The following is a 72,089-nucleotide window of genomic DNA, read 5'->3' as shown; positions in this document are numbered from 1 at the left end:
CTCCCGTGACCTCAAGAACAAAAGTAACTACTCACAAATGATAATCATGCTCAAGATCAGAGGAGTATTAAATATCATATTGGATCTAAACATATAATCTTCCACCAAACAAACCATATAGTAATCAACTACAAGATGTAATCAACACTACTAGTCACCCATAAGCACCAATCTATAGTTCCGGTAACAAGATTGAACACAAGAGATGAACTAGGGTTTGATAGGAGACAATGGTGTTGAATATGTTGATGGAGATTGCCCTCCCCAAGATGGGAGAGTTGTTGTTGATGATGATGACAATGATTTCCCCCTCCGGGAGGGAAGTTCCCCCGGTGGAATCGCTCCGCCGGAGGGCAAAAGTGCTCCTGCCCAAGTTCCGCCTCGAGATGGCGGCGCTCCGTCCCGAAAGTCCTCCTCTTATTTTTTCTAGGTCAAAATGACTTATATACTAGAATATGGGCACCGTAGGTGGGCCTGGGTGAGCACAACCCACCAGGGCGCGCCTGGGCTCCCTGGCGCGCCCAGGTGGGTTGTGCCCACCTAGTGGCCCCCTCTGGTAGTTATTTGCTCCAATATTCCTCATATATTTGATAAAAAATCTCCATGAAGTTTCAGCTTGTTTGGAGTTGTGCAGAATAGGTGGCCTGACGTAGCTTTTCCAGGTCCAAATTTCCAGCTGCCGGAATTCTCCCTCTTTGTGTATACCTTGCATATTATGAGAGAAAAGGCATTATAATTACTTCAAAAAGAATTATTATGGATAAAAACATCATAAATAACAGTAAGAAAACATGATGCAAAATGGACATATCAGCACGCTCCTCTCCCTCTTCTCCATTGCAAAACCACCTCCTCTCCTCTCCATCATCTCCATTCCAAAACCACCATCTCGCCTCTCCCTCTTCTCCATTGCAAAACCATCCCCTCTCCTCTCCATATTCTCCATTGCAAAACCACCGTCTCGCCTCTCCCTCTTCACCATTGCAAGACCATCGTCTCGCCTCTCCCTCTTCTCCATTGCAAAACCATCCCCTCGAGGCGAAAGTCAGGCGGAGGTGGTGGGCGTACAGGTCAAAGGTCGAGCATCCAGAGGATAATGAATCGATCGAGTACGGTGTGCCATTCGTGAGGGACCATGATAACCCACAAGTATAGGGGATCGTTTGTATCATTATTCAATAAAAAAGAGTGTCGAACCCAACGAGGAGCTAAATGTAGAACAAATATTCCCTCAAGTTCTATCGACCACCGATAGAACTCTACGCACACTTGACATTTTCTTTACCGGAAACAAGTATGAAACTATTTTGCAAGGATAAAACTATGAGTACTTTGCGAGAATAAAACTACCAGTAAATTGCAAGGTAATAAAAGTGGATAGCTTTTGCTAACAAGAAAGTCATTTGTCCCTAGGCAATCGATAACAAGTACCGGTAATCATTCTTGCAATTTTACATGAGGGAGAGGCGTGAGCTAACATACTTTCTCTACTTGGATCATATGCACTTATGATTGGAACTCTAGCAAGCATACGCAACTACTAAAGATCATTAAGGTTGTGAAACCCAACCATAGCATTAAGTATCAAGTCCTCTTTACTCCCATATGCCATAACCCACTTATCCGCGTTTAGGCTACTGTCACCCCACAGCACTGACAATAAGCAAACCATGAACATATTGCAACACCCTACAGCGGGGTCCCCTCACGTTTGTGAGAGATGGAGGACACCGTAGGACAGCACCATAACTAAAATATACAATCATACCAACCAAGATCATGATTAACCCACATGACAAAACAGATCTACTCAAACATCATAGGATAACCAAATATCATTGGGAAATAATATATGGAGTTGAGCACCATGTTTAAGTAGAGATTACAACGGGGATAAGAGGTGTTACACGGCTTCATAGAGGGGGAGAGAGTTGGTGTTGACGGTAGCAAGATTGCTGATGTAGATCGCCTTCATGATCCTTGCTTCGGCGGCACTCCGGTGCCACCGGCCGGAGAGAGGGGGAGAGAGCCCCCTCCTCCTTCTTCTTCTTATTCTTCCTTGGACTCACCGCTAGATGGGAGGAGAGTTCCCCCTCTGGTCCATGGCCTCCATGGCGGCAGAGGGGCGGGAGCCCCTCCGAGATTGGATCTCCCTCTCTCTTCTCTTCTATTTCGCGCTCCCCAGATCTGGCCGTAAACCGTTTCTTATATTCCAGGAGATCCGTAACTCTGATTGCGCTGAGATTTTAACACGATTTTTTTCGGATATAAGCTTCCTTGCGCCCGGAGTAGAGCTCCAACCCACGTACGAGGTGAGCACAACCCACCACCATGAGCCAGGCTCCTTAGGCGCGCCCTGGTGTCTTGTGGGTTGTGTGGGCCTCCGTTTGTAGTGATTCCAACTCCCCAAAATCACATATATTCCAAAATAATTCTTCGTAAAATTTGATTGCATTTGGACTTCGTTTGATATGGATTTTCTGCGATACAAAAAAATGCAAAAAACAAGAACTCGCACTGGATCAATAGGTTAGTCCAAATAAATCATATGAAATGTTGCCAAAAGTATGTAAAAGTTGTATAATATTGGCATGAAACAATCAAAAATTATAAATACGATGGAGACATATCAGCATCCCCAAGCTTAATTCCTGCTCGTCCTCGAGTAGGTAAATGATAAAAAAGATAATTTTTGATGTGGAATGCTACCTAGCATAAACTTTGATCATATATCTAATCATGACATGAATATTAAGACATAAGTGATTCAAATCAATAGTCTATAATTTGACATAAAGACATCAATACTCAGGCATATCAACAAACAATCACGTCTTTCAAAATATCAACGCTAAAGAAAGCTATCCCTACAAAATCATATAGTCTTGTCATGCTTTGTCTTCTTAACACAAAGTATTTATCATGCACAACCCCGATGACAAGCCGAGCAATTGGTTCATACTTTTTAATGCGCTTCAGCTTTTTCAACTCTCACGCAATACATGAGCACGAGCCATGGATATAGCACTAAGGGTGGAATAGAGTATGATGATAGGGGTAAATATATAGAAGACAAAAAAGTAAGAAAGTCTCACACCGACGTGGCTAACCAATGGGCTTTGGGGATGCCCATCAATTGATATCAACGTGAGGAGTAGGGATTGCCATGCAGCGAATGCACTAAGAGCTATAAGTGTATGAAAGCTCAATATGAAAACTAAGTGGGTGTGCATCTAATCCTATAATGAAAAATTCCCTAGTATATGAAAGTGACAACATAGGAGACTCTCCATATGAAAAACATGGTGCTACTTTGAAGCACAAGTGTGGTAAAGGATACTAACAATGCCCCTTCTCTCTTTGTTTTTTCTTTTTTTCTTTCTTTTTCTTTCTTTTTCTTTCTTTTTCTTTTTTTTTTCTATCATTGTCCGGAGTCTCATCTCGACTTGTGGGGGAATCATAGTCTCCATCATCCTTTCCTCATTGGGGCACTGCTCTAAAAACGAATAATGATGATCATCACACTTCTATTTACTTATAACTCAAAAGAAATAAAAATTACAACTCGATACCTATGACAAAGTATGACTCTATATAAATGCCTCTGGCAATACCAAGATGTGCAATAATCTAGCATAACATGTATGAAAAATGATGAACGGTGGCTGAGCCACAACTACTATGTCAGCTATATGATCATGCAAAGAAATATGAGAGCGAATGCTCAAGTCATCAAACGGAAGCGGTGGAAGTTGCATGGCAATATATCTCAGAATGGCTATGGAAAGGCCACAATAGGTAGGTATGGTGGTTGTTTTGAGGAAGATATAATAAGGCTTATGTGTGATAGAGCATATCATATCACGGGGTTTGGATGCACCAGCGAAGTTTGCACTGACTCTCGAGGTGAGAAAGGGCAATGCATGGTACCGTAGAGGCTAGCAAATTGCGGAAAAGGTAAGAGTGCGTATAATCCATGGACTCGCATTAGTCACTAAAGAACTCATATACTTATTGCAAAAGTTTATTAGCCCTCGAAGCAAAGTACTACTACACATGCCCCTAGGGGGATAGATTGGTAGGAAAAGACCATCGCTCGTCCCTGATCGCCACTCATAAGGAAGGCAATCAATAATAAATCATGCTCCGACTTCATAGCATAACGAGAGACTATACGTGCATGCTTCGGGAATCACAAATCTTAACACCAATATTCTTACTAACCACAACCATTTACTAGTACCTCCCACATATTCCATCTCTGTATCGCAAAACTATTGCAAGGAATCAAACATATCATATTCAGTGATCCATAAGTTTTATGTAGGATTTTATGGCTAACCATGAAATTGACCAATTCCTACTGACTCTCTAAATAGATATAAGTGAAGAATGAGAGTTTAATTCTTTCTATAAAACACCATGCTCTAATAAATATAAGTGAAGCAAGAGAGCATTCTACAAACAACGGATCTCTATGTGAAGAGAAACAGGCAATCCAAACTTCAAATGATATAAGTGAAGCACATGAAGCATTCTGTAAAGCCACACTCAAAATATATAAGTGAAGTGAAATGAGCATTCTATAAATCAAACATGGACTATCTCATACCAGCATGGTGCATAAAAGAAAAATTAAAAATAAACACAAAAGACGCTCCAAGATTTACACATATCACATGAACGAAACGAGAACGAAAGCATACCGATACTTGTTGAAGAAAGACGGGATGCCTTCCAGGGCATCCCCAAGCTTAGGCGCTTGAGTCTCCTTGAATATTTACTCGGTGTGCCTTGGGCATCCCCAAGGTTGAGCTCTTGCCTCTCCTCCTTCTCCTCATATTGAGACCTCCTCGATCTTGATCACTTCATCCACACAAAACTCAACAGAAAACTGGTGAGATCCGTTAGCATAATAAAGCAAATCACTACTCTAAATACTACTGCAAACCAATTCATATTTTGTTTTTGCATTGTATCTACTGTAATATAACTTTTCCATGGCTTATACCACTGATAAAAATCAATAGTTTCATCAAAACAAGCAAAACAATGCATCAAAAATAGAATTTGTCTTAAACAGGACAATATGTAGTAATCTGAACATTCGCCATACTTCTGGTACTCCAAAAATTCTGAAAAATTAGGAAAAAATAAAAAATTTGTAGGCAAGATTGTGCAAAAAGTTTCAGAACCTTTTGACGTTCTAGTAAAAAATGTAAAATCATGCACTACGACCAAAGTTTCTGTTTTTGCACCACACAGACCAACCAGCAATCTACTTATCCTAAATGCAAATCTTGGCACATTATTTTTATAATACAATGGAATTGTACAAGGGGACAATTATTTTTTTGAAAAGTTTCCGCAATTCAAGATTCACAAAGTTTCCATGGGCATGAACAAAGTTCAAGGCATGCCTCGCTTCCACGGCGCTCGTCTATCTCACTTCCACTTTTCTTTTTATGAAGTTTTAAGTTCCCTGTCGGTGTCAAAACCGGCGGATCTCGTGTAGGGGGTCCCGAACTATGCGTCTAAGGTCGATGGTAATAGGAGACAAGGGACACAATGTTTTACCCAGGTTCGGGCCCTCTCTATGGAGGTAATACCCTACGTCCTGCTTGATTGATCTTGATGAATATGAGTATTATAAGAGTTGATCTACCACAAGATCGTAATGGCTAAACCCTAGAGGCCTAGCTTGTATGGTTATGATAATGTCCCTCCTCCGGACTAAATCCTCCGGTTTATATAGACACTGGGAGGATCTAGGGTTAACAAGGTCGGTTACAAAGAAAGGAATCTACATATTTGGTCGCCAAGCTTGTCTTCCATGCCAAGGAGAGTCCCATCCAGACACGAGTGTAGTCTTCGGTCTTCGTATATTCACAGCCCATCAGTCCAGCCCATGGCTAATAGGCCGGACGCCCGAGGACCCCTTAGTCCAGGACTCCCTCAGTAGCCCCTGAACCTGGCTTCAATGACAACGTATCCGGCGCGTAGATCTGTCTTCGGCATTGCAAGGCGGGTTCTCCCTCCAAACTCCAACATAGTCTTCGGACGTATTTGAACGTGTCCAGACCTGTAACACCACAGCACACACAACCGCGGAGAGAATATAATATTCCACGAGTCCAATCTGATGACAACTTTTGTAATGTGACATCACGCTCGCCCGGTTTTTTGAACCGTTTCCTGTCCCGCCGTTCCACGTTTCGAGGCGCGGTTGCTATTGGCACGCTCTGTCGAAACAGAGATCATGTCACCTTATTACGGGATTCTCATTAACACGAGCGTGGGTAGCCCAACCGTTCTGTTGGAAAGATCCCTTAGGAATAGGCAGGATTTCAGGCTCAAGAGGAGGCGTTTTAATTCCTGCTGCCTTTATAAAGGAACCAAGGGCCATCCTTTTTAACGCCAAACTTCTCCTCAGCCTCTCCAACCTCGAGTTCTAGCACCCAAGGTTTCAACTTTGTTGCTCTGAGCTTCCCCATTATGTTCGGAACTAGCCCTCAAGGCCGATGGGTGGCTTCCTCTGTTATAGAGGAGGACATTGAGAAGCTTCGAGCGGCCAGATACCTGACCGCGGAAATCCACCACAGGCTTCCTGCTCAAGGGCAGGTTATCCCGACCCCCAGATTTGGCGAGAGGGTCGTATTCATCTCACAGTTCCTTCGAGGGCTAGGGCTCACTCTTGATCCCTTCGTCTGGGGCTAATGTTCTATTATGGACTAGATTTTCACGATCTAGCCCCAGAGTCTTCCCTCCATGTCTCGACATTCATCATTACGTGCGAGGCCTTCCTCCGAATCCCCCCACACTTCGGCTTATGGCTCAAAACCTTCAGTGTGAAACCAAAGGTAGTCAATGGGGAACATGTGGAGTGCGGCGGTGCTGTAGTCAGCCAGCTCACCAACACTCCTTGGCTAAAAGGTTCTTTTACCGAAACTTCCAATAAATGGCAGCGAGAGTGGTTTTACGTTACGGAGCCCCGCAGCACCAAGTGGGTACCTGCACCCACGTTTCGCCCTGGCCCATCGCTATAGCTTGCATCATGGGCCAACAAGGGGCTGGATTGGGGATCAGTTGATGAAGTGCGGACTCTACAAAGCCGCATCCGAACCCTCCTCGAGAGGGACATCGATCTTGTTAGCGTGAATCAAGTAATGCTGATTCCCCGAATCCTACCATGCCAACGTAGGCCTCTCCGTATGTGGGAGTTCATCCAGAAGGACCACGAACCCTCCAACACTTCTTCGGCATTACACACAAAGGGATGTGGAAGTTGTTTTTCGGAAAACGGAAACATTGGTCGGACACTACTGAGGACACATGCCTCGACTGTAACCATCCAGATACCCTGGTAAGCACTTAACTTCCGAACACCCCCTTTTTTAGGTATGCCATAATACATTACTGAGCAAACTATCTCCTTCCAGGGCTGGATAAAGAAAGCAGAGCTGACTAGGTGTCCGCCCCCCTTCCCGAAGGTTCAGCGGATCCTGTATTAACAAGGATGCTAGCCCCGGCACCATACCAGATGCCTGTGAAGGAGGGCAAGGCAGAGAGGACCAAAGATGGCCCCCATCCCGAAGGTGTGCCAAACAAGATTCCATCGTCCGAAGACAAAAATGACGGGGAAGTCAATGTATCTTCCCCCCATGGGAAGAAAAGGGCCGCCTCCGAAGATTGGGAGGAAAAGGCTCCTAAACGAGGCAAGATGCCTTTATCGGGTGGCTCGGGCTTGGAGGACAGCGTCATCGCGCAATCCCATGACGAGGACAAGCCTCAGGCCAAATCGTAAGTGAACAAGGGTGTTTTAAACACGTCCCGCCCCTTTCTTGTAACGTCTAGAATATATGTTTTTTTGTAGTTCGGCACACAGTCTTCTTCAACAATCCTCTTTCTCGGGGGATCTTCTCCCGAAGATGATGGAAAGAGAGACGCCTCCACCAATCTCCTCGCCCAACAGGACGGACGACTTCGAGGTGTCGTCGCGGAGGGTCTCTCCCGATCAACAAGTGGTGCGAGGGATGATGAAGACACAACCCGAAGGTGATACTTCGGTGACCCAGGGTCCGGGGACCAACAATAAAGGCCCCGAACATTCCGGTCTATAGCCGGATACGAATAAACAGATCCCTTCAAAGGGAGGTCGTACTCCTACAGCAGGCTCCGGAGACCCAGAGGCGCCAGATATATTGATGAACATGCTGCGACAGGCGTCCGTCTCAGAGGAACATCGTACCTTGATGGGCACGGTGGTCGAAAAGGTCTTGGCCATAAAAAGCGGATTGAATGAGGCCTTCGTGGGCCTGCTAAGAGGCTTCAAGGTTTGTATCGTAGTATGTTCGATTGTGTTTTATTCAAGAATACACCTGTGTATATATAGTAGCCCCTGAGACTCTGATTGGCTTCCCGAGGGAGGCGATCGGAGGATCAAAAGATATGCCCAAGAAGTAATATGATTAATTGGAACACAGGTTGTGACCTCCCCGGAAACTTTTCGGACTGTAGAGATTGCGGATTTGCAACACAAGATTGATGAGGCAGATACTGATATCGTGCTTATCAACAGGCGTCTTGACGAGTCGCAAGGTACGTGTTCGGAGCAATCCTTACATATACGTGTTTGTAATATAAGCGTGATGCTGAAAGTTGCATACTGGAATATGCATGGCTGCAGATGGTGCCGCCGCTGTTGAGATTCTTCGGGCGGAGCTGGCCCGGGCCAAGGAGCAGGCCCGGTTTAGTAATGCGGCTGCTGAAAAGGCATCGGCCGAGTTAAAGGCCGAACAAGCTGCTTGGCACCAAGACGAGGAGAACATATCCTCAATGGCGTTCAAACTAAAAAATGCTACCAGCCGCTGTGAATTCCTAGAGAAGGAGAATAAAGCCAAAGCGGCTGAGCTTGACAAGGCCTTGCGAGAGGCGAAAGAAGCGCGATCTGAATCTAGGGCGGCCCGTGAGGAGATCCGGCAAGCTGGGGAGATTGCGGCTGGTAAGCCATTTTTATTACAGACTAAGTTCGGCGATCTGAATTATGCTCAGCTTAACCAAGTGTGGAGTTCTCCAGACGTGTCTTTGGACCTGCCGAAGAGTTCATCCGATGCGGCGTAGTTTTACCAAGCGCAAGAGGGATGTGCAATGGAGAAGCTTTTCTGGTCACAGTTCGGCGCATCAAAACGCCCTCTGCTGCTGAATGAACAGATGTCCCAATGGGCCGAGCTTCACAGGATGTCCGGCGCTGCCATGAAGAACGTCATACTTCAGCTGTGGCCGACTGAGCCGATTCCAAATAGCTATTTCGACTTGGTGGTGCAGCTTGCTGATGCGGTGCAACGTATCGACGCCGTGAAGCGGTCGGCGTGCATTGAAGGTGCACGGATGGCCCGAGTCAAGACATACTGGGGGAAGATGAAGGCCGTCGATGTTGCAGCGCAGGGTCCACCCAAGGGCAAGGATCATCACGCACCAGAGCATTACTTTGAGGACGTCTTAGAGGCTGCCCGCTTGATAGAGGGTCAATGTTCGAAAGGCATAATATTCGAGTGAACTCTTTATGAATTGTAAAAGACAATTGTTATAATCAGTCTATATTTTGATTTTGCCTAAAGGCTTTTATTCCTCCTATGCGGCCGTTTGTATATGAACTGAAAGTTTTCTAGTCGTCGGCTTTAGCCCCCTCGTAGGAAGTACGGGGGTGTTCGAAAAAGCATCTGATCACTCTTGACCGAACGTCTTGGTCCGTGAAGGAGGTGTCAATGCGGTGAACTAGGCAACCAGACTATAGGGCATTAACACTTTCACTTTGCCATAGGAGTTTTATGGTGGGTCTACGACATAGCCCCTGGTATGTATGTGGCTTATTCATACGATGCGTTTACATATTTGACCGGAAAGAGGTCCTTCATGTGACACAGAGGGAATCGCGAAAGATTCCGATAAGTCATCGAGTGGTTGACCAGCTCTCGCCACATCATGATAGTCAGTTTTCGGCTTTCTCTACTGAGGTGCTTAACCAGGTGAACCGGAAGCACAATCGCAGTAGTTCTCTCTTTACTACCCTAGCTGATAGAGCGGAACGTAGGATAGCAAGCACAGGAGCCGGGCAACCCAACTATTGACCCAAGACATGATTCAGAGCTGATGCATATAAGGACAAACTTGTGACTCTGAAGTATGCTATAGAGCTGTTCGGACTTTGTTGGCAACTCGTTTGTTCCCATACCGAGCCCCTGGCAAGTTATGCCGAGGTGTACGTTTGAGACAACCGTAGGGGCAAAGAATGGATTGTTTTTACTGGGATCTGAGTGATGTGCCAATTGTGTATATAGATAACAAAGCCGCAACCCCGCCTTTTTGATATGCCAGGGGTCGAAGGTGGAGGAGAAAGGCACTTTACAGGCTCGAAATAGAGAGTGCGGTCTACAAAAAGTTATTTTGGACCTCCTGTCGCACGTCTGCGCTGCCTGTCCTCGGTGAAGGGACTCCTTGACGGAAATAGCCCTTGGGTGAGTGTACGAACCCAAGCTCCGATAGAGTCCGAGGCCAGCCATTGAGCCACCTGTGGAGTGAAACAAGAAAATGGAAGAAGGAAAAAAAGTTAGAAAAAAGAGAAGGTTATGGGAGTACTTTCAGGTCCGTCCGTATTGTCCTTTCGCCGGTGCCCAGGGTATTTTAAGTGCGTAGTTATGTATGCGCGGTACAGATTGTCCGGGTATATGCGGCGGACAACGGAAGCCGAACTGCTAGTCCTGTATGGGATTTGAACGGTCATGTTGAATGGAGACCGGTGGCTTAATGGCCGATGAGGTATGCGGTGTAATGCCCCCGTTGTGTAGTTCGACTGAGATAGTGATAACCCACAAGTATAGGGGATCGTAACAGTTTTCGAGGGTAGAGTATTCAACCCAAATTTATTGATTTGACACAAGGGGAGCCAAAGAATATTCTCAAGTATTAGCAGCTGAGTTGTCAATTCAACCACACCTAGAAACTTAATATCTACAGCAAAGTATTTAGTAGCAAAGTAATATGATAGCAGTGGTAACGGTAGCAAAAGGTAATGGTAGCAAAAGTAGTGTTTTTGGTATTTTGTAGCGATTGTAACAATAGCAACGGAAAAGTAAATAAGCGAAAAACAATATATGGAAAGCTCGTAGGCAATGGATTAGTGATGGAGAATTATGCCGGATGCGGTTCATCATGTAACAGTCATAACCTAGGGTGACACAGAACTAGCTCCAATTCATCAATGTAGTGTAGGCATGTATTCCGAATATAGTCATACGTGCTTATGGGAAAGAACTTGCATGACATCTTTTGTCCTACCCTCCCATGGCAGCGGGTCCTAGCGGAAACTAAGGGATATTAAGGCCTCCTTTTAATAGAGTACCGGACCAAAGCATTAACACATAGTGAATACATGAACTCCTCAAACTACGGTCATCACCGGTAAGTATCCCGATTATTGTCACTTCGGGGTTAACGGATCATAACACATAATAGGTGACTATAGACTTGCAAGATAGGATCAAGAACTCTCATATATTGATGAAAACATAATAGGTTCAGATCTGAAATCATGGCACTCGGGCCCTAGTGACAAGCATTAAGCATGGCAAAGTCATAGCAACATCAACCTCAGAACATAGTGGATACTAGGGATCAAACCCTAACAAAACTAACTCGATTACATGATAAATCTCATCCAACCCATCACCGTCCAGCAAGCCTATGATGGAATTACTCACGCACGGCGGTGAGCATCATGAAATTGGTGATGGAGGATGGTTGATGATGACGATGGCGATGGATTCCCCTCTCCGGAGCCCCGAACGGACTCCAGATCAGCCCTCCCGAGAGGTTTTAGGGCTTGGCGGCGGCTCCGTATCGTAAAACGTGATGAATCCTTCTCCTTTATTTTTTCTCCCTGAAAGCAAATATATTGAGTTGGAGTCGAGGTCGGAGGAGCTCCAGGGGGCCCACGAGGTAGGGGGCGCGCCCCCACCCTCGTGGCTAGGGTGTGGCCCCCCTGGTCTTCATCTTTTGCAAGGATTTTTTATTATTTCCAAATAGACGTTCCGTGAAGTTTCAGGTCATTCCAAGAACTTTTGTTTCTGCACATAAATAACACCATGGCAATTCTGCTGAAAACAGCGTGAGTCTAGGTTAGTTCCATTCAAATAATGCAAGTTAGAGTCCAAAACAAGGGCAAAAGTGTTTGGAAAAGTAGATACGACGGAGACGTATCAACTCCCCCAAGCTTAAACCTTTGCTTGTCCTCAAGCAATTCAGTTGACAAACTGAAAGTGATAAAGAAAAACTTTTACAAACTCTGCTTGCCCTTGTTGTTGTAAATATGTAAAGCCAGCATTCAAGTTTTCAGCAAAGATTATGAACTAATCATATTCACAATAACGCATAGGTCTCATGTTTACTCATATGAATGGCATAATCAAGTAGCGAGCAATAATAATGAATCTCGGATGACAACACTTTCTCAAAACAATCATAATATGATATAACAAGATGGTATCTCACTAACCCTTTCTGAGACTGCAAAACATAAATGCAGAGCACCTTTAAAGATCAAGGACTGACTAGACATTGTAATTCATGGTAAAAGAGATCCAGTCAAGTCATACTCAATGTAAACTAATAGTAATGAATGCAAATGACAGCGGTGCTCTCCAACTTGTGCTTTTTTAATAAGAGGATGATGACTCAACACGAAAGTAAATAGATATGCCCTTCGCAGAGGGAAGCAGGGATTTGTAGAGGTGCCAGAGCTCAGTTTTGAAATAGAGGTGAATAATATTTTGAGCGGTATACTTTCATTGTCAACATAACAACCAAGAGATGGCGATATCTTCCATGCTACACACATTATAGGCGGTTCCCAAACAGAATGGTAAAGTTTATACCCCACCTCCACCAACAAGCATCAATCCATGGCTTGCTCGAAACAACGAGTGCGTCCAACTAACAAGCGGGCATCCTGGTGACCAGCCATTTTCTCGTGAGTGAGGAGCGGAGTCCACTACTCTTGAGAATAACCCGCCTAACATGGAAGATACAGACAGCCCTAGTTGATACATGAGCTATTCGAGCATACAAAATAGGATATTTATTTGAAGGTTTAGAGTTTGGCACATACAAATTTACTTGGAACGCCAGGTAGATACCGTATATAGGTAGGTATGGTGGACTCATATGGAACAACTTTGGGGTTTATGGAGTTGGATGCACAAATAGTATTCCCGCTTAGTATAGGTGAAGGCTAGCAAAAGATTGGGAAGCGACCAGCTAGAGAGCGACAACAGTCATGAACATGCATTAAAATTAATCAACATCGAATGCAAGCATGAGTAGGATATAATCCACCATGAACATAAATATCATGAAGGCTATGTTGATTTTGTTTCAACTACATGCGTGAACATGTGCCAAGTCAAGTCACTTAAATCATTCAGAGGAGGATACCACCCTATCATACCACATCACAACCATTTTAATAGCATGTTGGCACGCAAGGTAAACCATTATAGGCTCCTAGCTAATCAAGCATGGCACAAGAAACTATGATCTCTAGTTGTCATTGCAAACATGTTTATTCATAATAGGCTGAATCAGGAACGATGAACTAATCATATTTACAAAAACAAAAGAGGTCGAGTTCATACCAGCTTTTCTCATCTCAGTCACTCCATCATATATCGTCATAATTGCCTTTCACTTGCACGACCAAACGATGTGGATAATAATAATAGTGCACGTGCATTGGACTAAGCTGGAATCTGCAAGCATTCAATAAACAGGACAGGTCAAGGCAATATGGGCTCTTTTGTCAGATCAACAATAATGCATATAAGAGCCGCTTCAACAATTTAATTATGGCCTTCTCCTATCGACCCCCAAAGAAAAGAAATAAAACTATTTACACGGGAAAGCTCCCAACAAGCAAAAGAAGAACATGAAATCTTTTTGGGTTTTCTTTTTAATTACTACTACAAGCATGGAAAGTAAACTAGTTAAAAGCTACAACTAATTTTTTTTGGTTTTTCTTAAGGTTTATTAAACACACAAGAAGAAAGCATAAAAAGGAAAATAAACTAGCATGGATGATACAATGAAAATGTATGAGCACCGACATCTAGCAAGGAGTGTGTGAACATGAATGTAATGTCGGTGCGAAATACATACTCCCCCAAGCTTAGGCTTTTGGCCTAAGTTGGTCTATGGCCACGGTTGGCCTGGCAGATATCCATAATAATAGTTGGGGTCGTACTGCTGTCGGTATGGAAAGACACCTATGGGATCACAAGAATCCGTACTACGGTTGCCGGGGCGCAGGGTTGCGAGGAGAGCAGGGCTAGTAGACAACACAAGGATCGTTTACCTAGGTTCGGGCCGCGAGGATGCGTAAAACCCAAGTCCTGCTTTGGTGGGTGTATTTCTGAGAGTTCTTGAGCTCTCAAACTAGCTGTGGTCATCGTGTGGTTCCAAAGAGCCGAATCCCTCTCCTCGTCGCCTCTGGCCTCCTTTTATAGGAAAAGGGGTTGCCACAGTGGCACACAGGAGGTGGGAAGGTCTACAGTTGTAACATCCCAAAATTCTAAATTTTGGAATGTTATAAACAAAGAGATAGATTTGATTGATTGTTTGATTGATTGTCGGAAAGTGAGTGAATTCGAAACTTTTTGAAAGTTAAATGAGAGGGAATAAAAGGACTTTCCCAAACTTTCATATTTGCTTTCTGATCTCCATGAATTCAAATTCTTTTCACCACAAAACCCTGGAGAGAAGATGACATGACTTCTTCCATTTATTTAAATGACAAGGGGGTGTTGAAAATATTTGAATTTCATTTGGAAAATATTTCCAATTCAGAAACTTTATGCAACTCAATGATTTTCACGAGAGAAGATAAAATGACTTCTTCAAATGATGAAATATGAGTTGGGATCAATTTCAAGTCCTTTTGGAATTAAATTTTCAATTTGGATTTATTTGAGTTTTATTCAAATTATTCTTCTCCAAAAATAAAATACATGGAAATTAGGGTAACATGATTCCCTACAATAGAAAATTGGAGAAAAATTATTTGAAATCATTTTGGAATTTTTAAAATGTTTTTTTGTTGGATTCTATTAGGCCAGTAGCACTCTTTGAATTATTAGAATTTGTGTGTATTTTATTAAATGCTAGAAAAATGTCCATGTTGTTGGAAATATTTTTCTGAAAATTTTGCTATATAATATGCCTATATAATATTTTGATTTTCCTTTTGTTTTTGTTATTTTTGTTGTCTGTGAAAAATGTTAAAAAAAAACTCTCTTCGAACAGTGCCAGGCCGAAGCCCAGCACTGCTCTCTCTCTCTCCCCGCGCCAGGCCAGCCGGCCCAGCCCAGCAGCGGCCCAGCGCGCCGTCTCTCTCCCCGAGCAGGAGACTGGCCGGCGTACGCCGCCGTCACCGTCGTGGCCGAGGAGGACTCCTCCTCCTGCCCCTTCCCCAAGTCGGTGCCGTGCCTCCCCTCCGCCCTTAAATACCGGAGCCCAGGACCCCGCCTCCCTCTCCTCCCCGCCTCTCGCCGCCACAACCGCCGCCATCGCCGGACGTCGGAACCGCCGCGCCGCGCCCCTCTGCTGCCTCGCCGCGCGCCACCTCGCCTCGCTGCCGCCTCTGCTGCCTCGCCGCGCGCCGCCCCGCCTCTGCTGCTCGCCGCTGCCGCCCTGCGCCACTCTGCCCCGCCGCGCTCGCCGGAGCCGCCTCGCCTCGCCCGCCGGAGAACACCGCCGCCGCCGGTTTTCTAAGAAAAACCGCCCCGACCGGTAAAACCGTTGCCCGGTTCGATTCGGTTCTTTTGATTAAAACCGGTTTTTCTTAATAACCTAGTTAAGTAGTGAACGTTCATTGTTTTAGCCTTCGCAGCGAACGTTTTTCGTCATATAAACTTCTGTAGCGAACGTTCGCTATTTAGTATTTTTCCTTTTTCTTATTTATTTCGGCCAGGGACCTATATGTGAGGATTTTCTTTACAGTTTAGCCCCTGTTTTTCAAACGCTCATAACTTTTTGCTCGTTAGTCCAAATCCAACGAAACCAACGCTCACATCTTCGTTATGATCTCCTCTATCCATTAATCCAACTCAAACATGTTTTTCAAAAGTTTAAAATTTGAATTAGAGCAGATTTGAATTCAAACTTCGTTTGATCATAACTTGAGTTCCGTAGCTCCGTTTAAGTTGATTCTTTTTGCAAATCGAAGCTCTTGACCTAAACATTCTAATAAGGACAAATTCACATAATTTTGGTACTGTTAGAAATTGTTTTATGTTGCAAGAGTTATTTGCTTGGTTTTGATGTTTCCGAATCGTCTTTCTTCGTTCTTCCCGATCTTTTGAGTGATTGCTTATGTGTGGTTACTATTGCTCCGGAGTGTGACGAGTAGAGCTATCAAGATTTTTGAGTGAGAATCATCTTCATCAACATTGCAGGCAAGTAACACTTTGATCATACCTTTTCTACAACCCAGTTTTATTGCATTAGATCAATCCTCTCACATTGCATGATTAGGATCTAATTAAGTTGTGGGATGGGAAGTAGATGAGGTAGTACCTATCACCTGTATTATTATGAAACCTTTGGGAGTTACTTCTACATTTGCTTATTATGCCATGCTATGCTAGTAGACGTGGATTGGGTGAGTGATATCCATGACAGATGTGAGATTGATAATTTAATGGTTTACCTAATGTGGCAACTTAAACACACATCTGGGTGGATTGAGGCACCTGATGTCTATCAGGACTTGCCTATTTTTATTTCGGACCGCCACCCAGGCTCAAAGGGATCATGAGATTTTTCATACTACAAACTTCCGTGTGCAGCCACAAGCCATTATGGGCTCTGGCATAGTTGATTAAGTTGTGCGAACTCTTACGGGTAGACTAGCAGATGTAGGGGAAAGTAGGTGTACCGGTCTACCCACATGTAAGGTGCTAGCGCTTCTGAAAGACTGTGTCTCGGTCATCTGTCTTCTCAAACACCCTGTATTGCGAGAAACCAAACGGAGGCGATCGAGTCTTGTGGGGAAAAGTGCGCAAACCTCTGCAGAGTGTATAAACTAATCATGGTTAGCCGTGTCCCCGGTTATGGACATCTTGAGTATCTAGTACCTGGATTATCCTGTTGATCTCATCATGTTACTTTAAATGAATATTGTTGGGTTTAATGATGTTATTTAATTGGGATTGAGAATGCTGTCAACCATTCTCAATGTTCAACAACCACCATGATAGTTAAATAAATTTATTCCTTTGTGGTAGGGAAAAAATGGCTTTACGCAAAAACCTTATAACCATAGAGCTTTTCCACCAGCCAAATATGCATGTAGTGATAGCCATTGTTCATCATTCTCTATGGTGTGAATTTGCCAGTACATTCAATGTACTGACCCGTTTCGGGCTGCAACGTCTCATGTTGTAGGTTTCTTACGACGAGTAAGTGATACGTTAGGGTTACGATTTCTACACTCAACTTTGCCGTTGGTGTTGATGGGAATCCACAACCTTGTTGCTTCCGCTATATGGATTGAGGTAATAGTATTTACGTTACTTTATACATGTGATTTACCTCTGTTATAAATCCTTCGAGTACTATGTGTGTCAGCATACCGATCCAGGGATGACACTTAAGCACAGAGACTTGATCCATTCGGGTCAGGTCGCTACAAGATGGTATCAGAGCACATGTTGACTGTAGGACGTGACCCTAGAAACTGGCAAGCCCATAGCAAAGATTTTTCTCTAAAACTTTACTCTTCAAAAGGATCTTTTACCTCTCTTCTCCTCTGAGCTTATTCAAAATTCCCTTCAGTGAGACCATACCCCTTTCCCCTTTTGACCACACAAGGATTCGACTGAAGAGATCACTCCAAGAAGTACAAGATATCAGACAAGTAAGACCATTCGGAATGAAGAGGATTTTACCATACATTATGATAATGGAAACTACAGCTGTTGAAGACTCTGAAGACTAGGAGAATTGGAGGCTCTGAAGAATCCCCAGATTTGTATGACCTAGGAATGCTACTCCTATGGAACTTGGCAGATTATGGAAGTTGTCAATACCCGAGATCAAGGTGTAACGGAGAAAGACTGAAACAAGGAGTATGAGAACTCGAAGTTTTGTCAAAGAAACCCTAAGGAAGGAGATATCAACTATGGAATGATAGTTCATGGGAATGACAAGAGCAGAAACACGGTTATCCGTGATGTCATCGCCGCTGATGCTATTGTCACCATGCTGAGTTAAGGATGCATTTCATCAGAATGGATTTGATGGAAGAAGGCTGATGGAGCACCTATCATAAGATGAAGTTTTAGCCCTAGCCGGTGTATCACCAGGATCTGGAGTAGTACATCAAGAAGTTAAGATGGAGCTACAAGAAGCCGTAGTTTGACAAGGAGCATTTCGTGAAGAACTTAGGTCCAAGAAGCGAAAGTAGCCAAGCTGGAGGAGCTACAACCTCGAGATACCGGAGAATTGTCAGGAACTGAAGGACAGTATGACAATGGTTCATGCCAAGGATGTTGAAACCTAGAAGTTTGAAATACAACTCCAGAATATTAAAGGATGTCACGAGAGATTTCACGTCAACAGAGATGATCTGGCAAAAGAACTTGAGAAGACAAGCATGATCGGAAGAAGCCATTGGAGGCATGAACAAGACTTGAAGAGTTTGGCGACGATGACCTTAGCAGACCAAACCCCTGTTTTATACCTACGTTAGATGCGACGTTTGTGAGCTGTCATTTGTTTGATGTTTTTCCGACAGCCACAAATAAAAATCTGTCTTTTCAAAACCATTGTTTGTATTGTGTGCATCCCTCTCTCTTGATCTCTCTTATCTCACCCCAAAACCCATGGACCTAATAGAGGATGAATGGAGATGAGCTTGTATTTTCGGGACCGATGAGTCAATTGGAGACAGACCGATGGATTCAGAACATGGAGGATCATATGGAGAACAACCCTATAGTCGGAAAGGATATGGCCCAGCATGCTCTTCAATGCTTTGAAAGAGGTGGTGCTACTTGGTGGAGGATGTACCAAACCATCAATGGATGGCAAGGAGTAACCACTTGGAAAGAATTTAAGTTGACTTTGCTAAAGTCTCAGTTTGTGTCCCAGAAATTGAAGCCTGATGGAAAGGATATGAAGAAAACTTATGCATGCAAGCTTTGTGGAGAAATAGGACACAACCATAAAGAACACAAGGATGAATGCCCTAATTGTGAAGGAAGTCACCCAGCTGAAGAATGCCCAACTAGGCAGATCACTTGTTTCTTGTGTGAAGGGACTACCCACTACCCTGCACAATGTCACATTTACACCATGGTACAAGGAACCATCCAGCAGAAAAAAGAAGCAATGAAAGGAGCCCTAATGGGAATTTTAAAAGAACCTGCGATGAAGGACGAGGTGGAGGACACACCCAAAGAGGAACCAATTAAACCCTACACCAAGTCTTGCTATTCATGTGGAGAAGAAGGACACATCTCCCAGAATTGTATGAATGGGAATCTAGTAGAATTCCTGACTGAGGAAGTAAAGTATGACCCACAGGAAATAGAAGCCCTGATTGGAATGGAGAAGTCCAGAAAGAGAAGTAGATTGGATTCCAGGAAGGATCTGAGTCATGTCACCTGTTATGGGTGCAAGGAGTCAGGGCGCTACCACAACAATTGCCCAAAAAGGAAGCCAAGGACCCAAGTAGGCTATATAATCACAAGGAAACCTCGAATCTTCCCAGAAGTAATATGTTTCTGTTGTAATGAAGCAGGGCACTTTGCCAGAGAATGCCCCAAGGAGAAGGAAACCTGTGCTAGATAGTTGAGTTTGCAACAGAAGTAATGGGGTAGTAGAAGTGAGAACATTTTCTTGAGGTGTTGAGTTGAGACATGTAATGGAAAAGCAAGAGATTGTAATTAATTGAGAGTGAATAAAGTTAGCATCATTGGTACTGATATGGATCTTATGAGTTGTTACTCTATGAAGAAGAATTTTGACCCTTTTGAGGATAAGAGAAATATGGTCTATGGAAGATTTGTGCATTTTAAGGGTGGTAGTACCCTGTAATGGATTTCGGACAAAAAATGAATACGAGTTTTGTCTCGATATGTGTGATGCCCCAAGAGTATGTGGGATGAAGTTGGAGACCGACAGTTGTTTGGACAAAAGGTGATCAAAGGAGTCAGAAGAGAATGTTAAGTTGATTCGAGATAGACTGAAGGTAGCTCAGTCCAGGCAGAAGAGTTATGCAGACAAAAAAAAACTCAAGGGGGTAGTCTATGAAATTGGAGATAGATCATGTCTTCGTGTGTCCCCTCTGCGAGGAGTTAAATGAATTGGAGTTAAGGGAAAGTTAGCCCCGAGAATTGTAGGACCATACCGAGTTATGGAGCGTATGGGAGAAGTGGCCAACAAGTTGGAGTCATCCGAAGGACTGTTAGGAGTTCATGATGTGTTTCACGTTTCCCAGTTGAAGAAGTGCCATGCAGAGATGGCCAGTATTCCCCTGTAAGGACGCTTGACCCTGGAAAGGATAATGATGTTCCATGAAGTGGAATATGGACTTCATAAGTATAAGTTTTTATCTCGGTATGAGGGATATCCCACGAGGATGAAGAGATGAATTACTATTGGATATAAAGGAGGTATGATGTCGGAAATATGGATCAATGGAAACTCCATGATGAGTCCGAGTAACATTTCCTAGTTTGGTGCCAATAGAAGGAAGAAGACAATACAATTGGAATGATTTAAGTATGCTAGGAAGCTGGATGTTGGAATAATGACTAGTTGCCCAGAGGATAAGTTCAAGGTTTACAAGTGATGAGATGGGCCATAACCCACAGGCCCCAGGACCTGCCAAGAAGCAAGCACATTCTTGCTGAAGGAAAAACCCTGGAAGTGGATATACCTTTGTCGATAGACGACTTTATAGGAGTTTACGCAAAACCTGAGAGTTGTGAAGGAACGATAGATGTTTGTTTGGCTTGCAGAATCAATGGATTATTCCGAACTTGGTTCGTCGACGAGAGAAATTCTGCAATGCTTGTGAGGATGACCGAGTGTTACAATGCGAGATTCGCTAAACCGTATACAAGGTAATGATTTGGGTGCGGGATGGATTGATCACCATACCGACTTACTCATATTATTTGTCTTGCTATATGGGATGGTAAATCTGAGTGACTTGCCTATAGTAGAGAGACGACGATATTAAACCTTGTTTAAACCCTAGAATGGTATAGCAATTTTTCCCCTTGTACACGGCAGCTTTTGCCAACCGTAGGTTATACGGTGAGGATCAACCAGACCCATTTCCTACAGGAGAAACCATAAATTGTTGACCACCATGAGATATCGATAGTTGTTTAGTTTTGGCGCCGGACCTATCAGCTACGAAGACCCAGTCTCGAAATAACCTTACCAAGATATAAGGACAGAAGAATTGAGGAAAAGGTTATGCCACGACCGGAAGAGCTCAGAGAAGGAATTTTCTCGAGGATCTGAGAAGACCGACCCTGTCAAGAATAAGGATGGAGTATATGAGTTTTGATAGAACCGTAACCATGCTTCTAAGGGTGGTAGCACCCCAGACCCCGGTGATGATTGATGGAATTTGAGAAGACCACCAAACCCTAACCTATTTCTTGCTAGCCTCTCCGAATCTCGAGGACGAGATTCATTTTAAGGGTGGTAGGTTTGTAACATCCCAAAATTCTAAATTTTGGAATGTTATAAACAAAGAGATAGATTTGATTGATTGTTTGATTGATTGTCAGAAAGTGAGTGAATTCGAAACTTTTTGAAAGTTAAATGAGAGGGAATAAAAGGACTTTCCCAAACTTTCATATTTTCTTTCTGATCTCCATGAATTCAAATTCTTTTCACCACAAAACCCTGGAGAGAAGATGACATGACTTCTTCCATTTATTTAAATGACAAGGGGGTGTTGAAAATATTTGAATTTCATTTGGAAAATATTTCCAATTCAGAAACTTTATGCAACTCAATGATTTTCACGAGAGAAGATAAAATGACTTCTTCAAATGATGAAATATGAGTTGGGATCAATTTCAAGTCCTTTTGGAATTAAATTTTCAATTTGGATTTATTTGAGTTTTATTCAAATTATTCTTCTCCAAAAATAAAATACATGGAAATTAGGGTAACATGATTCCCTACAATAGAAAATTGGAGAAAAATTTATTTGAAATCATTTTGGAATTTTTAAAATGTTTTTTTGTTGGATTCTATTAGGCCAGTAGCACTCTTTGAATTATTAGAATTTGTGTGTATTTTATTAAATGCTAGAAAAATGTCCATGTTGTTGGAAATCTTTTTCTGAAAATTTTGATATATAATATGCCTATATAATATGTTGATTTTCCTTTTGTTTTTGTTATTTTTGTTGTCTATGAAAAATGTTAAAAAAACCTCTCTTCGAACAGTGCCAGGCCGAAGCCCAGCACTGCTCTCTCTCTCTCCCCACGCCAGGCCAGCCGGCCCAGCCCAGCAGCGGCCCAGCGCGCCGTCTCTCTCCCCGAGCAGGAGACCGGCCGGCGTACGCCGCCGTCGCCGTCGTGGCCGAGGAGGACTCCTCCTCCTGCCCCTTCCCCAAGTCGGTGCCGCGCCTCCCCTCCGCCCTTAAATACCGGAGCCCAGGACCCCGCCTCCCTCTCCTCCCCGCCTCTCGCCGCCACAACCGCCGCCATCGCCGGACGCCGGAGCCGCCACGCCGCGCCCCTCTGCTGCCTCGCCGCGCGCCGCCTCGCCTCGCTGCCGCCTCTGCTGCCTCGCCGCGCGCCGCCCCGCCTCTGCTGCTCGCCGCCGCCGCCCCGTGCCACTCTGCCCCGCCGCGCTCGCCGGAGCCGCCTCGCCTTGCCCGCCGGAGAACACCGCCGCCGCCGGTTTTCTAAGAAAAACCGCCCCGACCGGTAAAACCGTTGCCCGGTTCGATCCGGTTCTTTTGATTAAAACCGGTTTTTCTTAATAACCTAGTTAAGTAGTGAACGTTCATTGTTTTAGTCTTCGCAAGGAACGTTTTTCATCATATAAACTTCTGTAGCGGACGTTCGCTATTTAGTATTTTTCCTTTTTCTTATTTATTTCGGCCAGGGACCTATATGTGAGGATTTTCTTTACAGTTTAGCCCCTGTTTTTCAAACGCTCATAACTTTTTGCTCATTAGTCCAAATCCAACGAAACCAACGCTCACATCTTCGTTATGATCTCGTCTATCCATTAATCCAACTCAAACATGTTTTTGAAAAGTTTAAAATTTGAATTAGAGCAGATTTGAATTCAAACTTCGTTTGATCATAACTTGAGTTCCGTAGCTCCGTTTAAGTTGATTCTTTTTGCAAATCGAAGCTCTTGACCTAAACATTCTAATAAGTCCAAATTCACATAATTTTGGTACTGTTAGAAATTGTTTTATGTTGCAAGAGTTATTTGCTTGGTTTTGATGTTTCCGAATCGTCTTTCTTCGTTCTTCCCGATCTTTTGAGTGATTGCTTATGTGTGGTTACTATTGCTTGCTTACGATAGATTGACCGGAGTGTGACGAGTAGAGCTATCGAGATTTTTGAGTGCGAATCATCTTCATCAACATTGCAGGCAAGTAACACTTTGATCATACCTTTTCTACAACCCAGTTTTATTGCATTAGATCAATCCTCTCACATTGCATGATTAGGATCTAATTAAATTGTGGGATGGGAAGTATATGAGGTAGTACCTATCACCTGTATTATTATGAAACCTTTGGGAGTTACTTCTACGTTTGCTTATTATGCCATGCTATGCTAGTAGACGTGGATTGGGTGAGTGATATCCATGACAGATGTGAGATTGATAATTTAATGGTTTACCTAAGGTGGCAACTTAAACACACATCTGGGTGGATTGAGGCACCTGATGTCTATCAGGACTTGCCTGTTTTTATTTCGGACCGCCACCCAGGCTCAAAGGGATCATGAGATTTTTCATACTAGAAACTTCCGTGTGCAACCACAAGCCATTATGGGCTCTGGCATAGTTGAGTAAGTTGTGCGAACTCTTACGGGTAGACTAGCAGATGTAGGGGAAAGTAGGTGTACCGGTCTACCCACATGTAAGGTGCTAGCGCTTCTGAAAGACTGTGTCTCGGTCATCCGTCTTCTCAAACACCCTGTAGTGCGAGAAACCAAACGGAGGCGATCGAGTCTTGTGGGGAAAAGTGCGCAAACCTCTACAGAGTGTATAAACTAATCATGGTTAGCCGTGTCCCCGGTTATGGACATCTTGAGTATCTAGTACCTGGATTATCCTGTTGATCTCATCACGTTACTTTAAATGAATATTGTTGGGTTTAATGATGTTATTTAATTGGGATTGAGAATGCTGTCAACCATTCTCAATGTTCAACAACCACCATGATAGTTAAATAAATTTATTCCTTTGTGGTAGGGAAAAATTGGCTTTACGCAAAAACCTTATAACCATAGAGCTTTTCCACCAGCCAAATATGCATGTAGTGATAGCCATTGTTCATCATTCTCTATGGTGTGAATTTGCCAGTACATTCAATGTACTGACCCGTTTCGGGCTGCAACGTCTCATGTTGCAGGTTTCTTACGACGAGTAAGTGATACGTTAGGGTTACGGTTTCTACACTCAACTTTGCCGTTGGTGTTGATGGGAATCCACAACCTTGTTGCTTCCGCTATATGGATTGAGGTAATAGTATTTACGTTACTTTATACATGTGATTTACCTCTGTTATAAATCCTTCGAGTACTGTGTGTCAGCATACCGATCCAGGGATGACACTTAAGCACAAAGACTTGATCCATTCGGGTCAGGTCGCTACAACAGTGGCACGAGGTTATCCCTCGTATTACAGGACAAGGTGCATTTAATGCATCGCTTAGGTGTCCTCTTACTTTATCGGGTACGTGGGCGAGGCCCGTCCCATCCGTCGCCGCTCCTCCTCGCTTCGACATGCGCCTCGGCCGAGGATGCGTGCGGTGCCATATAGGCAGGCAGGCAGCTGAGTTGGCGTGGTGGTGGAGCCTTCACGAAGGTCTGCATGCCGCCACGCAGGTGCTTGACGAGTTGGCTTGGGAGCTGCGTGTTGCCACGCAGGTGCCCACCCAGCTGGTTGGGCTGGCAGCTGCATGTGGATGGCGGTGGAAGCTTGGTCGACGTGGGCTTGGCGGTGGCCTTGCCGACGTCTTTGGCGAGGGCCTTGCCGGGGGGGCCGGCAAGGGTCTTGCCGTGGCGTGTTGTCGTCCCCGGCAAGGATCTTGCCGTGGTCTGGTGGCCTTCCTTGGCAACGATCTTGCCGAGAATCGTTGTCTTCTGATCTGATCTTGAATATGTCTTCACAAAGATATATATGCCACCACAGGGGTGCCTTCCCGAGTCCTGGCCCCATGCTAATGATGGCATTGGGGCCGCGGGCTCAAGGGTGGCTCGCTCTGTTGGTGTGGAGCAAGCTGTCCCGGCAAGAGTCTTGCCGAGGCCGCTGAGGCCACCCGACAAGGGTCTTGCCGGGGGAACTTGCTTCGTCCCTCTGCTCTTTGTGGTCTTGGCCTTGGCGTTGCTTTGATTGTCTTGGGCTTCGATCTTACCTTGGCTCACCTCCCTCGTTCTGCTTGGTGTGGCCGTGGGCGCGGCTCTGACTGCCCGTGCACAGGGAAAGGGGTACAACGATGTGCCCCTATTTTTGTACACCGACAGGAGCCCCCGGGCCTAGGCCACACATTAGTGCAACACGTTGTTGGGCCAGGCCCAAAATGGTGCGTGGGCAGGTGGGGCGGTTTTTACCATGGTAAGATTCTTCGCGCGCTCCGCCTTCCACGACCCGCGCACGAGGCGCGGCGTGGAGGGGTGTGCGTGACGTGGGCGTCATGCGTGGGACGGTTTCCACATGCATGCGTCACGTCACAGTAAATGGGCAGTGCGCCCCGCAGCTTCCCCATAAAAAGGGATAACCGTGGGCGCACTGTTCCTTTTACCCTCTGCGCAACCCCAATCTCGGAAACCTCCGCCTGCCTTCCTCTTCTTCCTCAAGCTTCGTCCCTGCTTGCCATCGTTGCGCTTCCGCCGCCCTCTGTCCTGCCTTCCTCCCCCAGTCGCCATGGCGCCAAAGTTCACCAAGGGCAAGGGAGTGGCCAAGGACGCCGGAGCCGCGGAGCCGCCGGAGAGTGCGCTGGTGGTGCAACGGGCGCAGTCCGCCTTCTTCCCCTCGACGGTCGATGTGTTCGAGCTCCGGGAGTCCTTCAGGACCCTGTGGGGAGTGAAGACGGGGGAGAGAATTCGGGGCATCCAGCCACACGTGTCATCCCCGCCAACTACGCCGAGGCTGCCCCAAATCGGTACCCCTTCTTTGTTGATTACTTCTCTTGCGGGCTCTTTCCTCCCTTCTCCGATTTCTTCAGCGACATCATGCACACCTTCGGCTTCCACCTCCTGGATTTCACTACGAATGCGGTGGCGTGCATGGCCCTTTTCGCGCACCTCTGCGAAGGCTTTGCCGGGGTGCACCCCAACACGGCGCTCTTCCGCCATTACTTCTTCCCTTGGATCCAAATGGGAGGTGCCATCTCGGGTTGCATCGCCTGGATCCCAAAATCCAAGGGAGCGTACCTGGACGACACCTTGAAGGAGAGGTGGGAAGAATGGCGGGGCCGATGGTGCTGGGTCGAGGAGAAGGACCAGCTGGCGTTCTGCAGAGTTCGCCGGTCGCCGTCGGTTCGCGGAAGCAATTGGAGCGACGTCGATGCCGACAACGGAAAGGTCACGGTCGCCACCACTAGGATTCTCCGGCTTACCCAGGCTGGGCTCACCGTTGAGATGATCGGGGCGGACTTCATCCGTCGCCGGATCGCTCCTCTGCATAACAAGGGGAGGCCAGCCTGGTTCTTCACAAACCCCGCTTCCATCATGCGGCTCCGCCCCGGCCTCGACCATAACTTCACAGTGATGGCGCATGCCCATTTCTACCAGCGGATCTTCCAGCTCGACATGGGCCGCGACGGTGAGGTTGAGCGGACCGGCAAGGTTGCGAGGGCCGCCGTGAAGGCCGGCAAGGTCCTCAAGGGGCCTCTGTTCAAGCTGCCGATGGGGGTGGTCCCGTCGGTCCGAGATCATCGCCATGATGCCGGACTGCAACGCGCACGGCCCCGTCCCGAGCTGGAAGGAGCCGGAGGATGCTGAAGTGCATCAGTTCTTCGACACCCTGCATGAGGAGTATGTCAACACCGATGCAGAGCGGCTGCTTGTCCAATACACCTGCCAGGCGGAGCTGAACTACATCGCCACCAGGGCGAGGGAGGTGCAACTCGCCAGGGAGGCCGGCAACGCCGATAGAGTGGAGGACAAGGCCGCAATGGCTGCAGAGGAGGAGCTCGCCCGGTGGGCGGCGGCCACCGGGGGAGTCAGCAGCGCCGGCACCGAGGCTCCTTTTGTTGAAGATGCGACCGGTGAGTCATCGTCGGAGGAGGCCGGGACCGCAGAGCCGACGCCACCTACGGGGAGGGGGCAAGTCCTATGGCGGGCCAGTTCCGGCGAGCCGGTCTGGCCCGGCAGAGCTGCGCGGTCACAGCTGACCTTGGAGGAGCCCGGGCACCATATGAGGGCCGCGGCGGCAAAGAAGCCGGCGAAGGCCGCGGTGAAGAAGAAGATAGCCGCCCCTTCTTTGTCCGCGCGTGCCCAAACACCACCTCCTTCTCCTCCTCCAGCGAATGTTGACATGGAGGTCACTTTTGATTATGGATCCCTCAGCCTGAAGAGGAAGAGGAAGACAACAGAGGAGGAGGCGGACGGTGAGTAAGTATCTGACTCCTTTTCGTTATCTCTGCCTCCTCAACCTGTGTTGCTTGTCTTGACTTGTTTTCATCTTTGCAGGGACGGGGAGATGCTAGCCCAGAGAGCGAAGAGGGCCAAGGTCTCGGCGGGTGGCCAGCCCCCAGTTGGCACTTCAGGGGCGCCATTGGTGGTGTTGAGCAGCCCGGACAGCAGCCCCCGGCAGAGCCCCCAGCGTAAATTCATCACCCTTCTCCCCTTGACATGTGTCAGGGGCACGACACCTTGGTGCTGACCTTGTCAGGTACGCAGGAGGAGAGCAGCAGCAGGAGGAGCCACAGAGGGCTACTCCCAACACGCCACCCCCATCGACCACGCCACCCCGGGGGGCATCCCCGGCAAGGGCGCCAGGCACCGGGCCCATGCACATGGAGGAGGAGGAGGAGGAGAACTTGGGCGCCGGCGGCTTTGCCTCGATGCCAAACGTTGGCGGGAAGGGGGCTTCCGTTTCCTAGCCGGGTACTGGCATAGGTAAGCCTTTTGCCGTTCGTCCCTGCTTTCCCCCTCCTTTTTTTGCTCCTGGTCCTGGCCTTGTCTCACCCCCTTCTTCGGTGCCCAGAATCCTCCTCGATGAACCCAGAGGACGAGGACACAGTCATTGAGGGCGTCGCCAAGGCCGCCAGGGCGGACGCCGAGAGGATTGCCGCCGAGGAGGCCACCAAAGACGTAGCTGTGGACGCTGCCAAGGGGCCCACCGGGGAGGCCGACAAGGCTGCCGCTATGGAGGCCGGCAAGGGGCCTACCGGGGAAGCTGGTAGGGCCGTTACCGAGGAGGAGGAGGAGGAGGCTGGTGACCAGCCTTCCTCCTTTGCTGCTTCTAGCTCCGGCAAGTACCTGAGGGTGGGTGACGATTTGTTCGTCCACCTTCCAAGCGCGTCGAGCACCAGGACACCCGTTGAGGGAGAGGTGTTCGACGACGAAGTGCTTGCCGCTGCCGGGGTTGAAGTCGTCGACGAGCCGATCGTTGGCGGCGACGGCTCGCAGGAAGAGCGGCTCCTCCACGCCATGGGCGCCAGCTTCTGGAAGCTCCAGGCGCTCCACCGCGCCCGCCTGGACAAGGCTAAGTCCAGGGCGGCGGTGGTGGAGAAGGCGGGGGCGGACCTCCAGAAGCACGTTGCCAAGGCGCATGACTGGTTCCGCGAGGCCCACAAGGAGCTCAAGGCGGCCCAGGGTGAGCAGGCCAGGCGCGACGTGGAGCTCACCATGAAGCTCGCCGACATCGAGAAAGCTCAGGAGGCGGCGAAGAACTTGGCTGAGGCCGCCGAAGCCGCTCGGACCCAGTGCGAGGCCGCGCTGAACTCCCAGGAGGAGGACCTCACTGCACGCGAGGAGAAGCTTGCCGCCATGCTTCGTGGCAAGGATGCAGAGGTGGAGAATCTCGTCTTGCAGCGGACCAGCGAGCTGGAGCAGAGGCACAAGGAGGCACTAAATGCCCAGGCCCAGGTTCACGCCGGCAAGGTGGAGGAGCTGGAGGGAGAGCGCGACAGGCTGAAGGAGCAGGCCCTGAAGCTGTCCCAGGAGCAGGACACGCTCAACAGTGCACTGACAGAGGCGCAGGGCGCGGTCGTCCGCAAGGCTGGGGAGCTCTTCGAGGCCAACAACTCCATCAAAGACCTCAAGCTGAAGCTGGAGGGTCTCGAGGAGGTGCTGTCGGAGGCCACAACCCGAGAGGGGACCCTGGCCAAGGAGCTGGAGGCCGAGAAGCTGGTGCGGAAGAACGAGGGCCTCAACTTCATGGACCACGTGGAGGGCGAGAACCGTTGGCTCGATCGCCTTGCCACCGTCGCCAACCAGGCCGCCGCGCAGCTGGCCCTCATGGGGAGGCCGGCCGTGAGGTATGTCCCGGAGCGGGGCGTGAGCGCCAATTGCAGCATGACCATGTTCTACGAGAAGGTCATCGGTGCTCTGGAGCGGCTCCACGCCAACCGGGTGGCCTCACTGGCCGACAAGTCCTGGAGGTTTTGCCAGGGTGCCATGACCCAGGTTCTCACCAAGGTGGCGCACTGGTACCCCGACCTCGACTTCGACGCCGCGCTGGAGAGCTTGCCGGAGGGAACCGACCTTGCGCCGCTCAGGGAGCGCATCGAGCCCATCATCAGCCGAGTCGGCGGAATTCTGAGGATGGAGGACCAGCGCCGGGATTAGGCATCCCGTTTTTTTCTTTATCGCCGCTACAGGTTCACAACCAAGACAATTGCTATCTCTAGTTAGAACCGCGACAATAATTTGATGTAACATAACTCTGCAGCACTTTTTAGTATGATGCATGTTATTTTCCTGTTCGATTTTTCCTTGTATGTCCACCCTACGCAACTAGGTAGGCTTGACGGCGCGTAAACCCAGGTCGGCATCGTGGGGACGGATCCCCATTGTCCTGTCGGGTGTGCTTGCTGCCGGGCAAACCACCTTACCGCCCTTAGCGCGGTCGCCCGAACTATCGAGTTTGACTCGAGTCAGAGTCAGGAGCGTTGCCAGGTGCAGAAGGCTACCCCACCACTCTCGACGCGGCAGCTTTGAGCTGTTGAGCGGACTCGAAACAGAACAAAGGTGTTGCCAATTGCAGGGGCCCCCTTGCGTGCAGGTTCCCATACATAGGCCAGATCTCCGAGGACGATAACCTTAAGTGTAAGAGGAAATAATCCAAGGTTTTGAATGACTAAGCTTTTCTGTCGCCGAGACGGCGTCGTTCCTCCAACCGCCTTGTTCTCAGAAACCGAAAGCGATGAAGAACCGCTAGGCCAACTACCAGACCAGATTCTCACAATTGCGCCCCCTACCTGGCGCGCCAAGGATGTCGGTGTGGAACGACACCTATGGGATCACAAGAATCCCTACTACGGTTGCCGGGGCGCAGTGTTGCGAGGAGAGCAGGGCTAGTAGCCAGCGCAAGGATCGTTTACCCAGGTTCGGGCCGCGAGCATGCGTAAAACCCTAGTCCTTGGTGGGTGTATTTCTGAGAGTTCTTGAGCTCTCGAACTAGCTGTGGTCAGCGTGTGGTTCCAAAGAGCCGAATCCCTCTCCTCGTCGCCTTGGGCCTCCTTTTATAGGAAAAAGGGGTTGCCACAGTGGCACACAGGAGGTGGAAAGGTCTACAGTGGCACGAGGTTATCCCTCGTATTACAGGACAAGGTGCATTTAATGCATCGCTTAGGTGTCCTCTTACTTTATCGGGGACGGGGGCGAGGCCCGTCCCGTCCATCACCTCTCCTCCTCGCTTTAACACGCGCCTCGGCCGGGGATGCGTGCAGTGCCATATAATCAGGCAGGCAGCTGAGTTGGTGCGGTGGTGGAGCCTTCACGAAGTTCTGCATGCCGCCACGCAGGTGCTTGATGAGTTGGCTTGGGAGCTGCGTGTTGCCACGCAGGTGCCCGCCCAGTTGGTTGGGCTGGCAGCTGCATGTGAATGGCGGTGGAAGCTTGGTCGACGTGGGCTTGGTGGTGGCCTTGCCGGCATCTTTTGCGAGGGCCTTGCCGGGGGGCCCGGCAAGGGTCTCGCCGTGGCGTGTTGTCGTCTGTGGCAAGGATCTTGCCGGGGATCTGTTGGCCTTCCTTGGCAAGGATCTTGCCGAGAATCATTGTCTTCTGATCTGATATTGAATATGTCTTCACAAAGATCTATATGCCACCACCGGGGTGCCTTCCCGAGTCCTGGCCCCACGCTAATGATGGCACTGGGGCCGCATGCTCAAGGGTGGCTCGCTCTGTTGGTGTAGGGCGAGCTGTCCCGGCAAGAGCCTTGCCGGGGCCGCTGAGGCCACCCGGCAAGGGTCTTGCCGGGGGAACTTGGTTCGTCCCTCTGCTCTTTGTGGTCTTGGCCTTGGCGTTGCTTTGATTGTCTTGGGCTTCGATCTTACCTTGGCTCACCTCCCTCGTTCTGCTTGATGTGGCCGTGGGCGCGGCTCTGATTGCCCGTGCACATGGAAAGGGGTACAAAGATGTGCCCCTATTTTTGTACACCGACAACTACGAAGAAGAAGACTCTGACTGCCACTGGTTGGCAATCATTTCCGGATCCCAATGGTAATTAGACTGTCGTGGAGGATCAACTTGTGGTTCTGGCTCTGGCTCTGTGGCTGATGTAGGGTTCCGGTAGGTGTGAATAGCATCTAACGGAACAAGGTACTGGCCTGCAGATAAATCAAACAAGGAAGGAGCAGGCAGGGTGATAGTCTCAGGATGATGTTTATGAAAGAACAATTTGTATTTAAGCTCCCCTTCCCTATTCTTAACAATAAAATCGTGTGCCACCATACTTTTATAATCTAAATAAACAGTGGGCAGCAATTTTTCTTCCTTCTCATAATGCCTAATAGGTATGTCAAAATGTGCAGCTAGGCGTGAAGCATAGATGCCTCCAAAGATGGGGCCCTTTGTACAGTTCAGACTTAACCGTTTAGCAATAATACTGCCCATACTAACAGAGTTATCATAGAATAAACCGTGGAACAAAATAATAATATCAGGAACACTAAGGTTTCCACAGTTTCTGCGACCAATTAAGCAACAACTAGCAAATATTGCAAAGTAGCGTAAAACAGGAAATGTATGCTAGTGATTCGTGCATTGGAAACCTTCCTTGTTTCTCCTATAGTGATGGTATCAATAAACCCCTCCACATCGCCACGATGTGGTTCCTCTACCGTGCCCTCGAAAGGGATCAAACAAACCCGACAAAAATCATAAAGTGACATCTCCTTATGCTCATCATATAAATAAAATTCCACCGTAGGTGGTGAGATCTTAGCATGGAAATGAAAGTTTTGCACAAAGATATTGGTGAGTAAGAGATACTGTGCACGTTCGTCATGGAGGAAGGCGGTGAGGCCTGCATTCTCAGCGAATTCATAAAAATCATCATAAATCCTGGCTGCTCTCAAGAAATCATTGGAAGGCCATTCACACGGCCGAACCTCCGCGGTGCGAGGCAGATTATACTTGGGCTTCTCTGCTTTTTCATTTCGCTTTTCCTTCGAGCTTCCGCTCGATGAGCCCCTCAAAAATCTCTTCATTATTTTCTGAAAAATTCTGAAATTTTTAGTAACTTCAAAATAAAAGTAAACCAAACTCAATAAAATTGATAGCAACTACTCATACAAGTGCCTAGAGCCTATATCAAGCATCAAAACTACTTTTGACCATATAAATTTGACATGCAAGCTCAAGAACATGGTCACCTAGGCAGCACAAATTTGCAATGAATAAAGCACTAGAACAAAAACTAATTGGACCAATGGAGGAGTCACATACCAAGGAACAATCTCCCCAAGCAGTTTTGTGAGAGGTGCTTTGAGCAAGGAGATCGAAAATCGCAGCAAAATGAGCTAGAACTCGTGCTTGAGCTGGATATTCGTGTTTGTGGGAGGAAGAAGTGTGTGGGTGCAGGAATAAGTGGAGGAGGGCCACCGTGGGCCCACGAGGCAAGGGGGCACGCCCAGGGGGGTAGGGCGCGCCCTCCACCCTCGTGGCCAGGTGGATGCCCCCCGTGTTGTGTTCTCGGTGCCAAATATTCTCAAATATTCCAGAAAAAATCATATTTAAATTTCAGGGCATTTGGAGAACTTTTTTGGGGTATTTTTATATTGCACGGATAAATCAGATAACAGACGGAAAATACTTATTTTTATTTTATTTAATATAAATAACAGAAAGTAAAAGGAGGGTACAGAAGGTTGTGCCTTCTAGTTTCATCCATCTCATGCTCATCAAAAGGAATCCACTAACAAGGTTGATCAAGTCTTGTTAACGAACTTATTTCGGATAACATGGAACCGGAGAAATTTCGAATAACACTATGTTACCTCAACGGGGATATGCACATCCCCAATAATAAGAATATCATATTTCTTCTTGACAGTAGGAAGAGGAAATTCAAAACCTCCAAATATAATCGATGGAATTTTTCCAATAGAGTTGATACTATGAACTTGAGGTTGTTTCCTCGGAAAGTGTACCGTATGCTCATTACCATTAACATGAAAAGTGACATTGCCTTTAGTGCAATCAATAACAGCCCCTGCAGTATTCAAAAAGGGTCTTCCGAGAATAATAGACATACTATCGTCCTCGGGAATATCAAGAATAACAAAGTCCGTTAAAATAGTAACGTTTGCAACCACAACAGGCACATCCTCACAAATACCGACAGGTATATCAGTTGATTTATTAGCCATCTGCAAAGATATTTCAGTAGGTGTCAACTTATTCAAATCAAGTCTACGATATAAAGAGAGAGGCATAACACTAACACCGGCTCCAAGATCACATAAAGCAGTTTTAACATAGTTTCTTTTAATGGAGCATGGTATAGTGGGTACTCCTGGATCTCCAAGTTTCTTTGGTATTCCACCCTTAAAAGTATAATTAGCAAGCATGGTGGAAATTTTAGCTTCCGGTATCTTTCGCTTATTTGTAACAATTTCTTTCATATACGTAGCATACGGATTCATTTTAAGCATATCAGTTAATCGCATACGCAAAAAGATAGGTCTAATCATTTCAGCAAAGCGCTCAAAATCCTCATCATCCTTTTTCTTGGATGGTTTGGGAGGAAAAGGCATGGGTTTCTGAACCCATGGTTCTCTTTCTTTTCCGTGTTTCCTAGCAACAAAGTCCTTCTTATCATAACATTGATTCTTTAATTGTGGGTTATCAAGATCAACAGCAGGTTCAGTTTCTATATCATTATCATTACTAGGTTGAGCATCATCATGAACATTATCATTAACATTATCACTAGTTTCAGGTTCATTACTAGATTAGTTTCAGCATCAGAAATAGAAATATCATTTGGATTCTCAGGTGTTTCAGCAATAGGTTCACTAGAAGCATGCAAAGTCATATCATTTTTCTTTTTCTTCCTTTTAGAAGTACTAGGTGCATCTATATTATTTCTCTGAGAATCTTGCCGAATTCTCTTAGGGTGGCCTTCAGGATACAAAGGTTCCTGAGTCATTCTACCAGTTCTAGTAGCCACTCTAACAACATAATCATTATTCTTACTATTCAATTCATTGAGAAAATCATTTTGAGCCTTAAGTACTTGTTCTACTTGAGTGGTAACCATAGAAGCATGTTTACTAATAAGTTTAAGTTCACCTTTGACATTAGCCATATAATCACCCAAGTGTTCAAGCATATTTGAATTGTATTTCAATTGTCTACCAAAATAAGCATTAAAATCTTCTTGCTTAACCATAAATTTATCAAACTCATCTAAGCATGGGCTAGCAAACTTAGTAAATGGGATTTTAGCTTTATCATATCTATAGAGAGAATTTACCTTTACTACCTGTGTCGGGTTATCAAGACCACGAGTTTCTTCAATAGGTGAAGGATTAAGATCATATGTTTCTTCAATAGGCGGTAAATTAAGACCATGTATTTCTTCAATAGGAGGTAAATTCTTAACATCTTCAGCTTTAATACCCTTTTCTTTCATAGATTTCTTTGCCTCTTGCATATCTTCAGGACTGAGAAATAGAATACCTCTCTTCTTCGGAGTTGGTTTAGGAATAGGCTCAGGAAGTGTCCAATTATTTTCATTTCTCAACATATTATTCAATAGAATTTCAGCTTCATCCGGTGTTCTTTCCCTGAAAACAGAACCAGCACAACTATCCAGGTAATCTATGGAAGCATCGGTTAGTCCATTATAAAAGATATCAAGTACTTCATTTTTCTTAAGAGGATGATCAGGCAAAGCATTAAGTAACTTGAGAAGCCTCCCCCAAGCTTGTGGGAGACTCTCTTCTTCAATTTGCACAAAATTATATATATCCCTTAAGGCAGCTTGTTTCTTATGAGCAGGGAGATATTTAGCAGAGAAGTAATAAATCATATCCTAGGGACTATGCACACAACCAGGATCCAGAGAATTAAACCATATCTTAGCATCACCCTTTAATGAGAACGGAAATATTTTAAGGATATAAAAGTAACGAGTTCTCTCATCATTAGTGAACAGGGTGGCTATATCATTTAATTTAGTAAGGTGTGCCACAACAGTTTCAGATTCATAGCCATAAAAAGGACCAGATTTAACCAAAGTAATTATATCAGGATCAACAGAGAATTCATAATCCTTATCAATAACACAGCTAGGTGAAGTAGCAAAAGCAGGGTCAGGTTTCATTCTAGCATTAAGAGATTACTGCTTCCATTTAGCTAATAACCTCTTGAGTTCGTATCTATCTTTGCAAGCTAAAATAGCTAAAGCAGCTTCTTTTTCAAAAACATAACCCTCAGGAATAACAGGTGATTCTTATTCATTAGAGGGAGAGTCTTCATCATCACTTTCATCAAGATTATCAGATTCAATATTTTCATTCTCTCTAACCCTAGCAAGTTGTTCATCAAGAAATTCACCAAGTGGCACAATAGTATCAAGCATAGAAGTAGTTTCATCATAAGTATCATGCATAGCAGAAGTGGCATCATCAATAACATGCGACATATCAGAAGGAATAGCAGAAGCAGGTTTAGGTGTCACAAGCTTACTCAAAATAGAAGGTGAATCAAGTGCATAGCTAGATGGCAGTTCCTTACCTCCCCTCGTAGTTGAGGGATAAATCTTGGTTTTTAGATCTCTCAGGTTCTTCATAATGATAAGCAGATATAAATCCCAAGTGACTCAAAGAATAGAGCTATGCTCCCCGGCAACGGCGCCAGAAAATAGTCTTGATAACCCACAAGTATAGGGGATCGCAACAGTTTTTGAGGGTAGAGTATTCAACCCAAATTTATTGATTCGACACAAGGGGAGCCAAAGAATATTCTCAAGTATTAGCAGCTGAGTTGTCAATTCAAGCACACCTGGGAACTTAATATCTGCAGCAAATTTAGTAGCAAAGTAATATGATAGAAGTGGTAACGGTAGCAAAAGTAGTGTTTTTGGTATTTTGTAGCGATTGTAACAATAGCAACGGAAAAGTAAATAAGCGAAGAACAATATATGGAAAGCTCGTAGGCAATGGATCAGTGATGGAGAAATATGCTGGATGCGGTTCATCATGTAACAGTCATAACCTAGGGTGACACAGAACTAGCTCCAATTCATCAATGTAATGTAGGCATGTATTCCGAATATAGTCATACGTGCTTATGGAAAAGAACTTGCATGACATCTTTTGTCCTACCCTCCCGTGGCAGCGGGGTCCTAGCGGAAACTAAGGGATATTAAGGCCTCCTTTTAATAGAGTACCGGACCAAAGCATTAACACATAGTGAATACATGAACTCCTCAAACTATGGTCATCACCGGTAAGTATCCTGATTATTATCACTTCGGGGTTAATGGATCATAACACATAATAGGTGACTATAGACTTGCAAGATAGGATCAAGAACTCTCATATATTGATGAAAACATAATAGGTTCAGATCTGAAATCATGGCACTCGGGCCCTAGTGACAAGCATTAAGCATGGCAAAGTCATAGCAACATCAACCTCAGAACATAGTGGATACTAGGGATCAAACCCTAACAAAACTAACTCGATTACATGATAAATCTTATCCAACCCATCACCGTCCAGCAAGCCTACGATGGAATTACTCACGCACGGTGGTGAGCATCATGAAATTGGTGATGGAGGATGGTTGATGATGACGATGGCGACGGATTCCCCTCTCCGGAGCCCCGAACGGACTCCAGATCAGCCCTCCCGAGATGTTTTAGGGCTTGGAGACGGCTCTGTATCATAAAACGTGATGAATCCTTCTCCTTTATTTTTTCTCTCCGAAAGCAAATATATAGAGTTGGAGTCGAGGTCGGAGGAGCTCCAGGGGGCCCACGAGGTAGGGGGGCGCGCCCTAGGGGGCAGGCGCGCCCCCACCCTCGTGGCTAGGGTGTGGGCCCCCTGGTCTTCATCTTTTGCAAGGATTTTTTATTATTTCCAAATAGACGTTTCATGAAGTTTCAGGTCATTCCGAGAACTTTTGTTTCTGCACATAAATAACATCATGGCAATTCTGCTGAAAACAGTGTCAGTCCGGATTAGTTCCATTCAAATCATGCAAGTTAGAGTCCAAAACAAGGGCAATAGTGTTTGGAAAAGTAGATACGACGGAGACGTATCAAATAGCCGTAGTGTGTTCCTCTGCACGGAGAAAGCGCTCCATGCGTTTCCCTGTAGGGGACTGTGTCATGTGTACCATGTTCACTGTCTTTACTTCAGGGGGAAACTGCTTCTGACCCCCGTTGTTTGGTTGGCGAGTTTCGTCGTCATCGTCGTCGCCGGGCAGCTTCTTCCCCTTGTATTCAGCGTTTAACTTGCCGGCCTATTTGAAGACCCCACAACTTCTGTTGGTGTGGTTAGCTGGTTTATTGGGGTGGCCATGAATCTGGCAGGGCCTATCCAATATCTTATCCAAATTGGATAGTCCGTCTCTGTTTGCCTTGAATGGCTTCTTCCGTTGACCGGGTTTGGGGCCGCTGAATCCGGCGTTGACATTGTGTCGTGCACTCCCCCATTACTATTGCCATGTTTGTCCTTATTGCGTCATGGTTTCCCGTTGCCGTCTCGAACTTGGAAGTGCCCGGGTTGCTGGCGCTGTTGCTTCTACGAGCGAGCCAGCTGTCTTCTCCTGCGCAAGAGCGGGTCATCAGAGTGGTAAGGGCTGACATGGATTTTGGTTTTTCCTGACCAAGGTGGCGGGCGAGCCACTCATCCCAGACACTGTGTTTAAAGTACGCTAGGGCTTCCGCGTCCGGACAGTCTACGATTTGGTTATTTTTAACTAAGAGCCTAGTCCAAAGCTTCCTGGCTGACTCTCCGGGCTGCTGGACGATGTGACTTAGGTCATCAGCGTCTGGTGGCCGGATGTATGTACCTTGGAAGTTGTCACGGAAGGCATCTTCCAGATCTTCCCAGCCGCCGATAGAGTTTTCAGGCAGACTATTTAACCAGTACCTTGCTGGTCCTTTGAGTTTTAGTGGGAGGTATTTGATGGCATGAAGGTTGTCTCCTCGAGCCATATGAATATGGAGAAGAAAATCCTCGATCCATACCGCGGGATCAGTTGTTCCATCATATGATCGATATTCATGGGTTTAAACCCTGCTGGGAATTCATGCTCCATTACTTCGTCAGTGAAGCAGAGTGGGTGTGCGGCGCCTCTATATTGGGCCACGTCGCGACATAGCTTAGATGGAGCCCGTCTGCGGGTTTTGGCCCGGGCGTGACTAGACTTGTCCCTTCCGAATAGGTAGCCGACGTTGCGTGTTGAGGCACGTCATTGTGATCCGTAGATCGATCTGGTATGTCCTGCTCTACTGTCCAGGTCCTACCGAGGGTCGTATGTATGACCCCGAGCTGTTTTATCTCTATTTTTTTCTTTGGGGTGAGGTGGGCTGCTATTCGGCTTGAGCTGCCGCTTTATCCCGACTACATGGTGGTCGGTTAGCCGCATTGTCTCGACCGCGTGGTACAGGCTCTGGCACTTCCTTATCGAACTGAGGTAGCAATCTGCACTGTGGGTAACCCTTGGTTGTGCACCTGGGGCCATATTCTTTGGCCACTAGGATATCTGTCCATCTATCGTTGAGCAGGTCTTGGTCAGCTTGAAGATGCTGCTGTTTCTTTTTCAGGCTCTTTGCAGTGGCTAATAGCCGACGTTTAAAGCGCTCCTGCTCGAGAGGTTCCTCAGGAACGATGAAATCCTCGTCGCCGAGGCTCTCCTCATCCTCGGAGAGCGGAAGATAATTACTGTCCTCCGAGTCTTCGTGTATGGCCTGTTCATGCGGGCTATCATGCCCGTCTTCCAGTTCATCCTGTTCGGATGTTGCCCCAACAGGGGCTTCATTGTCTTCGGCATCGTTCGGGGTGTTGTTTTCTCCGGTGCTGGTATTATTGTCTTTTGCACGACATGACTTAGAGTGGCGCCACTGACGCCGACGTCTGGGCTGTGTCTAAGGAGGTTCATCCTCAACTGGATCTTCTTTGTCATCGTCGTTAGTTTCTTTAGGTGTATCCACCGTGTATACGTCGTATGAATAAGTGTCCGTCCCGCATCCGGTGAGTGGCGGGTTTCGGCCTTGCTCTTCTTCGGCATCGTCGTCTATACCATCGAAGTCTTCGAAGCCGTAATCGAGCATGTCGCTTAAGTCCTCGATAGTGGCTATGGAGTGGGTGGTGGGTGGGAAGCAAGATTCTCCATCATCAGCCCCTAGTTCGAACCGAACATAGTTCGACTGTGAGTCCCCCGCAAAGGACAAGTTTTTCAATGAGTTTAGCATGTCGCCCAAAGGCGAGTGCTGGGAGATGTCTGCGGTGTTGAATTCGAAGATCGATAAACGATCAAGTTCGGCGTCCGCAGGCTCACATGGTTTGGAACTTACGGCCGGAGATGAGTTCGGAGTTCTGGTGGCACAGGTATCGTGTGAGATCAAGTCTATGTGTGGCTCCAACGCCGGGGAATCTGTGGCCTCTGTGGCGGGGTTGAGCTTCCCATCCTTGGATGGCACAGTCTGCTCCAGATCTAAGGCCAGAGCGGTTATGGGAGCTGTCTCCTGGATGCAGTCCGATGACAGATTTAGGTCATGTCCCTCGGGGTGGCCAGGAGTGGTAGCCGCGGTCTTGAATTCGGCGAAGATCAAGTCCCCACGGATGTCCGCAACGTAGTTCAAGCTACCAAATCTGACCTGATGGCCTGGGGCATAGCTTTCTATCTGCTCTAGATGGCCAAATGAATTGGCCTGCAGTGCGAAGCCGCCGAACACAAAGATTTGTCCGGGAGGAAAGTTTCTCCTTGCACAGCGTCATTATTGACGATTGAAGGGCCATCAAACCTTTTGGCGACAACACAGTGGAACTCTCAATGAAAGCACCAATGTCGGTGTCAAAACCGGCGGATCTCGGGTAGGGGTCCCGAACTGTGCGTCTAAGGTCGATGGTAACAGGAGACAGGGGACACAATGTTTTACCCAGGTTCGGGCCCTCTCTATGGAGGTAATACCCTACGTCCTGCTTGATTGACCTTGATTAATATGAGTATTACAAGAGTTGATCTACCACGAGATCGTAATGGCTAAACCCTAGAGGCCTAGCTTGTATGGTTATGATAATGTCCCTCCTCCAGACTAAGTCCTCCGGTTTATATAGACACCGGGAGGATCTAGGGTTACACAAGGTCGGTTACAAAGAAAGGAATCTACATATTTGGTCGCCAAGCTTGCCTTCCATGCCAAGGAGAGTCCCATCCAGACACGGGTGCAGTCTTCGGTCTTCGTATCTTCACAGCCCATCAGTCCGGCCCATGGCTAACAGGACGGACGCCCGAGGACCCTTAGTCCAGGACTCCCTCATTCCCCTCTATATTTTTTGTTTTTAAACTTTATAAAAGCACTCAACAGAAATAAATGAGTCTCTGAAACTCCTGGGTTGTCTCCCTGGCAGTGCTTTCTTGAAAGCCATTAAGCTAGGCATAAAGTGCTCAAGTAATGGATCCACCCGGATCCCAAGGTATATCAAAGCCAATTTTAATTAACAATGATTTGGAATTTAGTAGCGAGCACAAAGCAACATAAATCATGCAATGACGAAGTCTAACTCTCTTCCTATGCATCGACATGTCATAAAGGAACAATTCATGCACATCAAGTAAAGGCCGATACATAGCATAAGCTGTTTCTTGCAATTTTATCGTGTTGGAAACATATAGAGATGGAGATATAGTTCCTCTCTCATACTAATTGCAAGTAGGAGCAGCAAGCACATGGATATTATACTCATCAAAATTATCATGTGTAGTGGTAGAAGGCTGTAACATCCCAATTTTCAATTTGGATGTTATACATAGGTGCATATCATATTTTGTTTGCATTTTGGTTGTGATCCTAGAAATCTTAAGCAACTCAAGTACCCAAGGAGTGAGTTGGAGGTTTCATTCATTTTCATATTTGAATTTTTCTCAAATTTGAAAAGAGGATCAATTTGATTTTAAATATATTTCTCTCCAATTATTTTCAAAAAATAAAAATAAACAAGAGAAGATAAAATGACTTCTTCAAAAGATAGGAATATTGGAGAAGAAATTTTAAAATCAAATTAAAATTTTATTTGGATTTTATTTGCTATTTTATTTGAATTAGAAAAATGTGCATTTTTGAAAATTGCATTTTTAGGCCAGAAAAATGTTCACCTTGTTCTAAATATTAGACTTAGACAGTGAAAATTGTTTCTGGTATTTTTTAGAAGTTTTTATATTTTATTAGGAATTTTCTTTTGGGCAAAATTTCTTTAAAAAAAACTTCGTTGCCCGACTGGGCCGAAGGCCTAGCCGAGCAGGCCCGTAGCCGACTTCCTCTCAGGCGGAGGACTCCGCCTCGCCGCCGCTGCTCGAGGGACTCCGAGCCGGACTCCCCATCCCCGCCCCCTCGCCCAAGCACCTCTCCTCGGCCCCTTTATAACCGGAGCCCGCCCCGCCGCCTCTCCTCACATCCGACGCTGCCGCCTCCCCGCAACCCGCTCCGCCGCCGCCTTCCCGCAAGCTGTAGCCGCCGCGAGCCCGCCGCCGCCGCCTCCCGCCTCCCGCGTCACCGCCCGCGCCGCTGCCCGCCTACGCCGCGCCGCCGCCGTGCCCCGCTGCCGATGCCGCTGCCACCTCGCCGGAAACCACTGTCGACCCTGCCGGTTTTTAGGTATAAACCTAGGTCAGTTTTTTTAGGGTTTCGTCGGTTTATTTTTTTTCGGTTCATCGGTTTTAGATCGGTTTTTTTAGGGCTTGCTAGTTAGCGAACGTTCTTTGTTTAGTTCGTTTTAGCGAACAGATTCGTTCATTAGCCTCTGTTAGCGGACGTTCGTCCGGTAAATTTTCCTTTTTATTTTATTTTTTGGCCAGGGACCTATCCATAATTACTTTTATCATAGATTAGTCCCTCATCTTCAAACCTTCGCAACTTTTCGGTCGTTCGTCCAAAGCCAGTGAAACCAAAGCCAAAATCTTCATCTTGTTCCCCTCTTTCTAGTTAATCAACTTGAACATGGTTTTGACAATTTAAAATTTGGTTTCAAGCAGATTTGAATTCGAACTTCTTTTGATCGTAGTTTGAGTTTCGTAGCTCCGATTCGATTGATTCTTTTGCAAATCAAAGCTCTTCAGTTGAACTTTCAGTTTGGATATTTTCCTTTGAGTTTACCCTTGCATGTTATGCTTGAGTGCTTATGTATGCTATTGTCTACGATAGAGTTTCCGGAGTGCGAAGCGTGCTACTACGAGTCTCGATCATCCGTTTCTCAAACACCATGTAGTGCGAGAAATTCAACAGAGGAGATCGAGTCTTGTGGGGAAAAGTGCACAAACCTCTGCAGAGTGTACAAACTAATCATGATTAGCCGTGTCCCCGGTTATGGACATCTTGAGTATCTGGTGCTTGAATTATTATGTTGGTCTCATCACTTTACTTAATTAACTTGTTGGGTTATTGATTATTAATTTATGATTGAGATGGGGTTACCATTCTCAATGTTCTCAACAAACTTTGTAGTTAAATAAAATATATTCCTTTGTTGTAGGGAAAAACTAGCTTTATGCAAAATTAACCATAGAGCCTCCACCAGCCACATATGCATATAGTTATAGCTGTTTCATGTTCTTTGCTCTATAGTGTTATTTTGCCAGCATATTCCATGTGCTGACCTACACAGGCTGCAATATATTATGTTGTAGAGTTTTCAGACGAAGAGTAAGGTGCGCTAGGTCATTGTCGTGCACTCAGCTATGCCGTTGGAGTTGATGGACTCATTTACCTTTCGAAGCTTCCGCTGTTATCTTATTTAGATGGCCTTAAGCCATATTATTGTAATAAGTTCTCTTTTGAGACATTCGATGTAATAAGTGTGTGATTGAACTCTGTTATAAATCCTCAAGTACTGTGTGTGTCAGCATTACCGATCCAGGGATGACACTTATACACAAAGATTTGACCATCTGAGGTCGGATCCCTACAAAGGTAACCCATCAATGTAATCCTTAATAAGTACAAACTTCTCCAATATAGTGTAGCTTGGAGAATTCAAAAAGATAATAGGAGTATCATGTGTGGGTGCAATATCAACAATTTCATTCTCAACATAAGGAACTACAACAAGTTCATCTTCATAAACATAATTCATATTGGCATCTTGGCCACAAGCATAGCTATCATCAAGTTCATCAAAAAGGGATATTTCAAAGAATCAACGGGATCATACCAATTTGAAGGATATATGCCCAAGAGGCAATAATAAAGTTGTTATTTATATTTCCTTATATCATGATAAATGTTTATTATTCATGCTAGAATTGTATTAACCGGAAACTTAGTACATGTGTGAATACATAGATTAACAGAGTGTCACTAGTATGCCTCTACTTGACTAGCTCGTTAATCAAAGATGGTTAAGTTTCCTAACCATAGACATGAGTTGTAATTTGATAAACGGGATCACATCATTAGAGAATGATGTGATTGACTTGACCCATCCGTTAGCTTAGCATTATGATCGTTTAGTTTATTGCTATTGCTGAATGATGAGCTGAGTATGCAGTTGATGGTGGCAACATTCACTAACTACCAAGAATTGGTAGATAGGGCACTTATGATTGAAGGCAAGCAATAACAGATAGAGAGTCGCAAAAGGAAGTATGGACAGGGAAAGTATAATTCTGGAGCTCAGCAGAAGCCTCGATTTGCCCCTAACTCAGGAGGTTACACCCATAACCATGGAGGCCATACTCATAATGGAGGAAGCTCACATAACCATAGTAGCCCCAAGAATGGAAATGGGAATGGAGCAAGCAGCAGCTAGAACCGTTCCAACCCAGCAACACCCGCTAAGAAGGATCTAAGTCATATCACCTGTTACAAGTGCGGGAAGACTGGACACTACGCCAATGATTGTTCTAAGTTGAAGAATGGCAATGAAAATGGAAACTCTGGAAAGAAGCCCAATCCCTTCACCAGAGGTCAGGTGAACCACATCAACATGGAGGAAGTAGAGCATCAGCCTGACGCAGTGATTGGTAAGTTTTTGATTAAGTCATTTACCGTTCTCGTTCTTTTTGACACTGGTGCATCGCATTCATACATATCAAGGGGATTTGTGGACAAGTTTAAGTTGCCAACCTTAGCCCTTAGGTCACCCATGTTAGTAAGCTCGCTGGGAGCAGAGTATATGGCCAGCCGATGGTGTGACCGGTTACCATTAACTATTGGTAGCCATGTTTTCCCCTCAGACCTAATAATTTTGGAGTCACAAGGATTGGATATAATACTAGGCATGGATTGGCTATCAAAGTATGGAGGAAATATCAATTGTGCTAGTAAGTCAATTCTTCTCACCACCCCAGAGGGTAAACGGATCAAGTACGTGTCTAGGCATGCGCCAAGGAGGACTCAAGTAAATTCACTCTTGGGAGTTGTTCAGGAAGAAGTGCCTATTGTGAAGGATTACCCAGATGTATTTCTAGTGGAATTACCAGGCATGCCACCAGATCGAGATATAGAATTTTTGATAGAGCTGTTGCCAGGCACCGGACCAATATCAAAGAGGCCATACCGGATGCCCGCAAATGATCTGGAAGAAATTAAGAAGCAGATCAAGGAGTTACTAGAGAAAGGATATATTCGACCTAGTTCATCACCATGAGGAGCCCCAGTGCTCTTAGTTGAGAAGAAGGATGGATCTTTGAGAATGGCTGTTGATTATCGGGCGTTGAATGAAGTGACAATCAAGAACAAGTACCCACTACCAATGATCAATGATTTGTTTGACCAGCTGAAAGGAGCCAAAGTATTCTCCAAGATCGTTCGATCAGGATACCACTAGCTGAAGATCCGAGAATAGGATATACCTAAGACAGCTTTTACCACAAGGTACGGGCTATACGAGTACACGGTCATGTCATTTGGATTGACTAATGTCCCTGCCTATTTTATGAGTATGATGAACAAGGTGTTCATGGAGTTTTTGGATAAGTTTGTTGTTGTCACACCCTGATTTTCATGCCACAACACTTAAGCTAATAAATCATGATAAAGTGTGGTTTGCCAAAAACTTTTGCATTATTTGGATTTTATTTTTGAGTTGGTTTTCCCTGTGTGGTTTTTTCAAGTGCTCTTTAAAGTCAACTACTCCACCTTCTGTACTTCATCTCCTTGCCCCAAACTTCTGCCCAATGATCATGCCATGTGTATAGTGCAATGTAGTATTTTCTTACAAAAATAATTTGGCCAAATAGTATTTTCAAAAATTAGTTTTCCAAAAACCCCTGAATTGAGGTTTGCACTACAAGTACTTGATTTGGGGTATGAAAATATTTCAAAGAGTATATTTGAAACCTATTAGATATAGGATTCCCATAAACCACAAAAATATAATTTTAAAAATTTATTTTCCTATTTTATGTAAAAGCTTTTTCTTAAGGCCAGAAATGGTCTTTAATAGGGAAAAATTATTTTATTGTTTCAAAAATATTTGACAAAAATCAGGGAAACTCAGTGGACATATATTTTCCATATATAAGAGTTTCAACACATGGTCATGTTCAAAATATTGGACAAAACATCCCAAAACCATTTCTATCCATTTCAAGTATTTGAAATATTTCTACAAGAAATATTTTCCAATAAATCCCGAAAAATTCTAGCAAGTCACATATGCATAATGTGATGATATTACAGAGTTTCAACTCAATCCAAATTGTTTTCGATCACAAAAGTGCCCCAAAACCATCTCTGTTCAGGTTCAAATTTGAACAACTTTACATTGCCAACTTATTCCAAATACCCCCAAACCTTGTGGTCATGCTCAAAAGCCCAAATGATGATACTACACAAAGTAGTGCATCAAGGGGATTGGTTTTGCATGACTAGATCTTGGTAAATGCATTTCTGTTGATATCTAGGGTTTACAAAAGTTACATTGTGAACTTTTCCGAAATGAGCTCAAAGTTGGTGGAAGGCCCTAATTGTATGTTCCATTTCGCCCTGTGGAGTCTCATGCCAAATGGAATTCATTTACCTTCCCAAACCAACAACAAACACTTTCTGCCACTTTACCAAAACTTCATTTTTGACCTCTTCCACTCTTCTCCATGACTCCACATTTTACCACAGCTGGCCCTGGTCACCTTGCACCCCCCAGTAACAATTGCAAGTCCACAGCTCCATTATTAGGGGGGGGGGTAAAACCTCTCTTTCCCTCTCTGGACAGCCCCTTTCCCCCTCTCTCTCAACCCCACTCCTCTCCTACTGGCTCCCTAGGGCATCCAATGCCCCTCCCCTCTTCTTTACTTCTCCCTAGCACTACCAGACACACTTGGCCGCGCCCACATTGCCTAAAAAATGGCTATGCCGGCCACGCACGCGCTTTGGAGCGCGCTACAGTGCGCTCCCGCACTGTAGCCGCACCCTGCCCGGCGCCCCCGGCGACCTCGGCCCTCCCCCTCATGTCTCCCGAGGCCGCCTCGACGTCCACGACACGCTACTTGGTCGGCCCCCTCCTCTTTCCTACTCCTGCTGCCTCCCTTCGCACATGCGCCAGTCGCCCGAGAGCTCCAATGGACGAGCTCACACGCGCGATGCCTCTGGCCCTCCCCGCTCTCTCTCTCCCTTCCCCTGGTTGTAGACCTCCTCCACTAATGCCCTAGACACGCCCACATGAGCCCCCGTGACCTGCAGCAACGGCAATAGCCTCGCCGACGCACTGGACCATGGTGAGCCACGGGCCGGCTATATAAAGCCGCCCCAGGCCCCCTATGGATATCCTTCGCTCTCTCTCCCTCCCAGCGACCCCCCTGGACCAAGCCACTCCCCTCCTTGTGCCCTCCATAGCCCTCCATGGCCGGAGAGCCACCGCTGGCACCGGGCTAAATTCGCGACGCCCGAGCCCCGTCCCCTCCACCTATGCGTCTCAACATTACAAAAAAGACACATCCGTGACATTTTGGGCCGAACGAATTTTTTTTCTGTCATACATATGACACTTCTGTGACGATAATTGTGACAAAATCCGGTATCATCATAGATGTGGTGGGCTCCTACTTCTATGACAAATAATCATGACAGAAAATGGGCTTTTCGTCCTGGGCGGGCCGGAGACGTAGCTGCATGACATTCTTTGGGCCGTCCATGACGGAAAAAACCATGGTAGAAGCGAGGGCGAAAATTTCGGGGAGTTCCCGGTTATGGTGGGAGGTCGGGGGCCGAGCGATGCGCGTTTCTCTCGTACACGTACGCGCGTGTGTGCGAGGCGTTGGCTCTAACTGAACCCGAGCGAGGCGTTGGGCTCTAACTGAACCCGAGCGATTGCACTGCAGGCTACGCGTTACTGAACCCGAGCGATCGATCGATGGCTGTTAACTGAACCCGATCGAGGGATTCCTTCGCTACTGCTGCTAACTGAAGCCGATCGATGCTGCCTCTGGATGAACAGTGAGCGTTGCGGGGGGGGGGAGGGTGGATGAACAGGACCCCGTGGTGTTGCCTCTGGATGAACAAGACCCCGATCGATCAAGCCGGTTGGGGCTGGATGAACAGGACCCCGTGGAGGGCTGGATGAACAGGACCACCCCGTGGAGGGCAGGATGAACAGTAGACGGTGGAGGGAAGAATGAACAGTAGCCCGTGGAGGGGTGGTTGAACAGGAGCCCGTGGAGAGGGCTAGTTGAACAGTAACCGGTGGAGTAGCGCGCAGTGGAGGCTGGATGAACAGGAGCCCGTGGATGAACAGTCACAGGTGGAGGCTGGAGGAGGTCGACGGTGGATGAACAGTAGCTCGTGGAGGCTGGAGGGTGTCGACGGTGGAGATGAACAGTATCCCGTGGAGTCCCTTTTTGCCGTACGCCACACCCCTCCCGATGAACATGACCCCCGTTTCGATCGTAGTGCTCCAACACAAGTCCGTTTCGTCCGTTTTGTGGTACGCCACACCCCTCCCGATCAACAGGACCCCCGTTTTGACCGTAGGAGGTCCGTTTCCTACATTTTGCGGTACGCCAGACCCCTCCCAATGAACAGGATCCCGTTTCGAATGTGGCCGGTCGAACACAAGGCCGTTTCCTCTGTTCTGCGGTACGCCAGGCCTCGTTTCCATCGCCTGTTCCGTCCAAGCCCTCCCGATGAACACGACGCATTCCGTTGCCTCCCCATGAACACGATGCATTCCGTTGCCTCCCCATGAACACGACGACGATGCTGTTTCTCCGTTCCGACCCAGCCATGTACACGAGCCCTGGCCGTACGTATGCGCGAGTAGGCGTTCGAGACCCCGCCCGTATGTACACATACGTGGCCGTATTTTCTTTCTTGCACCCTGGCCGCTGTACGTACGTGTACATGCTACGTGCGCGCCTCTACATCGATCAGTATATATATACGTACATGTTCGCGACAGAATGACAACGCTACGTACGCTTCGACCAGGTGGGTCCCGACTGTTAGGCACTTCCTTGCGTGCGAAGATGTAGCTGGTGGGTCCCACTAGTCAGGGGCAAACATTTTTTTCATGAAATACGGTGGCCCATCTGGTGGGTCCCCGCTGTCAGGTGGAGGAATAATTATTTTGCGCGTAATAAGGAGGCACTTCCTTGCTGCGGCCGTGGACCCAGCTGTCAGCGTCTCCATGCACTGTACTCTTCCGATGGAAGTCGGTCGTTGACCACATTGACCACGCCGTGCAGAGAGCACCACTGCGGTGGACGACGGCGAGGCCTAGGAAGGGGATGATGCGGAGCCGGGGAAGACGCGGCAGTGGAAGCCCGCGCGGAGAGGAGTACGAGGGTTCACTGGTTCGGCTACGGTGTGGGGCTGCCGTCGCCGCAGGGCCTGGCCAGCGGTGGGAATAGTAGGGGGCGGTGAGGCCTCCGCGGCAGCACAGCCGGCCACGGGAGGCAGGAGCATGCGGCACGACCGACGCTGCTTTGGGCGGCTGGAGCAAGAAGACCAGAGGTTGAAGAAGCACTACGGCCGTCGGATGGACATCGTACGGTCACTGGAGCTAGAATCATTCAATTTGACTAAGTTGACAAAGCCCTTCGTCCCCGTCAACTTAGTAGGCCCACAAGTCAGCCTCCCACCAAGGTGGGTCCCAGCTAGCCGGGGGAGTATTCATTTTTTTGTGCGTAATAAGGAGGCACTTCCGGTGGGTCCGAGCTGACAGCGGGGGGAACATTTTTTTCACGAAATACGGTGGCCCGTCCGGTGGGTCCCAGTAGTCAGGGGGAAACGGTTTTTTTCACAAAATACTGGTGGCCCGTCCAGTGGGTCCCCGCTGTCAGGTGGAGGAATAATTATTTTCCGCGTAATAAGGAGGCACTTCCTTGCGGCTGCCGTGGACCCAGCTGTCAGCCTCTCCACGTACAGTACTCTTCCAATGGAAGTCGGTCGTTGACCACATTGACCACACCGCGCCGAGAGCACCACGGCGGTGGACGACGGCGAGGCATAGGAAGGGGACGACGCGGAGCCGGGGAAGACGTGGCAGTGGATGCCCACGCGGAGAGGAGTATGAGCGTTCACCGGTTCGGCTGCGGTGTGAGGCTGCCGTCGCCGCAGAATAACAGGGGGTGTGGGTGAGTAGAGGGATGCCCTGGCCAGCGGTGGGAGTAGTAGGGGGCACTGAGGCCTGCGCGGCAGCACAGCCGGCCACGGTAGGCGGGAGTAGGCGGTCCCGCCAGCGCTGCTTTGGTGGCTGGAGCAAGAAGATCAAAGATTGAAGAAACACGACGGCCGTTGGATTGACATCCAACAGTTACGTCTGCTAGAATCGTTTATTGACGTATATAATAACTAAAAAAATCTTGCATACACGTCAACTAAACAGGCCCACAAGTCAGACCACTCCCTCTTTTTTTAATAATTTATATATAGCTCATGGCAACTTCTTATGCAATTTATTGCAGTCATTTTTTTTTGGTTGGCCAGGGCCAATTTCGCATATTTCTGTGGGTTCCAAACTATTTTTAATACCGAAATGTCCAGCCAGATTTAAAGTACTTTGAAGATATATTTAAATTAGGTTAATGCCCAGTGAAATAGGAATCTGAAAATGTAATAAAATTCAGAAATTATAAAGTAATTACCAATTTGTCATCTGTTTTTTCATTTACAACCCATTTCATATTACTTTCAAGATTTGCAGGCGTCTTGAAAGAGTTGCAGCCCATCAGGGCGTAGAAAAATAAGTAGGCCTGGATTGGGTATTCTTCAGAAAAAATAAACTTGGCTCATTTTCACAAAGAAAAAATAGCTGGGCTGGTCACATGATGAACATAAAATATAAGCCTGGGCTAGACGGGCCACAACCCAGTTCAAACCCTGCTCCGTCTCAACAATACCAAACAAAAAAATACTGCTCGAGTAGCTACGTCCCAGGTGTCAGCCGATCTTGTGTTGTTCTCTTGTCTATTGACTATATACGCTCACAATGTCGTGGGTCCCAGATGTCAGGAAAACACTAGGAGGAAGCATTTTATTTTTCCATACGCTGACGTGGTGGGCCCCTACTGTCATCCTCTCCACGTACTTCTGACGATTCCTGTTGTTTGTTGACCATGTTGACAACACGAGAGGGCGGCGCCACGGCGAGCGCACCAAAGCGCGCGGAGGACGTCGGCGTTAACAATTTAGGAGACGGTGGGGCGGCGATGCGTGCGCTGAGGCGCAGCCAGCCGTGGGAGGCAGAAGCAGGCGGCCCCGCCGGCGCTGGTTTGGTTTTGGCGGCTGGAGGAAGACAGGACTGAAGAAACACGATAGACTGTAAAAGTAGCAGGAGTACTTAACAACCTTAACTGAAACCAGCAGGGGCACTTAACAACCAAAGCTGAAAGCGGTATGAGTACTTATACAGGTTCAACCGTACAAAGCACGCCTCGAACAGTGCTACTTTGCCTATAGTTAACCAAGGGTGAGGCCCCCAAGCCGCAGGACAAGGCCCAGGCGCCACCCCACGCATCCACAACCTTCTGAAAGAGGCTTCATCTCGCAACGTGGTCAATAAAAAGGATATTTTCTTTAGAGCCATGGAAAAGCATGAACATAATCTTCTGTCCTATTCTCCAAGATGGACGGGACTTCATTATTTGAGACCACCCATGAATAAGTATCTTTTCACCTCCAAGGGGAATTGAGTAGGTCGACATAAACATCATGTTGTGACCAAGCGCAAGTCTGACCCGACCATGGTCAGGCATCTGTATAGGAACAATAGAACTCGGCAGTTCCTGTTTCAAGAAGATCACAGCTGTAAAACTGTGTATAAGCAATAGTTTATGAACAACATATATAGCAGAAACCAGCTCGTACCATAAGTTTCTCGACACAGTTGGACCTGTTCAACGAGTGCAGCAGTGGCACACATATCCCACGTGGCCTTCCACCATTGAAATACCCCACAAGAACCTCAAGATGATCAATAAAGTGTAGGAACTTGTGGATGTCGATCCAGTCAACTTCAGTGCCACTAGTAGAAAAAGGGTCAAACGTGAAGCACATTAGTGCCGGTTTGAATTTGAGCCGGCACTAGTGTGTACATTAGTGCCGATTCCAACGGCTAGCCGGGCTGCTCTCATTAGTACCGGTTCGTGGCGAACCTTTAGCACCAGTTCGTGCCACGAACCAGTACTAAAGTGAGTGGTGGCAGGATGTTGTCAGTCCGGGGCCCCTCCAGCACCTTTAGTACCGGGTCGTATCACGAACCGGTACTAAAGGTCGTCCTACATAGACCCTTCGTCCACCCGAGCTCGCTCTGTTCTTTCCCTTTCCCCTCTCCTCTCTGTCCTTTTCCCTCTTCCTCTCAAGCTCATCACACATTTTGCCCAAGATTTGAAGGCCCCCATCCATTCAAATGATCACAAAGGTTAGCAATTTTTTCCTTTCATCTCTCATTGCTAGATTAGCTCGTGCAATGCTTTATATAGTGATTGATTTTTGAGTTTAGTAATTTGGGAGGAATTATATATATGTGCTAGTATTTGATTTATATGCAATTTGAGGTCAAAAATAACACTTAGTTTTGCATATGTAGGTGTGGTTTACTTAGTACCTTCTAAATCTCCGTCGTAACCACCGTCGATCGCTCGCAACGTCCCGTCGCCGGGGCCACCTTGTGGTGAGCCTCTTGTTCATGAAGTTTTATATAAAAAATGATGTTTGTGTGATTTGGATATATAGTTACTCGTATAATTATCTTACCCATACATTGTTTGTTATGCATAGTGCCATGGTTTTGATATCCGTCCCCGTCGGCCCTCGTCCGGGTTATGATTCGAATGTGGTATATTCTCTTTTAAAACTATTCATTGCATTTCGTGTTTATGACAAATTATGCCCATCAAGTTGACATAGATATTTGTATGTAGGAGGTAGTTGAACCCGAAATTCCAACCGACCCTATTGTCAAGAGGTTAAATTTAGTTGAAAGAGAAAACGAGGATTTGAAGGAAAAATTGAAAAGAATTGAGGGGGAGAAGGTGGAATTGGAGTTGCATGTTTCCGATGTCGTCGATGATCACAAGATTAAGATGGAGAAAATGCGCTTGAAGATTATAAAGATTAGAAAATATGCCATTCATAGTGAGGCTTGGTATCATTATGATGTTGGATCAATTGTTACCTTAGTTGCGATCTTGATCGCATTTGTTGTTGCATTTAAATTCTTTAGCTAGAGAGTTATTTGTTTGTTGCATTTAAGTGTTGTATGATCTTTATGTATGAACTTTATGTATTGTATTAATTTGATGTTTTTGGTGTTGTGTATTGAAGATGAGCCGGCAATGGATGTACGATGACCGATGCTCTCCCGAGTTCATTAATGGCGTGCGTACTTTTCTGCTTGCGGCTGAGGCAAACAAGCGAGCGGATGGTTTTATGCATTGTCCATGTGCTGGCTGTAAGAATGGTCGCAATTACTCTACATCAAGAACCATTCACGTCCACCTGTTTGAGTCCGGTTTCATGCCCCACTATAATGTTTGGACCAAGCATGGAGAAAGAGGGGTTATGATGGAAGACAATGAAGAAGAAGAGGACGACGACAGCTATCCTGGCCATGGGTTCCCTGAATATGATGATACAACAATGAGGGAAGAAGCTGAGCCGGTAATGCGGGAAGAAGCTGAGCCGGCAATGCGGGAAGAAGCTGAAGAAGAGGCATCGGATGAGCCCGTTGATGATCTAGGTCAGGCCATTGCCGATGCAAAGAGAAACTGCGCAAGTGATTTGGAGAAAAAGAAGTTGCAGCGCATGTTAGAGGATCACAAAAAATTGTTGTACCCGAATTGGGTAGGTGATAAGAAAAAGCTGGGCACCACACTGGAATTGCTGCAATGGAAGGCAGAGAATGGTGTATCTGACAAGGGATTTGGAAAGTTGCTAGTAATGATAAAGGATATGCTTCCAAAGGACAACGAATTGCCCGAGAGTACGTACCAAGCAAAGAAGGCTGTCTGCCCTCTAGGGTTAGAGGTGCAGAAGATACATGCACGCCCTAATGATTGCATCCTCTACCGCGGTGAGTACGAGGATTTGAACGCTTGCCCGGTATGCGGTGCATTGCGCTATAAGATCAGCCGCGATGACCCTGGTGATGTCGAGGGCGAGCGCCCCAGGAAGAAGATTCCTGCCAAGGTGATGTGGTATGCTCCTATAATACCACGGTTGAAACGTTTGTTCCAAAACAAAGAGGATGCCAAGGCGATGCGATGGCACAGAGAAGACCGTAAGAAAGACGAAAAGTTGAGAGTACCCGCTGACGGGTCGTAGTGGAGAAAAATCAAAAGAAAGCACGGGAAGGAGTTTGCAGATGACGCAAGGAACATATGGTTTGGTCTAAGCGCAGATGGCATTAATCCTTTTGGGGAGCAGAGCAGCAACCATAGCAGCTGGCCTGTGACTCTATGTTTGTATAACCTTCCTCTTTGGTTGTGCATGAAGAGGAAGTTCATTATGATGCCAGTGCTCATCCAAGGCCCTAAGCAACTCGGCAACGACATTGATGTGTACCTAAGGCCATTAGTTGAAGAACTCTTACAACTGTGGAATGGAACAGGTGTACGTGCGTGGGATGAGCACATGGGGGAAGAATTTGACCTAAAGGCATTGCTGTTCGTGACCATCAATGATTGTCCTGCTCTCAGTAACCTTTCAGGACAGACAAACAAGGGATACCGCGCATGCACGCACTGTTTGGACAATACCGACAGTATATATTTGACTAATTGTAAGAAGAATGTGTACCTGGGACATTGTCGATTTCTTCCGAGCAGGCATCCTGTAAGAAAGAAAGGCAAGCATTTCAAAGGTGAGGCGGATCACCGGACGAAGCCTCGCCACCGTACTGGTGCTGATGTACATGATATGGTCAAGGATTTGAAGGTGGTCTTTGGAAAGGGTCCTGGTGGACAACCTGTTCCGAATGACGCTGACGGACGCGCACCCATGTGGAAGAAGAAATCTATATTTTGGGACCTGCCCTATTGGAAAGACCTAGAGGTCCGCTCCGTAATCGACGTGATGCACGTGACGAAGAATCTTTGTGTGTCCCTGCTTGGCTTCTTGGGCGTGTATGGGAAGACAAAAGATACACCTGAGGCACGGGAGGACCAGCAACGTATGCACGGAAAAGACGGCATACATCAGGGTCATGCAAGCTACACTCTTACCAAAGAAGAGAAGGAAATCTTCTTTGAATGCCTGCTTAGTATTAAGGTACCGTCTGGCTTCTCGTCGAATATAAAGGGAATAATAAACATGGCAGAGAAAAAGTTCCAAAACCTAAAGTCTCATGACTGCCACGTGATTATGATGCAACTGCTTCTGGTTGCATTGAGGGGGCTTCTACCGGAAAACGTTTGATTAGCCATTGTGAAGCTATGTGCATTTCTCAATGCAATCTCTCAGAAGGTAATCGATCCAGAAATCATACCAAGGTTAGAGAATGATTTGGTGCAATGTCTTGTCAGTTTTGAGTTGGTATTCCCACCATCCTTCTTCAACATCATGACACACGTCCTAGTTCACCTATGCAAAGAGATTAACGTTTTGGGTCATGTATTTCTACACAATATGTTCCCCTTTGAGAGGTTCATGGTGTCTTAAAGAAATATGTTCATAATCGTGCTAGGCCAGAAGGAAGCATCTCCAAGGGCCATGAAAATGAGGAGGTCATTGAGTTTTGTATTGACTTTATTCTTGACCTTAAGCCGATTGGTGTTCCTGAATCGCGGCATAAGGGCAGACTGGATGGAAAAGGCACGCTAGGAGGGGAACAAATAATATGTATGGACGGACATTCTCTCACTGAAGCACACTACACAGTTCTACAGAATTCCGCCTTGGTGGCTCCGTATATGGATGAACACAAGAATTTTCTACGCTCCAAACACTCGGAGCGGTCTGATGACTGGATTACACATGAACAAACCAGGAGTTTCGCCAGCTGGTTGCAGACACGTACCATGCATGACACCTCTATTGAAGATGACCTGTACTTGCTGTCCCAGTTACCATTTTCGAATATAATGACTTTCAAAGGGTACGAGATAAATGGTAATACATTTTACACGATCGCCCAAGGTAAGAAGAGCACCAACCAAAACAGTGGTGTCCGCTTTGATGCAGAAACCAAGACAGGAAAGGAAACATATTATGGTTATATACAGGACATATGGGAACTTGACTATCGACGTGGTTTGAAGGTCCCTTTGTTTCGGTGCAAATGGGTCAATATGACACGAGGCGGGGTAACGGAAGACCCGCAGTACGGAATGACAACAGTGGATCTCAACAATCTTGCGTATGCAGACGAACCATTCGTCCTAGCCAATCATGTGGCACAGGTTTTCTATGTGAAGGACATGTCTACCAAGCCAAGAAAAAGAAAAGATAAGGAAGCGAATGCATCGTACGATGAGCCAAAGCGGCACATAGTTCTTTCTGGGAAGAGAAACATCATGGGAGTGGATGACAAGACAAACATGTCAGAAGATTATGAAAAGTTTGATGAAATTGCTCCATTCACAGTGAATATTGACCCGAGCATCCCGTTAAATGATGAAGATTTTCCATGGTTACGGCGCAAAGGGACACACGCGAAGAAAAAGTTTCACACCCAAAGATCTGGGGTGTGATCGGCTTCACTATCATCACTTTCTTCTGTGTTTCACACCCAGGAGGGAATCTTTGTAATAGTTAGGGTAGTTATGTGTTTTGGCATTTGAAACGCGAAGAAATTTTATGTGCAAACAAATTCTTTCATGCCTTTAATGATTTTTAAAGTTAATTTATTCACAAACTAGTGATTCACACTAATTTCAAATAATTCAAAATTTAAACTATTCAAATTTGAAAACTACGGGCACTAACAGAAAGTTTGTAATTTTTTGTACCTAAAGCAAAAATATTCACAAAGAAACTCTAAATACACAAAAAAAACTCAAAAATAAATAAAGCAAAAAAATAAATAAAAAAAGCCCGCCTACTGGGCTAGAGCCGCCTGCATACGACTAGAAACCCAACCTGTTGTTGGGCTAGGATGCAGGCCCGCAAAGGCCCAGTAGGCCCACAGGGCAGCACAGAACATGTAGGCCCAGTAGGCCTGCTTTGGAGAGGAGCTCAAGAGAGCTACCGCACGGGGGTTTATAAACCAGTGTGGACGCCCCTCGGCTAGCGAGGTGGGACTAAACTTGCCGCACAGCACCTTGCCAGCGCACCCCCTTTAGTACCGGGTGGTGGCTCCAACCGGTACTAAAGGCCCCCCCTTTAGTACCGGTTGGAGCCACCACCTGGTACTAAAGGGTGTGCGGTTCCCGCTGCTTGGCCTGGCCAAAACAGGCCTTTAGTACCGGTTGGTGGCTCCAACCGGTATTAAAGGTCCATCCTATATAACTAAACACTTCAAAAATTTCAGTTTCTCATCTGCTTCTTCTCCTCTGCCCCGTCGCCCGTCGCCCCCATCTCCATATCCCTCGTCGCCGCCCCGTCCCCATCGTCGCCGCCCCGTCCTCGTCGTCGCTGCCCCGTCGTCCCCGTCCCCGTCGTCACCGCCGCGCCGTCCCGGCCCGTCCCGCGTCGTCCCCGTCGCCGCCGCCCCGGCCCGTCCCCGTCGATGCCGCCCCATCCCTGTCCCCGTCGTCGCCATCCCCGTCGTCGCCGCGCCCGTCGCCGTCCCCGTCGCCGCCCCTGTCGCCTCTCGCCTCGCCGGTGAGCACACACACACATACATTTTTTTTAGTTTTTAGTTATAGAAATAGTTATAAAAATGTTAGAAATTTTCTTTTTTTAGTTATAGAAATAGTTAGTTATATAGCATTGTTAGAAATGTTATAGAAAAGTTAGAATTGTTAGGAATTTTTCTGTTTTTTAGTTATAGAAATAGTTATAAAAAAGTTAGAAATTTTTCTTTTTTTAGTTTTAGAAATAGTTAGTTATATAGTATTGTTAGAAATGTTATAGAAAAGCTAGAATTGTTAGGAATTTTTCGTTTTTTAGTTATAGAAATAGTTATAAAAAAGTTAGAATTTTTTCTTTTTTTAGTTATAGAAATATTAGAAATGTTATACAAATGTTAGTTATATATATAGAAATGTTATAATTTTTTCTTCTGTTTTTTAGTTATAGAAATATTAGAAATGTTATAGAAATGTTAGTTATATAGCATTGTTAGAAATGTTATAGGAATGTTAGTTATATAGAAATGTTAGAAATTTTAGTTATCAAAATCCAATCATTAAAAAAATGTTACTTTTTGCGTGCATATGGCTAGTATTTGTTCTCGACGATGCCCGGCCCACATCCTCGCTGTCGACCCGTCCGCGACGACGTCCGGCTGACCCATGTCCGGGACTGGGCTCCGCCGGGCTGGCACTGGGAGGTGTTGCCTGGAGGGGCGCGCCGCTTGATGAGGAACCCGGCCTCGGTCGTCGACCCTGATCTCGTTTGGTGGCGTTCGCGTGGGCCAGTTTTGGTGCGGAGGGAGCCGGCCCCGCCGGAGGTGGTACGTCGCCGTGTCAGGGAGGAGGACGAGCACGTCCATCGCTACATGGTTGCGTTAGAGGGCGGCAGGTTCTCCAATACCTGGCAGTTTCTTCATGGATCTCACTTCAGCTATGATCCTGTGAGGGTTCCTTCTCTTTGGGTGTCCACCGCCCGCTCCGCATGATCCGACGATGTATTCGAGATTATATCTATTATTCGAGACGATGTATTCGAGATTATATCTATTATTCGAGATGATGTATTCGAGATTATATCTATTATTCGAGACGACGTATTCGAGATTATATTCAATGATGCTTATTGTGTACTATGATTGATTCAGTTTTTCCTTATTAATTGATTGCATCCATGCATTGTAATTTGAATACATTTCTTTTGGATTAGTTAAACAAAACCTATGGCGGACAATACCGACAAAGAGGGAGAAGAGGCCCTGTTCAATATCATACGCAATCCTCGCGGGCCAGATGATGATCAGAATGAAGAAGATTATGACGGCTCCGAATATCTAAACAACACCGGGGAGGGTGATATGATATTCGATCGCGACGACCGAATTGATGAAGTCATGAACTATGAACATGACAAAGAAAATGTTGATCTTGAAACAACAAAGACCGGCGAGGTATATATATTTATATAAGCAGGCATCTGGTGATCATCACATGTTTTAAATGACTTGAAGATATATTAACGAATCGATCTTTCTTCTTTTAGCCATCCGGATCGAGCAAATCTTCAGGCAACAGGACGAAATGAGACCCGAACAAAAAGTTGAAGGAGGGCGTAAAGTACAATATTGAGGCAATCAGACCTAACGGCGAACCATTCGCGCCTAAGAATATTGCGGACAAGTTCGTTCGTCAGTGCGGAGTTCTTGTGAAGGACCAACTCCCGATCTCCCTTCAAGAATGGAGAGAGCCAGCAAAGCCACGTCAGTAGTTACTTTTGTCGATGACAGACAAAAACATTTGCTTTGGGAAACGCTCATGGAACATTTCACCCTACCAGATCATTTCACAGATGCAGATGTGGAGAAAGTCAAGGACGCTGCTCTTAGGAAGATGGCGGTTGCATTCAAGAACCACAAGATTCATGAATGGGCCAAGTATGTCAACGGAGGAAGGAAGACTCCAGTATTCGAGGGAACACTAGAGAACCAAAGTGCTCATTGGGACAATTTCGTGAAATTCAAGGATTTGGAATTATCTAAGGAACAGTCGAGAATAAACAAGGCCAATGCCGCAAAAAAGGATAAGTTCCATAAGCTGGGGCCAAGTGGCTATGCGGTGGGAATGCCTAAGTGGGATAAGTCTGAGAAAGAGATGCTGGATGCAGGTGTCACTCCAGAAACATTGAGCTGGCCCCCCAGGTGCAGGACTTGGTTCTATGCGCATGGGGGGGAGTTGGACCCGAACATAGGCAAAGTTTCGAAGAAGGCATGTCTGGACGGAGCCGAAGATAAGCTACTTGTTGCAATAGAAGAGGCTCGATCCGGGTTGTTCGAGCCCAACAGAGAGAACGACAAGCTTACGCGTGCCCTGGGAAGTCCTGAACACCCAGGAAGAACATGAGGCATGGGCGCTATTCCGTGGTATGAGGGGTTTTCAGACTGGAACGCCGACTACAGAACCCGTGTGAGAAAGAAGATTGCGGAGGAGAAGAAGAGGAAGATGGAGGAGGAGCAGAGGAAGCTAGACTATGAACGCCTTCAAGGCCTAGAATCAGCGCACGCGGACTTGGCAATCAAATTCCAGCGGCAGCAGGAGCAGATCGACTCACTTAGCCAGCAAAGGGGGTCTCAGCAGCTAGCGGATGATCCACCAATGGATAGCACCGTCCCATCCATGCCGAGAAGCAGCGTGGGTTCCGCCCCGGGCGACGCATTGCTGGATAGCTACCCAGTGGATGACATCATGGAGAACACTAACTGCGAGCTACACTTCAAAATGAAGAACATATCCATGAAGGTGGCGGATGCCCTTGCTTTTACAAATCCCCCTGAGGCAACCTTCCATTGCAACCCGATTCTAGCGGGCTATGCTCGTGTCTTGGTTGATGAGGTGGTGGACCAGTATTCGGGGCTAGAGCTTGACATTCCTGGAGGTGACGATGAGCACACACTAGGAGAGGCCAACCATCGTATCATCCTATGGAGAAAGGATTGCATCATCTTTCGAAGGCCACCGACACCGCGTCATCCGACTCCTCGTCGCAGTCCGCCACTGAGTCAGCAGACTCCCGCTCCTCCAAGTCCACCAACGCGTCAGGCCACTCCTCCTCCAAGTCTGGCACAGCTTCAGGCCACTCCTCCTCCAAGTCCGGCAAAGCATCAAGCCACTCCTCCTCCAAGTCCGGCACAGCTTCAGGCCACTCCTCCTCCAAGTCCGGCACAACTTTAGGCCACTCCTCCTCCTCCAACTCAGCCATGTCAGCCGTCTTCGCCGCCTCAGCAATCACAGAAGAGAGCCGCCTCAGCTATGGTGCGTAGCGGTACAAGTCAAGGTAGTACTGCAGGTACAGGCGGAGGCAAGCGATTTCAATATGGTCCAAGCCTCGCGCCTCTTCCGCAGAGGCCTTACGACAAGTCCGAGGAGGAAAACGTAGCCATATCGAAGGCCGAGGTGGAAGCCCATTTTGCACTGAAACCGCCACCGCCGCCAAGGGAGAAAGTGCCTGTGGAAAAGATTGACCACTTCATTCGTATGGCTAGACCACTAGCTCCCAAGCCTGTTGACACAGACTATGAGCACCACCTCAGGAAGTTAAATCGAGCACGTCTATAGAAAGAGGCGAGCTCGAGCTCGAGAAAATCAGCTAGCAAAAGGAGCGGTAAAACCGTTCTTCAGCTGGGAGAACAGGCGGCGCAATCAATCCCCCCGCTTGTTGTGCCAACAACACATGAGAGTAGGCGTGCCCAATATTATTATGGGCAAACTGTTAACGTTCCCGGGGTGGGCGATGTGGTAATAACCGAGGAGCATATTGCGGAGGCTGAATCGATCGGGATCACTGTTGGACAACTCCTCGATATCGAGCCCATGTCTCCGACTAGAGAGGAGGAAATAAAACGGAAATATGCCCGGAGCCAACCTTTGGTCGAGCCAGAGGAGGTCAATAAGCTCCCAATGAGAATGTATGAATTGCATCAATGGTACATGGACATTACCAAGATTTCCAATCGAGAGTCCCTCATGGTGAATGTCAACGAGGAGCATTACTACCATAAGAAAGCTGTGACCATTGAGTATTCAGAACTATTTCAGCTATACAATAAAGACGCACTCGACAAATCTATTGTTAGTTTCTATTGTCTGTAAGTGATTTCTTTCTGTAATTTAAGTCTCAAGCTAGCTGATCATTTTGATCAATCATTACCTGTAATTATCCTCACTATATTCTTTTCTGTGGTATTATGCAGGATGAAGATTTATGAAATGAAAAAAGGTGGACGCTATGGCATTGGGTTCGTTGACCCAAATACCATTAATGAATACACATGGAAAATAGATCCATATCACGAAAAATGTGTAGAGGAAAGCATGCTACAGTTCTTCAAGGAACTCAAATACAATGAAGATATACTACTTCCTTACAACTTCCAGTGAGTCACACGGTCTTGTACTACAAATTCTGTTTTTCCCTACTAGCTATAGCTACATGTTTTTGCTTACATATGCCCGCTTAATTAAGACATGCAAACATGTGTGCATGCATATTTCACCGGATCTTGTTAATCATTGAAGTTGATGAAGGAACAGTTGAAGTACTAGACTCGCTACTTAAGAAAGCAAGTGACTACACCATCATGAAGGGGATAGTCAACAGGTAATTTCAATAATTATTAACTATATCTCGGCCTATTTAATTAGTTTGTCATTTCCTGATAACAACTATTTAATAACCCATTTATTCATTTTCTTTGTCGGTGGGGCAGGGCTTGGGCAAAGTTCATCAGGGCCACTCCAGGCGCATGGAAACAAAAGCTGAAATGGTATCGACCTAAGGTAAGTAATTAAGTAGTACTAGCTAGCTGCCATCTCTTTAATTATCATGCTTGATTAATTATTATCTGATCAAATTCCATTCTCGTAAAGGCCCTGAAGCAGGCGCCGGGGAATGATCTATGTGCATACTACGTTTGCGAGAACATTCGCATGATGGCGTCCGAAAGGAGCAAATCTCAAAGACAGGAGTGGGTACGATATCGATTGTCAGAACACTATTCACAATTTTTACACCATTATCGATATCTAGTCACACAACTAATACACATGTATATTGATCTCCTTCTTAATAGTTCAAAGAGGTGCGGGACAAGCTCCTAGCACAGGACCGCATAGAAGCAATTCAAGAGGAAATAGCGGGATTTTTGCTCGACCAGGTCATAGATCCCAAAGGAGAATACTATTACCCGCTACCGCCCCCATGAACCACTTCCAATTGTTATCGTGCTCCGAAGGCACCAATTAGCTAGGCTAATGCCACTGGCTCCGAAGGCACCAATTAGGAGAAATTGTATATATATATATACATGTGTGTATATATGTGTGAATTAATTAATGGTGGTTGTGTGAGACATTCGATGATATATATATATTATGACTGGTTCTACTAGAAATTCTATTTATATATATGCATAACGTGTACAATATGTAGTATCGTAAAATACCAGCAAACAAAAAAGAATTAAATGGAAAACACAAAATTAAATGAAAAAGAAATCATAAACCCAACCCCCCCCCCAACATTTTAATACCGGTTGGTGACACCAACCGGTACTAAAGGGCTCCCTGCCCCTGAAGCTGGCTCGTGCCACGTGGTTGCCCTTTAGCACCGGTTCGTGCTGAACCGGTACTAAAGGGGGGGCCTTTAGTGCCTACATTTTAGCACTGGTTACCAAACCGGCACTAAAGGGCCTTACAAACCAGTGCTATTGCCCGATTCTGCACTAGTGTGCCATTAGTAATAGCCAAGTTATTACAGAGTAACAAACGAACAGACTGCTTAACTCTGAAAAAACCTACACGTGCCACCAATTATAAGAAAATATTAGTTAGAAGTAGCATCTTCGTGAGAGATTCATTGCTACTTCTAAAGTTAAATTGTGATTAGTTAGACAGAATAGGTGGATTAAGAAGGAATAAAGGCAACAAGCAAGAACCGGATACAAAACTAACATGGATGAACAATTGGAACGACGTCGGGGTGGAAGATCGAAGTGAAGATAAGACCAGATTCTGCTATTTCCATCAACATTCGTGCGCCAACTTTCAGTCCGTAACACTTGAGAAAGTTTATCCAAGTTCGGCCATAAAAAAAGCAACGATCTTCATGGTTCATGAACCCAACTCGGAACTTATATCCATGGCTTGTCTTCACTGTGACCATTACACTAGTGTATTCAGTTATGGCAAGGCCGAGCATCTTGAGTACATGTGTTCTGGCAGAGCAAATAATACACTGCAGGAAAAATAATATGAGAACACAACATGTTCAAAAAAACCCCACCCTCCCGGATAGAAAAGAGGATTCTAGGAACATACTGTGCGTGTTTCAAAATGCTGCGTTAGGATGAGAAGGAACAAGTGTGGCATCTCGCCGAGGGCGCAGAAACCTATAGGGTACTCGCACTTCGGGCACTGCAAATGAAACACACTAGATTCAGTAGGAAGAAAAATGCATCAACAACGGCGGTTGCCATCCTAGGATTACCTACGACCAAGGGACTTGGGTTTATCGGGGATGGATGAAGAATTCGTACCTGGTTCTCCATGAGAAAACCCTATGCAATTGCCGAGAGGGGGTTTTCTCTGAACAAGCAGACGAGGGAGAAGGGGATTCAGGCCCAGTGAAATATTGCCGCTTCGTCCGTCCAGCTTACTGCTAAAGCTGGAAAGGGGGGGTTGTGATTTGATGGCTCATTGGGCATTACTGCGGCGCTACGACCGGGGTGTGTCTACCGTGAAGTTGTGCACTCTAATTTGTGCATATGGCACGTGGACCCCGTTGCCAGTTGCCCCACATATTAGCGAAAGGAAGTAGAAAGACAGGAGTAACTAGTTACACATAAATATTTTTTTTGATAGAGAGATACTCCCTCTGTACAGAAATATACAAATATTTTATATCATAGGCTCACCTTGCCGAGAATATACTCCCTCTGCAACGCACGAGCATTATGGGGGTTCAGCTGAGAATATAATACTCAGATTTTTTTGAGGGATAAAAGCTGCTTTATTGAAGATTAACAGTCATAGGTATACAACTAATTTCGAGGGCTCCTGTGAGCCAAAGATGGCGTCCACATGGCAAAGAAGTAGCAGCTTTTGCGAGCACATGCACTTCAACATTACACTCGTGTTTTTCATGTATGATCTCCATGGTTTGGAACATATTCTTCTTCATCTTGATCTCGTCCATAATAACTTTGCTGGGCCCCAAGTATGCCTCTCCGATATGCTTGACTGTTGCTGAACAATCGGTGCTAATCTGAACTTGTTGCAGGTTTAAGTCAAGAGCCAGAGATAGCCCCTCGCAACATGCCATTGCCTCTAGGATCTCTGGATTAGTAACACTTTCGCACACCAGTGCCGATGCTCCAAGGAAGAAGCATGTATGATCCCGGCTCACAACTGCCAGGGCTTCCCTTTCACCATTGCGAGATAACGTAGCATCGACATTCATCTTCGCCCAACCCACAGCAGGAGGAGGACACCACTTCTGCACTGAGCTAGTGCTTCTCGAAACCAGGTTCTGGACTTTGGGCCACAGGCCGACCCTGCATGTTTGGGGGCCCATGTGTTCTATCTCAGCGCTTTTCATATTGCAAGCGATCGGTACGACGCTGGTTTTAGATGCTGTCACAAGGCGAATACACAAAATTGAATAAAGCACGACAGCGGCTGGAATGAAATCGAACGACAATTCCTAACCAGCAATCAGAGTTGCAATTCTATCAACGATATACCATGTGATAAATAATACTATCATACTACTTATACACACAGGACACTTGTTTCACCATGCCAGATTATTACATCAAAATCTCTCGGAGGATAGATCAGTTAGGCAGTTGCATGCTGCTACTGAAGAATTTCAAAGTTGATTTGGACCAACTCTCCTTGCCGATAAAGTTCGATTTTGACATCATCCCCTACCACAAGATATGATTTAGATTTGAACCTTGACCATCCTTTAGCATCAATCATCATGCGACCATCCTTTGTACTTACGATATATTGAGCAGGTTCATTCACACCAAGGTTGCGCATGGTAAGAGAAACTTGGCCGCGGTCGCCCGGATTGTTGAACGACTCCCTCCTTGCTCTAGGAATTCTCTGTTTGCAAACAAGAAGACATACACAAATAGTTAGATCAACACAGCGAATCATGTGAAACAACATGGAAAGAAAAAAGAACGAAGCACTTGGGCGGGAAATGCTTACCAAGAAGGTGGACATGTCGGTTTTTGTAAGGACTTTGGTATATGAAGTGCGAACTGCAGCCCAGTCTGTTGCCGGTGCAACTACACGGGCCAGAGCAGATGCAAGTGCAAGTGTTGGTGCAGGTGCCGAAGCCGCTGCTGCTGCCGGAGATGGTGCTCCTTGTAGAGCTGGTGCCGGTGTCGGAGCAGGTGCCGGTGTCGATGCCCGATCCTCCGGTAGATCAGACTGATCCGCTGACGCGGTCGGTGCCCAATCCTCAGCTGGATCAGACTGAGCTGCTGCCGCTGTCAGTGCTAGAGCAACTGTCGGTGCTCGATCTGTGCGAGATAGCGGCGATCGTGTCTGGTCTGCTATGATCAGCTTTCTAACTTGACTAGGATCCGTGACCGTGGTCCATTTTTTTTCTTCATTTCTTTTAAACGCGAGAAGGACTAATTGTGGTGTTTTTGTTAAACCAAACTGTAGTTCATCATAGGGATTCAGCTTGTACTCAGACAACAGACTGATCCAATTTTTTACAGTAATAGAAGTGATGGACAGTGCCTTCGTTACTGACACGACATAAGAAGTGAAACCTGCAAAAATAGCCATCGTAGAGCAAACCAAACAGTTTATTCTGTGATGAATGTCACATGGCAAAACCTGCATCGTAAAATTGCAGGAAAATAAAGAAAACATGACATTAAATTAATAAGATTTAGACAGTAAATCAATAAGATTTACTTGATGTGACACGAGTGAATCCTTACCAGGAAATCACTATGTTAAAGTACTAAACAGAAGATTGATCATCCAACTACGCGTGGCATGCAGGGGCCCCGCCTACTCCCACAAGCAGGACAGTCCAAAGGTCGTGACAAATCGTATGGACCAAACATCCATGGGGCTGGAAATCCTTGTGGGTGCGATAAACCCTGCAATGCATACAGATATTGGAGTGTAACCATAATTGATAGACCATCCTCACAAAAAATATGATATGGATACTTCAAAATATACAGACTGGATTGAGTGGACAGACATTAACATAGACCGTTCTCAGGACTGACCACACACCAAAAGCGGCAGTACTAATAAATAATACAGGGTTCACAAACACAAATCAAGTACTGAACAATAGTACTTACTATAGACAAGCAAAGTTGCACTAACTAAACTCTGCAGACTATTTTTTGCCACCGACCTACAGGATGAACCCCGCATAACTGACTAGGCCATGGACTTCGTGTGAGATGTCTACATGCACCATCACCATCTTGTCAACCTTGGAGAACCTAACAGAGTGGTCTTTCCACTCATAAACATGATGATGAAGACAGGCTGCATCAGATTTGTTGGGAAGCTTTACAAGAACCACACCCTTCGTAATCGAAGGCACAGCCAGGAAATTGTTGTGGTCAAGTATAGCCTCGAGAACACGCCTGACAACAATGCTACAGGAAAGCACTGGTTTAGGACACGTGGCGACAAGGACACAACAGCTGGATAGTTCAGCAGTAGAACGCATCATCAGGTCTTCCAGTTCACACGACATGACTTTGAGAACTTCATCTCCACCGCGGACCTGGTTCTAATTCAAACAGAAACCATATTTTATTACTACCTCCGTTCAGAAATATAAGATGATTTTAGATATTATACTCCATATATGACTACATATACGCACAGAAATGAGTGAACAAAGACACTAGAACATGTCTTCAAAGGCATGAGAGCAGAGGGATTACATGCAATATCCATAACACAAGTTACTGAGGCAAATATACCCTCTTAAAAGGTAGCATGGATGTTCATAAAGTACCCCCTCTGTCCCAAAATTCTTGTCTTAGATTTGTCTAGATACAGATGTGTCAAGTCACATTTTAGTATTAGATACATCTGTATACACACAAATCTAAGACAAGAAATTTGGGATAGAGGGAGTAGTTGAAAGTAATCTATAAGAAATCAGTGTCAACCTCTCGCATGTTTTGGTCAAAAGAGGAATTTAGAACCGTCATTTGGCACACAAAAATCACATGCAAGATCACCCAGAAAGTTGTACTACTAGTACTAGTACTGCGTGTTAGATGAAAAAACACGATCAAGATCGAGAAAAAGATCGTCAAGAAGAGATATTACCTAGACTTGATTAATGAGGGATCCTAGAGAGGGGGGCTTGGACAGGGCGATGGCTTTGAGCTTGTCTACGGTAGTCTCGGCGGGGTGCTTGTGCTTCTTCGTACCATGAGCCTCGACGGTTTTGGCCGGAGCCATAGACATCACTTCGGCCGGTGCTCCAGCGTCCATCAAGAAACTGTCAAATAGAAATAAAAGAAAAGAAACCATAATCACAAACCCAAAAGAAGAAAAGAGAGGGAGTTATAGGATCAGTCTCGGGGTTGCAAGACCGGGCCTTGGCCGGAATCAACACCATTGATGCGCTCACCTTTCCTTCTTTGGGAGAGAATAATAATGGCAGAAGCAGGTCGGGGTTTTCTTGAAGAAATGAGGAACAAGATGAGGCAGAAGCGAGGGTTGGTTAGAGAGGAAGCTGAGAGAGAAGAGTGAAATGATGGTTGCTTCATCCGTCCAACTTACTGATGGAAAGGAGGGGGTTTTGTGATTTGACGGCTCATTGGGCATTACTACGGCACTTCGATCGGGGTAGTTGTAACACCCCGGATGTAACTTTCCCTTTTTGTACTCCAACTCTTGCCGTTTCCAGCGTTAAGTTATATTTATTTCCTCGGGTTCGGATTTTTGCCTCCGTGTGTTATTGTCGTTGCCATGCATCTCATATCATGTCATCATGTGCATTGCATTTGCATACGTGTTCGTCTCATGCATACGAGCATTTTCCCCGTTGTCCGTTTTGCATTCCGGCGCTTCGTTCTCCTCCGGTGGTCATTTCTAGCTTTCTTTCGTGTGTGGGGATTAAACATTTCCGAATTGGACCGAGACTTGCCAAGCGGCCTTGGTTTACTACCGGTAGACCGCCTGTCAAGTTTCGTACCATTTGGACTTCGTTTGATACTCCAACGGTTAACCGAGGGACCGAAAAGGCCTCGTGTGTGTTGCAGCCCAACACCCCTCCAATTTGGCCCAAAACCCACCAAACTCTGCTCCATGTCCTAGAGCGTTCAATCATGATCGCGTGGCCGAAAACCGCACCTCATTTGGACTCTCCTAGCTCCCTCTATGCCTATATATACCTCCCCCATTTCCAAATCCGGACGAAACCCTAGTCCCCCTCCTCCTCCAGCCACCGGACAAAATCCGGACGGCCGGACGTGTCCGCCCGATCCGTCCGACCCAGCCGCCAGCCGCCACGTGTCCCGTGCGGGACCGCTTCGCCGCCGCCGCCGCTGAGGCCCGCCGAGCCCAGCGCGGGCCCCCGCGGCCCAGTCCCTCGCCCCGCCGCCTGGCTCCCCGACGCCGCCGCCTCGCTCTGGTGGCCGCCGCCTCGCTCCGCCGTCGCCGGAGCTCGCCCGGCCGCCGCAGCCACTCGCCGCCACGCGCCTCCGTCGCCCGGCAGCGGGCCGCGACGCCGCCGCCTCCGGCGCTCCGGTGGCCGCCGCCCGGAGCCGGCCTCGCCTTCCCTCCGTCCAGCAAGACTCCGGCCGCCACCGTCCATCGTAGCCGACGAGCGACCTCACCAGATCCCGCCTCGGGAGGCGCGCCCCGATCCAGATCTGTTTTCAGGGTTGACCTAATTTTCCCTAAGTCCCTAAATTTTCAGTCCATATGCTCCTGTTCGCGGCTCCGTAACTTTGCATCAGTAGCTCCGATTCATGCATATAGCATATCAAAATGTTCATCTCAGAGAGTACATCATTTCATTCCATTGCATCATTTTCATTTGAGCTCATCTTGATGCCCGAAATGCTGTTAGAAGAGGGCTACTTGAGTTAATTGTCAGATCTGTTACTCCATTTAGCACTTTTGTCATTTTTGCCATGATTAATGTGTGCATGATATGCCCGTGAGTTCTTCATATGTTTTGTTAAGGGTTTTGCCATCTTTCCAAAGGTGCAACCCATGTATTTTTAGGATGTGTGTGATGACTTGTGCAAGCTTGCAAAGTGGTGCACTTGCTAATTCTGTTTTCAGGGACTTAGTAATTTCATTGTCCTGGGATTGTTTAGTTCATGATGCCATATGTTCTTGTTGTTTCCTAGTGATCCGTGCCTATTTTGAGGATGATCAGTAAGGGAGTTTTGTTAATCTTGTAGTGCTCTATCCATCCATGTCTTTGTTTGCAATTATGGAGCACCCTAGCTTGAGTCAATCGAGCTCTACTTTTGCTTCGTTGCGAATCTGGGCAGATCGTCAACTTGTTTGCGATTTTGCCGATGTTATTGTAGCTGATCCGTGCATGTTATGCCATTGTTCTTGCCATGTCTATCTTGCATTTGTGCCTTCTTAAGGGATGTATGCTTTTCTTGCCATGACTTGCACCGTAGCGAGTGCATCGAGCTCGTAAACATGCCTTCGTGAGTTATGTTTCAGCATGTCCCAGTTTTCACAAAGTCTGAAAACTGATTATGTTTTTGCTATGTTCGTGTGCTTGTTAGTATATTTTGTGATCCCTTTTGGCTCAAGGTCACTAAGGGAATTTTGTTAAGCTTGTTGAGTAGCTCCATGTCATCTCTTTCTTTGTCATGTTCAGGTCCTGTAGCATGTTGTTTTGTTGCTCCGAAGAGGGCTATATGATCTGAAATTCCAGACAAGTGTTAATTTCACTAAGTCTGAGATCTGTTTGTCATTTGCATTTTTGCCATGCTTGTTTGAACCTGTTAATGGATGATTTGGCCGTAGCTCAGTGCTAGACTTTTGTTAAGCATCTTGTGTGAATCCCTTCCATGTATTTTGTTGTCATGTTTGGGTGCTGTAGCATGTTCATCTCATTGCATTTAGATGCCTACTTGCTGTAAATCGCAGACCGGTGCCATTTTTGAATCGCTTGCCATTTCCAAACCGTAACTCCGATTCCGACGTTCTTTAGATCGTTTTCAAGCGATTTCATCTCATATTTCCAGTGGCACACTTGGTTTTCCAAGTTGAGGCCAGGTTCATGCATTTCCTGTCATATCTTGCATTTTGCATCCCGCATCGCATCCCGCATAGCATATCATCTTTGCATTGTGTTGTTTGAGTTTGCACGTGGTTGATTGTATCCTTGTTGCTTGTTTGTATTGTTTGGATAGAGCCGGGAGACGAGTTCGCTAACGAGGAGCCCGTTGAGTTTGCTTTTGAGGATCCAGTCAACTCTGACAACTGTGCAGGCAAGATGATCATACCCTCGAAATCACTACTATCTTTGCTATGCTAGTTTGCTCGCTCTTTGCTATGCCATTGCTACGATGCCTACCACTTGCTTGCAAGCCTCCCAAATTGCCATGTCAAACCTCTAACCCACCATTGTCCTAGCAAACCGTTGATTGGCTATGTTACCTCTTTGCTCAGCCCCTCTTATAGCGTTGCTAGTTGCAGGTGAAGATTGGAGGCCGTTCCTTGTTGGAACATCTCTTATTTACTTGTTGGGATATCATTATATTGCCATGTTATCTTAATGCATCTATATACTTGGTAAAGGGTGGAAGGCTCGGCCTCTCGCCTAGTGTTTTGTTCCACTCTTGCCGCCCTAGTTTCCGTCATATCGGTGTTACGTTCCCGGATTTTGCGTTCCTTACGCGGTTGGGTTATAATGGGAACCCCTTGATAGTTCGCCTTGATTAAAGCTTTTCCAGCAATGC

The sequence above is a fragment of the Triticum urartu genome, chromosome 2A, assembly GCF_056163025.1.
Source record: "Triticum urartu cultivar PI428250 chromosome 2A, HENAU_Tu73, whole genome shotgun sequence".
In the NCBI taxonomy this organism is placed as follows: Eukaryota; Viridiplantae; Streptophyta; class Magnoliopsida; order Poales; family Poaceae; genus Triticum; species Triticum urartu.
This window is presented reverse-complemented; position numbering follows the sequence as displayed.